The sequence below is a fragment of the Rhinatrema bivittatum genome, chromosome 9 (assembly GCF_901001135.1).
Source record: "Rhinatrema bivittatum chromosome 9, aRhiBiv1.1, whole genome shotgun sequence".
Lineage (NCBI taxonomy): Eukaryota > Metazoa > Chordata > Amphibia > Gymnophiona > Rhinatrematidae > Rhinatrema > Rhinatrema bivittatum.
In genome coordinates, this window is record NC_042623.1 from 99,044,410 (window position 1) to 99,115,808 (window position 71,399).

General features: G+C 42.4%; 1 long non-coding RNA gene across 1 annotated transcript; it reads right to left on the minus strand.

The window, feature by feature from the left end:
• Nucleotides 1–18,755: 18,755 nt before the first annotated feature.
• On the minus strand, nt 18,756–50,413 carry LOC115099229. Its single transcript, XR_003858722.1, has 5 exons — nt 50,240–50,413; nt 38,189–38,286; nt 34,886–35,068; nt 32,920–32,991; nt 18,756–18,785 (listed from the first exon to the last, which is right to left on the minus strand). It is a non-coding gene; the product is annotated as an uncharacterized LOC115099229 (long non-coding RNA).
• Nucleotides 50,414–71,399: the final 20,986 nt, after the last annotated feature.

Sequence of the window (71,399 nt, forward strand, 5' to 3'; positions counted from 1 at the left end):
TTTGCATAGTGGGATGAGGTATATGTTGAAGAGGGTTGATGATAGGGAAGAACCTTGTGGGACTCCATGAGTGAGGGGCACTTGTGAGGATTCGGATGAGTTCATCTTGACGATGTAAGATCTGTTTGAGAGGTAGGATTTGAACCACTTGATTGTGGTGTCTTGGAGACCAATTTCTTTAAGTCTGGTGAGGAGTGTTCTGTGATTGATGGTGTCGAAGGCGGCTGATATATCAAGAAGTATCAGGAGGAACGATTTGCCTTTGTCGCAGCCTTTGAGGATGGTATCGGTGAGGGAGAGGAGGAGGGTTTCAGTGCTGAAGAGTTTTCTGAAACCATGTTGTGCAGGCTGAAGAATATTAAAGGTTTCAAGGTGGTCTGTGAGTTGATTGTTGACTGTTTTTTCGATGATTTTTGCTAGGAATGGGAGGTTGGAGACTGGTCTGTAATTTGCTGGGTCGGATTTGTCGAGTTGAGGCTTTTTGATGATTGGTTTGATGATGGCGTTTTTGAGTTTTTCTGGGAAGATTCCTTTTTCTAGGGATAGGTTGATGATGTAGGTTATTGGTTTGACAATAATCTCTCTGATGAGTTTTAGGGTTTTGATGGGGATGGGGTCTAAGGGGTGGGATGCAGGGTTGGTTTTTCTGATGATAGGTTCAATTTCTGTGGTAGCAACGGGAGTGAATTGTGACCATGAGTGGATAGGAGGGGGGGTGTCAATTAAGTCATTGTGGGTTTGGGGAATCTTGGCAATGATGTTGTTGACTTTATCCTTGAAGAATTGTGCTAGTTTTTCACTGGAGATGTTGCTGGAGTTTGGCGTATTGTCATTTTGGATGGGGTTGGTGAGGTCCTTGACATAGGCGAAGAGGGTCCTTGGGATAAATTGGTAATCGTGAATTCTTGATGTGTGGAAATTACGCTTTGCTGTGTTAAGGTCAGTTGTATAGTTGTGTAGTAGTGTTCTGTATTTGTCTTTCAGGTTTGAGGTGGGGGTTCGTCTCCACTGTTTCTCAGTTTGTCTCAGTGTTCGCTTTGAGGTTTTCAGTTCTGGGGTGTACCATGGTGCTCTTTGCTTTGTGGATTGTTTATCTGCAAAAAGACAAACTTTTCCTTCTAACTGTTTCTCAATGCCGCTCACAAAGATATTGAACAGAACTAGTCTTAAAATTGATCCTTGAGGCACTCCACTTAATAATACTGTTCTCTCGTCGGAGCAGATTCCACTTACCATTTGTTAGGGTTGAGGACCCAGCTTGGCTGGGGAACCACCACGGGAACAGACCAGGACTCAAGGGGCAGACTAAACTAGAGGATCTTCGGCCTATACCAGCCGCCTTCCCCACAGGTTGAGCCCTTGGGTTCTGGTGACTGGCAGGGCTTGAACAAGGGAGGAGACCTAAGGTGCTGGACTAGAATCCGGAGTGGAGAGGAATGAACTCAGGTGAAGCTGAACAGGCCTGGGGATGAAGCAGATTGGTGAGACAATACTTCCCTTGGATAAATCCATGTTGGTTCTGTCCCCGTAAGACATGTCTAGCTATATGTTCAGTAATTTTGTGCTTTAAAATAGTTTTTACCATTTTTCCCAGTACCAACATCAGGCTCACTGGTCTATAGCTTTCTGGACTATCCCTGAAGTCCTTTTTAAAGATTGGTGTTACATTGTCCACCCTCCAATCTTCAGGTACAATAGATGATCTTAATGATAGGTTGTAAATTACAAGTAGTAGGTCTGCATTTAATTTTTGAGTTCTTTCAAAACTCTGAAGTATAAACCATCTAGTTCAGGTGACTTGCTACTTTTTAGTTTGTAAATTTGCATTATTAAATTTTCCAGGTTCATCTTGATTTGTTTCAGTTCCTCTGAGTCATCACCATTAAATATTGTTTCCAGTATAGGTATCTGTACCACATCCTCCTCAGAATATACTGGAGAAAAGAATTCATTTAGTCTTTCCACTATGGCCTTTATCTTCCCTGAATGCCCCTTTTATACTTCGATCATTTAATGGTTCAAACAACTCCCTCAAAGGCTTCCTGTGTGGGATATATTTGAAAATATTTTTAGTTTTTATTATGAGTTTCAGTCTCAATGGCAAGCTGCTTTTTTTTTTCTTCAAATTCACTTTTTGCTGTCATCAATGTTATGCCTCTAACTTGCCAGTGCTTATGCTATTTCTATTTTCTTCATTTGGATCCTTTTCCCATGTTTTGAAATAAGTTATTTTGTCTCTAGTAGCTTCTTTCACCTCACCTTTTAATCATGCTTGCAATCATTTGACATTCCTTCTGCTTTTTTGAATGCATAGAATACATCTATTTTGGGCTTCCAAGATGGTATTTTTAAACAATATCCATGCCAGGTGTAAACTCTTAAGCTTTGCAATAGCACCTTTTAGTTTTGGTCTATTTTCATCATAGTTTCCCTTTTGAAAGTTAAATACTAGAGCAGTAGTTTTCCTTAATGTCCTCCCTTCAGTTATTAAGTCAAATTTATGATCACTTTATGATTACTATTGCCAAGTGGCCTCACTACCATTACCTCTTGCACCAAATTATGTCCCTCACTAAGGATTAAGTCTAAAATAGATCCCTCTCTCATTGGTTCCTGGATCAGCAGCTCCATAAAGAAGTCATTTATTTCATCTAAAAACTATACCTCCCTAGCATGTCCTCATGTGACATTTACTCAGTCAGCATTGGAGTAATTGACATTTCCCATCATTAGTGTGTTGCCAAATTTTTAGCTTCCAAAATTTCCCTTAGCATTTCATCTGTCTATTCTGGCCAGGCAGCCATAAGACCAGTCAGCCCCCACGGCTATACTCTTCCTCATCACACATTGAAAAACTCCACAGTGCATGCAGTCTCCTGAAGGAGCTATTCTGTTTGACTCTATGCCTTCTTTAAAATATCATTCCACCCACTCTCAATATAGCGATCCACCCTATCATTGTGATGTAATTTGTATCCTGGTATAGCACTGACCTATTGGTAATCTTCCTTCCACCAAGTCACTAAGATGCCAATTATGTCTACCTCTTCATTCAGTGCTATACATTCTAACTCTTCCATCTTATTTTTTTAGACTGCTGGCATTTGCATACAAAAATTTCAAGGTATGTTTATTGTTTATATTTACAACATTCCTTGCATTTGACAGGGATAATCTGGAATCTTTACACTTAGTTGCTCTTTATTTAAAGGAACCTGGGCTATTTTTATGTTTATTGTTATTTTTATATTGGATGCTCTTAGTTCCCTGTTTTATTATCGTTCATACATGCTAAAATTTAGTATATAGCACGTTATGTGGTCATTTAGCATACATTAGCAATGCATATGCTAATGTCAGTTTTAGTGTATAGGTACCATATTGTATGCAACAAAAATAAAAGAAAATAACTATATATTTTCTATATGTATAAGGTTTTGGCCATCCTGTATATATTGCAATTTTGGAACTATAAATGCAATGGAAATGGAATATTCTAAATTAATTATTTTCCAGATGGCATGCAATCTGTATGCAACTTCCACTGTACGATTTTGAAATGGAAGATTGAAGTGGGCTGTTTCAGCAACCATTCAAGTAATGGGAATAGTTTCATCAGAATTACCATGGAAACAGCATCTAGGAAAGACATTTGGAACTGTACAAGCTCAAGCTGTACTATGTGTCAAATGCTAGCTTTTCATATCTTTAGTTTATGTGATGGATCTATAATTTCAGGTGTCAGATAAGCATTAGCCAAAAGTAATTTTCATCTTAGAGTACGCTTAAAATATAAATTGATCTTACAGGAATAAAATGCGTAACTGTAAGTTATTCATTTTAGTTGCTAATCTTTTTACTTTGACTTAAAGATGTGAATATAGAACTGTGACTTAATACCTTTATGTGTAATAAATTGCCTCAGAATGTGGTTTTATGTTTGAGCCATAATAAAATGCAAAGTAATTTTGCAAAGTACACAAGCCATATTCTAAAAACGACTTTATAGAAATGAGTTGCACATGGTTAGGGACCTTCTTTTTCAGTTTTAATTTTATTTCTCCTGGGAATTTCACTGTTTATCATAAGAACAGAAAAGATATTTGCCTGTTAAAATGACCAGCCATTTTTGCCTCTGATTTTTCCTATTATTATTGTAATACACACTGATAAATTCCCATGTATGTGTCAAAAAGGTGGGGCATTATAAACATTAAGTAGGACAATTTTCAAAGTTATTTATGTGCGTAAATTGGCTGTCTGAAAATTGCCTTTCCTTGATGGCTGCTAAAAGTACAGAGATCAGGCCACAATGCACGTACTTATACCTGCATTTAGAGGAGGTGTTTCTGGGACATGTTTTAGTCTGGAAGGAAAATAAATGCGCATAGATTATGTTAGTGTCCATGAATAAATTACCTACAAATGTCCACAGATAATTTGTACCTGTAGCAAGTTTCAAAGAAAAATATGCACATATTTTTTCTTTGAAATTTGTGCCACAGACTTTGTCCCAATGTGGACAATTTGAAAATCGCCCCCATGAACTATTTAGTTTAAAAATGTCAATAGAAGAATCAAAGAGAGAGGTAAAAGTATGCATTTTAAGGTAGGATAAAAAAAACCCAATTAAATACTTGTTCCATCTTACAGGAGATACAGAGGTGGCAGTTCTGTGGGATGAAGCTGAAAGCAAGCATAGGTTATATAGTCACAGTACCGCCCACCACCCACCCACTCTATACCCCACCCCCCCCCCCCCCACCTTACACTTTACCGCACCCCCATCTACCTTTCAACCTGTACAATCTGCATGTTAAAATTAATTGTCTTTCTTCTCCTGCCATAACTGCTGTAAATAAGCATATATATATGTTCCTCATAACTTGCCATAACTACCGTAAATAAGCCTCCATATATATACTCCATACAATCCATATTTCCTTCATTATCCGCTGTAACGTTGTGACAATGTTTATCCCTCATTTATTGCCTCTCATGTAAATAATGTTACGTTCCTTTTAATTTCTCAGCTGCTATCTTCTTCCTCCTTTACTTTCCCCCCCCCCCCCCCCCCCCCCTTTTTCTCAAACCTGCTTCATCTCCCACTCCCTGTTTTTTGTAATTTCCTCCTTTCGCAAGTTTATTGTAAACCGGCGTGATGTGCTCGCACGAACACCGGTATATTAAAAGCTGTTAAATAAATAAATAAATAAAATATAATGTAGATGCAAATAATAGCATTCTTCTAAATGTCTCTGCTTCGTGCTCGACAGAGGAACAGAATTAGCTCTTTTGTCTCAATTGATCATTTCATATGTAACCCCCTGATGGTAAATGGCATCTCTGCAGCCATGGAATAATCCCACACATTCAGGGTTCATACAAATAGGGGCCAGATAACTTCTAGGAGGCCCAAGGGGACACTTCTACAAAATCACAGGTCCACACTTCAACTGTAGTTCCATAAAAAATTATATTCAATGTATTGCAAAGTCCAAAATAAAATTCCAGAGCCCAATGGCACAGTGAACTTATCAGGATACAGCCTAGAAGAAGAAAAAATACACCAGTCTTGAAGGAGTAGGTAGAAACAGAAGAGAGAAGAAAATACCCATTTACTGCTGCTAGTTCAGTCTATATGTACAATAAAAGTTTCTCCTCAGTTGTTACTTCAAGCTCTCAGACTTCAACACCAAGGTCTTCAGGGTAAATGTCATCCAACCATTTCTATAGATTGGGAGGAAGTGGTTAAGGTGGAACTACAATAGGCAAGGATAAAAGGCTTAATAAAAAATGCAACAAATCTTTACGTTAAACAAGTAAGCAAAAGTAAAAGAAAGAAAAAACCGATCTGGTACATAAAGGAAGTGGCTGATAATATAAAAACAAAAAGAAAAATGGCATTCGAGAAATACAAGAGATCCCAAATTGAAGAATACAGGGCAGAATATCTGAAAACACTAAAAGAAACAAAAATAAATTAAGAAGGTAAAAATTCAGGCAGAGGAAAAGATTGTCAAAGAGATTAAACAAGGAAACAAAATATTTTTCAGATTCATTAGTGAAAAAGAGAAAAAGTCTAAAGAGGCATACTTAGATTAAGAGATGAAAAGGATCAGTATGTGGAGGATGACATGGAAATGGCACAGATATTAAACGAATACTTCAGTTCAGTGTTCCCCATAGAAAACCCAGGAAATGGACCATCGCTGGTTAGCAAGACAGTGGATGATAGTGCACTAGACATCAAGCCCATTACTAAAGAAGATGTATTGGAGGAGCTAGGAAAAATAAAAGTGGATAAAGCCATGGGGCCAAACGAAATTCACCCCAGGGTACTAAAAGAATTCAGAAATTTGCTGGCGAGCCTGCTAAGTATGCTGTTCAATACATCATTAGATTCAGTCATGGTGCCAAAAGATTGGAGAAGGGCGGTGATGGTACTGCTACACAAGAGTGGTAAGAGAGAGATAGCTGGGAACTACAGATTGGTTAGCCTCACCTCAGAGGTGGGTAAATTGATGGAGAAACTATTGAAAGAAAGGATAGTAAACTATCTGGAATCCAGAGGATTGCTCAATCCAAGACAACATGGATTCACTAGGAGGAGGTCTTGTCTGAAACATTTGATTTCTTCGACTGAGAAACTAGGGAACTGAACCATGGAAGAGCACTGGATATAATCTACTTGGACTTTAGTAAAGCCTTTGATATTGTCCTGCACAGAAGACTTGTAAACAAAATGAGAGGTTTGGGGCTGAATGACAAGATGGTGTCATGGATTGCAAACTGGCTGACTGATAGAAGACACAGTGTGATGAGGAATGGAACCTACTCTGAAAAGAGGAAGGTGTTAAGTGATGTAGCACAAGAACCGGTGTTGGGACAGGTACTGTTCAATATCTTTGTGGGTGACATAACGGAAAGAATTGAAGGCAAAGTCTATCTATTCGTGGATGATACTAAAATCTGCAACAGGGTGGACACACTGGAAGGAATGGAGAGAATGAGAAGTGATCTAAGAAAGCTAGAGAAGTGGTCTGAAACATGGCAGCTGAGCTTCAGTGCAAAGAAGTGCAGAGTCGTGCATCTGGGGAGCAGCAACCCAAAGGAACTGTATGTATTGGGGGGTGAAGAGCTGATAAGTACGGAGCAAGAGAGGGACTTGGGGGTCATAATGTCTAGCGATCTGAAGATGGCAAAGCAGTGTGACATGGCGATTGCTAAAGCCAGATGAACTAAAAAATTCTAACTTATCCCTATCAATTAAAAAGCAGAATGAAAATACAAACAAAAAACAAACTTTGAACTGTTTGTATGCTAATGCCAGAAGTCTAAGAAGTAAGATGGGAGAATTAGAATGTATAGCAGTGAATGATGACATAGACTTAATTGCCATCTCAGAGACATGGTGGAAGGAGGACAACCAATGGGACAGAGCTATACCGGGGTACAAATTATATCGCAAAGACAGAGAGGAGCACCCGGGAGGATTAAATGGACAATTTTCTCAGTGGAAGGGAGTGGGTAGTGGAGTGCCTCAGGGATCTGTATTGCCACCCTTACTTTTCAATGTACTAGATAAGGAAGCCCTGACCGACGTGCCGCAAATGCGCAGTAGAGAGCAACTCTACCGCGCATGCGCGGACAGCACGTCGGCCAGAGCAGAGCATGCCCGAAAAAAAAATGGTGCCTGCTCCTTAGGAGCAGGAGCGGCGGCGACGTGAGGGAGGGAGGAGCAGGAGCGGCGGCGGCACGCGCGTGCAAGGAAGGGACACCCCCCTGTCTGCCGGGTGTGGATGACTGAAAGGGGAGGGGATTGAGAGAGGGTGAGTGAGGGGAGGAAGGAGAGAGTGAGCTGAGAGGAGGGAGGAGAGTGGGGGAGGGGGAGGGAGGAGAGAGTGAGGGAGGAGAGTGAGGTGAGGAGAGGGAGGGAGGTGAGAGTGAGGGGGGAGGGAGGAGAGAGTGGGGGAGGGCGGTGAGAGGGAGGGAGGTGAGAGTGAGGTGGGGGGAGGGAGGAGAGAGTGGGGGGAGGAGAGAGTGAGGGGTGGGGTGGGGGGAGGGAGACTAGAGGGGGGAGGAAGTGGGAAGGAAATGGACCGAAAAATTTTTTTTAAATGTAGCCCGTTGTTACGGGCTTAACGGCTAGTATATTTATAAATGATCTGGAAAGAAATAAGACAAGTGAGATAATCAAATTTGCAGATGATACAAAATTGTTCAGAGTAGTTAAATCACAAGCAGATTGTGGAATTGCAGGAAAACCTTGTGAGACTGGAAAATTGGGCATCGAAATGGCAGATGAAATTTAATGTGGATAAGTGCAAGGTGATGCATATAGGGAAAAATAACCCATGCTATAATTACACAATGTTAGAGATGTGAATCGTGTCCTCGATCATCTTAACGATCGATTTCGGCTGGGAGGGGGAGGGAATCGTATTGTTGCCGTTTGGGGGGGTAAAATATCGTGAAAAATCGTGAAAAATCGAAAAAAACGTAAAATCGCAAAACCGGCACATTAAAACCCCCTAAAACCCACCCCCGACCCTTTAAATTAAATCCCCCACCCAAATGACTTAAATAACCTGCGGGTCCAGTGGCGGTCCGGAACGGCAGCGGTCCGGAACGGGCTCCTGCTACTGAATTTTGTTGTCTTCAGCCGGCGCCATTTTCTAAAATGGCACCGAAAAATGGCGGCGGCCATAGACGAACACCATTGGACGGCAGGAGGTCCTTCCGGACCCCCGCTGGACTTTTGGCAAGTCTTGTGGGGGTCAGGAGGCCCCCCCCAAGCTGGCCAAAAGTTCCTGGAGGTCCAGCGGGGGTCAGGGAGCGATTTCCCGCCGCAAATCGTTTTCGTACGGAAAATGGCGCCGGCAGGAGATCGACTGCAGGAGGTCGTTCAGCGAGGGTTCCGGCGCCTCGCTGAACGACCTCCTGCAGTCGATCTCCTGCCGGCGCCATTTTCCGTACAGAAAATGGCGCCGGCCATACGCGTATGGCCGGCGCCATTTTCCGTACGAAAACGATTCGCGGCGGGAAATCGCTCCCTGACCCCCGCTGGACCTCCAGGAACTTTTGGCCAGCTTGGGGGGGGCCTCCTGACCCCCACAAGACTTGCCAAAAGTCCAGCGGGGGTCCGGAAGGACCTCCTGCCGTCCAATCGTGTTCGTCTATGGCCGCCGCCATTTTTCGGTGCCATTTTGGAAAATGGCGCCGGCTGAAGACAACAAGATTCAGTAGCAGGAGCCCGTTCCGGACCGCTGCCGTTCCGGACCGCCGCTGGACCCGCAGGTTATTTAAGTCATTTGGGGGGGGGGTTCGGGAGGGTGGGGGATTTAATTTAAAGGGTCGGGGGTGGGTTTTAGCGGGTTTTAGTGTGCCGGCTCACGATTCTAACGATTTATAACGATAAATCGTTAGAATCTCTATTGTATTGTGTTCCATAACGGTTTAAGACGATATTAAAATTATCGGACGATAATTTTAATCGTCCTAAAACGATTCACATCCCTACACAATGTTAGGTTCCATATTAGGTGCTACAACCCAAGAAAGAGATCTAGGTGTCATAGTGGATAACACATTGAAATCGTCTGTTCAGTGTGCTGCAGCAATCAAAAAAGCAAACAGAATGTTGGGAATTATTAGAAAGGAATGGTGAATAAAACGGAAAATGTCATAATGCCTCTGTATCGCTCCATGGTGAGACCGCACCTTGAGTACAATTCTGGTCGCCGAATCTCAAAAAAGATATAATTGCGATGGTGAAGGTACAGAGAAGGGCGACCAAAATGATAAGGGGAATGGAACAGCTCCCCTATGAGGAAAGACTAAAGAGGTTAGGACTTTTCAGCTTGGAGAAGAGACGGCTGAGGGGGGATATGATAGAGGTGTTTAAAATCATGAGAGGTCTAGAACGGGTAGATGTGAATCAGTTATTTACTCTTTCGGATAATAGACTAAGGGGCACTCCATGGAGATAGCATATGGCATATTTAAAACTAATTGGAGAAAGTTCTTTTTCACTCAACGCACAATTAAACTCTGGAATTTGTTGCCAGAGGATGTGGTTAGTGCAGTTAGTATAGCTGTGTTTAAAAAAGGATTGGATAAGTTCTTGGAGGAGAAGTCCATTACCTGCTATTAATTGAGTTGACTTAGAAAATAGCCACTGCTATTTCTAGCAATGGTAACATGGAATAGACTTGGTTTTTGGGTACTTGCCAGGTTCTTATGGCTTGGATTGGCCACTGTTGGAAACAGGATGCTGGGCTTGATGGACCCTTGGTCTGACCCAGTATGGCATGTTCTTATGTTCTAATGTTGGGCTGCATAGAAAGAGGAATAACTAGTAAGAAAAAAGAAGTGATAATTCCCTTATCACCTGATCCCTAGTGAGGCCCAACCTGGAGTACTGTTTTCAGTTCTGGAGTCCGTATCTCAAGGGGAAGAGAGATAGAGTGGAGGCAGTTCAAAGAAAGGCGACCAAAATGGTGGGAGGACTGCATCATATGATCCATGAGGATAGGTTAAAGGTCCTAAATATGTACACCCTGGAAGAAAGGAGGCGCAGAGGTGACATGATACAGACCTTCAGATACATGAAAGATATAATGACTCACAACTAAAAACAAACCTCTTCTACTTGAAAGATCCAATGAGAACAAGGGATCACAATATGAAACTCCAGGGAGGTAAACTCAAATTGAATACCAGGAAATGGTTCTTCATAGAGAGGATGGTGGACACTTGGAATGCCCTGCTGGAGGAGATGGTGAAGAAGAAGACTATAAAGGACTTTAAAAAGGCATGGGATAGACTATGTGGGTCCTTAAGGAAATAATTCCAGGAGTATGAGTGATGAGCAGAAACAATAGGGAGGAAGTAAAGGAAAAATTGTGAAGAAATAATAGGACAGGACACCACTAGGGAATGAGTTAGACTATATCGACCCCCTAAGGAGCTATAGCAAAGGGGCATAGGGTTAATCAGTTGCAATTAAATCCTAGTGACAATGAAAGGACCTAGACTAAAGATATGTGATTCAAATTCAAAACAAGATTGCAGGATAGACTCAATGGACCGCCTGCCTTTTCTGCCATATATTTCTATGTATCTAGGTATAAGCCTTCCACAGTCCAGCTCACTGTTTCTTCTTTCAGGAATTGGAATCCTTTGGAAAAGACTCCAGATTAACATTCTCCTAGCACCCATTTTCAATTTCCACGTCTCTATACCAGGGAGGTTGTAGACAGCATCCACAATGACACTGTCAAAAACTCACTTTCCAACTATGCACCTCTATGGACTCCTGGAAGAGGAATCCCCTACTCCTACCTTCACCCTTTTTTCCAAACCAGCTTAGCTCACCTCTCCTTAACTCTAGATGTGCCTCAGGCATGAAACACTATTTATACTCCACCCCCATCCATCCTTCAAATGGAAGGAAAGAAAAGATATATCTTGCAGAGCACAGATGACACTAGCTCTTTGCACTCTTACTGAACTCTAATGGGAGAGAGAATCAGAACTCAAACTTCTCTGTAGAAACCCTAGGCAGGGTCACAGTGTGATGACCCTTTGAGATCCTCATTATAAGTCCCTAGTCTTGAATCCTTTTGAGCTAGAAGTTAGTTATGTAGTGAAGGGAGGGGGTTGCATCAGCCCTAACAACTCTTCCAATGTGGTTGCTGGAATGGCCAGCCCTTGCTAGTATAAAGGCAGCTCACATCATAGCTAGACAGCTTTTTCAGCTGGAAGTCAGAGGTGTAGGAATGATTCTTAAGTTGCTGCTGGTCTAATTTCATCACAGGATCCCAAAGCCTGGAATTCTGCACTAAAAGGAAGGAGGTAAGTGCTAGGCTCGGGTTGTTTCAGGGATTTTTGGACTCATATTTTGGAGATTTCTTTTTGTGACAACCCTGGTACCCCTGGCTCAAAGGACTTTGGGGAGTCCCTGGATAGGTTACATCAGGAGGGAGGGAAGAGTCTGCTGCTATCCATCTTACACAGTGTGAAAGGAGCACGGGTGATGTGCTACAAATTTTTGCCATTTTTGTGAAGATTTGCCCTTCTGTTTTGGGAGGAAATTTGCTGCCACCCTTCCTATCCTGAAGTGGAAGATACCAAAGAGCTGCTTAGCCTTTTCATTTTACTATATCCTGAAAATCATTTGAAGAGAGAAAACTCTGAGTAAGAACTTTTATTACACTTACAGGACCCCCAAATGGGTTCAGATTTTCAGGACAGGTTGATACAGTCCTGGTTTTCCTCTCCTGCATGCAGAGTCTCGTAGTCTTCTTTTTTCTTGGGGAATGCACTAGGGCAGTGGTTCCCAAACCTATCCTGGACCACCACCAGCCAGTCTGGTTTTCAGGATTTCTACAATGAATCTGCATGAGCTAAATTTGCATGCACTGCCTCCAATTTAGTTGATAAAGGAAGGGATGGGATGGGCCGATAATTACAGAGCACATAAAGATCAAAGGAAAGTTTCTTTAATACTGGTCAAATAGAGGCCAGTATATGACTGAATGCGACTCTTTGCCAAAAGTAAGGTTGATATGGGTGACAAAACAAATTTTATCCTGGAGAAATTTGAGAAGTGGAATCGCACATAAATACAAGAAGATCCCTTCATCTTCTGAATAATGATGCAGATCTCCTAGTTAGAAACCAAGTCAAATCATAAGTACATTGTAACATTTGGCCGGCCACAGGAAGGCCCTGCAACCAGCTGCACTTAAATGAGTGTCTCCAATGCAGTGGGGACGCCACATGCTACTCCTGTCCTGGGCCTTTTTACATGTGAACGTGTGCAATGCCACATTTTAAAGGCCCCATGGTGGGAAACTCTTCTGTTGGTGCCCAATGATGATATCATGCAGCTGGGTTCTTACGCCCCAGCTCCGCTACGCTACAGCAGTCGACTCAGCAATAGGTCCTCCTGCTCCTGCAAGTGCATGTTGCTAACTTCTGTTTGCCTTGCCCTGTCTACCTCCTTGCCTAGCCTTCCTGCCTCTGTGTTCCTTGCCCTGTCTTGCCTTATTATTTGCTGTGTCTTGGTCCCCTGTCTTTATCTGACTATCTGTCTCTGCCTGACTCCTGGTTTTGACCCTGCTTTGACCTTCACTATGTCTTGGACTGCTGCCAGCTTTGACCTTAGCCTGGACCTCAACACTGCCTGATCTCTGCCTGCCCCGACCTTGGCCTGCATGCAAAAATTCTGGGGGGGATTAGGATAGGGCTGGGGGGTATAGGTTAGGGGAAGGGGTGGGAAGGTTAGTTTAGGGAGGAGGGAACTGGACAAGCCCATGGGCGTCGGCGCACGCAGGTGCACAATTGTGCACCCCCTTGTGTGCGCCAACCCCAATATTATAACATACGTGCACGCATGTTATAAAATCAGGCATACAGGTGTGCGCTCCGAGTGGCGCGCACACATACGACTGTGCGTATTTTTGAAAATTCACCCCTAACTGCCTTAATCATATCTTTTGGCAATGAATTAGAGAGCTTAATTGTGTGTTGAATGTAAAAGAATTTTCTCTGATTTGTTTTAAATATGCTACTTGCTAATTTCATGGAATGCCCCCTAGTCTTTCAATTCTCTGAAAGAGTAAATAACCAATTCACATTTACCCATTCAAGTCTTTTCATGATTTTGTAGACCTCTATCATATCCCCTTTTAGCCATCTCTTCTCCAAGCTGAAAAGCCTCAACCTCTTTAGCTTTTCCTCATAGGGGAGCCATTCCATGCCCATTATCATTTTGGTTGACCTTCTTTATACCTTCTCTAGTGCAACTATATACTTTTTAAAATACAGCGACCAGAACTGCACACAGTATTCAAGGTGCAGTCTCACCATGGAGTGATATGAGACATAATGCCATTATCCATTTTATTTACCATTCCCTTCCTAATAATTCCTAACATTGGCAGTCAAAAAACGCAAACACAGCACATCGAGCTGATGACTTCAATGTATTATCCATTAAGACGTCTAGATCTTTTTCCTGGGTGGTAGCTCCTAATATGGAACCTAACATCGAGTAACTACAGCAGGGGTTATTTTTCCCTATATGCATCACTTTGCATTTGTCCACTTTAAATTTCATCTGCCCTTTATATGCCCAATCTTCCAGTCTTGCAAGATCCTCCTGCAATTTATCACAATCTGCTTCTGATTTAACTATGAATAATTTTGTGTCACTGCAAATTTGATCACCTCATTCATCTAATCTCATTTGTGTTTGTTTTTATGTGATCCTCCTCCAGGCCTTAACCAGAATGGAACCAGGCTGCTGGCACTAACTTTCAAAAAGGAAATAGTGCAGTGGACAGTGGAGTGCCTCAGGGATCTGTATTGGGACCCTTACTGTTCAATATATTTATAAATGATCTGGAAAGAAATACGACGAGTGAGATAATCAAATTTGCAGATGACACAAAATTGTGCAGAGTAGTTAAATCACAAGCAGATTGTGATAAATTGCAGGAAGACCTTGTGAGACTGGAAAATTGGGCATCCAAATGGCAGATGAAATTTAATGTGGAAAAGTGCAAGGTGATGCATATAGGGAAAAATAACCCATGCTATAATTACACGATGTTGGGTTCCATATTAGGTGCTACAACCCAAGAAAGAGATCTAGGTGTCATAGTGGATAACACATTGAAATCGTCGGTTCAGTGTGCTGCGGCAGTCAAAAAAGCAAACAGAATGTTGGGAATTATTAGAAAAGGAATGATGAATAAAACAGAAAATGTCATAATGCCTCTGTATCGCTCCATGGTGAGACCGCACCTTGAATACTGTGTACAATTCTGGTCGCCGCATCTCAAAAAAGATATAATTGCGATGGAGAAGGTACAGAGAAGGGCTACCAAAATGATAAGGGGAATGGAACAACTCCCCTATGAGGAAAGACTAAAGAGATTAGGACTTTTCAGCTTGGAGAAGAGACGACTGAGGGGGGATATGATAGAGGTGTTTAAAATCATGAGAGGTCTAGAACGGGTAGATGTGAATCGGTTATTTACTCTTTCAGATAGTAGAAGGACTAGGGGACACTCCATGAAGTTAGCATGGGGCACATTTAAAACTAATCGGAGAAAGTTCTTTTTTACTCAACGCACAATTAAACTCTGGAATTTGTTGCCAGAGAATGTGGTTCGTGCAGGTAGTATAGCTGTGTTTAAAAAGGGATTGGATAAGTTCTTGGAGGAGAAGTCCATTACCTGCTATTAGGTTCACTTAGAGAATAGCCACTGCCATTAGCAATGGTTACATGGAATAGACTTAGTTTTTGGGTACTTGCCAGGTTCTTATGGCCTGGATTGGCCACTGTTGGAAACAGGATGCTGGGCTTGATGGACCCTTGGTCTGACCCAGTATGGCATTTTCTTATGTTCTTATGTTCTTAACAAGGGGGGAAAGCCAAAAGTCATTGAGCACTGCATGGTTCGGAGAAATGTATCTTTGAAGGATACTAACGAAACAGGAGAGTTAGGGCATCCCAACAGAGAGGTTACAATAAAAGCAAAAGTAGCCCATGTGCTTATAAGTAAAGAATCACCTGAACTTAAGAATTCCAAATTATCCATATCAACTGAAAATAAGGTTGTTAATACCAACAAAAAACACACTTTGAAATGTCTGTATGCCAGAAGTCTAAGAAGGGAGAGTTAGAATGTATAACAATGATGAGATAGACATAATTGGCATCTCAGAGACCTGGTAGAAGGAAGATAACCAATGGGTCAGTGCTATATCAGGGTACAAATTATACCATAATGATAGGGAGGATCAACTTGGTAGGGGTGTAGCACTTTATACCCTCCCGGACATAGAGTCTAACAGGATAAAGATCATACAAGAGACTAAATGCTCAGTGGAATCTATATGGGTAGAAATCCCATGTGTGTTGGGTAAGAGTATAGTGATAGTATACTCTATTGTCCACCTGGCCAAAATGATCAGACAGATGATGAAATGTTAAGAGAGATCAGGGAAGATAACCAATTTGGCAGTGCAGTAATAATGGGAGATTTCAATTACCCCACTATTGACTGGGTAAATGTAACATCAGGACTTGCTAGAGACATAAAATTCCTGGATGGAATAAATGACTGCTTCATGGAGCAATTGGTTCAGGAACCAACGAGAGAGGGAGCTATTTTAGAACTAATTCTTAGTGGGATGCAGGGTTTGACGAGAGGTAACAGTGGTGGGGCCACTTGGCAATAGTGACCATAACATGATCAAATTTGAACTAATGACTGGAAGGGGGACAATATGTAAATCTACAGCTCTAAAACTAAATTTTCAAAAGGGAAACTGATAAAATGAAGAAAATAGTTAGAAAGAAACTGAAAGGTTCAGCTGCAAAGGTTAAAAGTGTACAGCAGGCATGGACATTGTTTAAAAATACAGTCTTAGAAGCACAGTCCAGATGTATTCCATACATTAAGAAGGGTGGGAGGAAGGCAAAACAATTACTGGCATGGTTAAAAGGTGAGGTGAAAGAGGCTGTTTTAGCCAAAAAAAAAAAAAAAAAATCCTTCAAAAATTGGAAGAAGGATCCATCTGAAGAAAATAGGAAAAATCATAAGAATTTTCAACTTAAGTGTAAAACATTGGTAAGGCAGGCTAAGGGAGAATTTGAAATGAAGTTGGACGTAAGGCAAAAAGTCATTTTAAAAACTTTAAAAAATATTAGAGATGTGAATCGTGTGATCGATCGTCTTAACGATCGATTTCGGCTGGGAGGGGGAGGGAATCGGATCGTCGCAGTTTGGGTTTTTTAAATATCGTGTAAATCGTGTAAATCGAAAACCGGCACACTAAAACATCCCTAAAACCCACCCCGACCCTTTAAAATAAATCCCCCACCCTCCCGAACCCCCCCAAAATGCCTTAAATTACCTGGGGTCCAGTGGGAGGGGAGGGGAAGGGGGAAGGCGGGAAAACCGGCACACTAAAACATCCCTAAAACCCACCCCGACCCTTTAAAATAAATCCCCCACCCTCCCGAACCCCCCCAAAATGCCTTAAATTACCTGGGGTCCAGTGGGAGGGGAGGGGAAGGGGGAAGGCGGGAAAACCGGCACACTAAAACAACCCTAAAACCCACCCCGACCCTTTAAAATAAATCCCCCACCCTCCCGAACTCCCCAAAAATGCCTTAAATTACCTGGGGTCCAGAGGAAGGGTCCCAGTGTGATCTTTTACTCTCGGACCTCCGTGCATTTGTTTTTTTGTCCCCCGACGTCAGGAGCGTAGGAGATCGCTCCCGGACCCCCGCTGGGCCCCCAGGGACTTTTGGCCAGCTTGGGGGGGCCTCCTGACCCCCACAAGACTTGCCAAAAGTCCAGCGGGGGTCCGGAACGACCTCCTGCAGTCGAATCGTGTTGCCGTACAGCCGGCACCATTTTGCGCAAAATGGCGCCGGCTCACCAGATCATTTGTCTCACGTTGACACTGTTTTCGTTTATAATGCCACTGCGATATCAGGATCAAGATCATATATCCTAATTTCTTTGAAGATCTGGGGGCATAGTGTAACTTTGCGCGCGTCGGCCGGCAGCCCCGCTCCATCCTCCGGTCCCGGGGGCTGGTCCGGAGGCCTCGACCTCGCCCCCGGGCCGGCGCCACGCCCCCGTGCCCGCCCCCGAAACGCCGCGTCGTTTCAGGAACGCCCCCGGACATGCCCCCTCCCACCCCTTTTCGAAAGCCCCGGGACTTACACGCGCTGGCGGCCTATGCAAAATAGGCCGCCAGCGCGCCCAGGGCTTTTAAAATCCGCCCCTATGTGTACAGAGGTGCTGTTATGACTCTCTGTATTGGAGGCCTAGTGAGAAGTAAAACAAAACATTTAATGAAAGGACAATTACATTTTTAAAGAGAGTGAATGAGAGAATGTTTGATAATGTGTATGAGGTTCCTGTAAAGGTAAGGTAGTTTAAAAAAAACAATTATTTGCTGTATTGCGTACAAGCACAGCATTGAATACAATGAATAGAATATATTACTGTTTGCGTGACATATGTGCTGAAGAGGAATAAGACATTACATTATCAAGTGCATACTTGAGTAGTGTTGAACATTTAATGGCAGACTGTGATGCATAAGACTTAACAGTCAAAACTGCCAGCATGACTACAAGACAAATGAGGTAAAGAATTACCGAAGAAATCCTTTATAGTAATTCATATCGATGTTTAAAAAAGGAACCTATAAGTATAATTGAGGGAGAGAGTGATATGTAAGAGTTTAAGGTGAAATTGTTCTTTCATGAATAAAGAAGAAAGAAGAAGATACAGAGAAATTCAATTATTTTTTTATTTTAATCTTGGTAGTAAACAGTAACAATTAGCTGTCAATGACAGACCTCACAGACTGACACATGTAATAGTTTGCGGAAGATTCTGGAGCGGTTGTAGGGGGAGATATTTTTTTTATTGAGTTGTTTAAAGAATAAGTTAGTAGGTGAAAGGTGAAAGAAAAAAGAAACAAGACAAAGTAAAAAAAAGTAACAAGAAGAAGAAGGCGAGAGAGAAAGAAAGAGAATCATCTGGCCAGCAAGGAAAATAAGAAGAAAAACAGATAAGTTATATAACTGAACTTATATTTCTTATAGCCAGGCCTGAGCTAATACATATACACAAATTGAAAAACAGAGAAACTAAAGATAACAGAGAGAGAAATAAAAGGAAGGAAAAGACTATGTAAAACATTACTTACCTGAATATAACAAGAAGAAGGGATTGAAACTAAGCAAAAGAAAGGAAAGAAAATACAAAATATCAATTCTTTTAAAGTTTAAAAAGAAAATGTGATATGTTAATGGACAACATAATAAAAGTATAACATTTATATATTGAAAGAAATATAGTTATCAGATTGTCATAGGAGTTGGAAGTAGTTGTAATTTATTATTTGTTTATTATAGACAAAGAATACTAAAGAGAAAAGATGATTTATTATTGTATTATTATTAACAAAACAAGAGAGAGTTTAGTCATAAATATAGATTTATATTCATTTATTATGTTTGTTTAAAGGTAATATTTATACAATAAAAAAAAGTAAAGTATATATCCTTATCTTCATTATTAATATTGAATTTGTTGTTTTGAATTGGTGAAATGTTATTCATATGTTAAACTACATCCCTGTGACAATATATTAGAATTTGCTGACCTGGTCAACATGACTACACATTTAACATCTACCTCGGCCACGACAGGAATTCTTAGCTCTCACGTCACGGGGGTGGTTTACACAGAGTTATAAGTATAATCATGCCCATGAATCCACCACAGCCCTGAGTGTACATCTAGGCTGCTGAAAAACTGGTTTCTCTCTATAGACCACATTGGAAGCTTCCTAACTGTTACCTGAGTGGTTAGGAAGCTAGGTGATTATTTTGTGGTGTATGTATACAACATTCATGTCTATCAGTATTTTCCCTGATTAAAAGAGGTAGCTGTGAAGACAAAATAGATAGACTGCGAGGGGGCTGAGGATGGAGATGTGGGCCACTGCAGGTGCAGCATCCTGGAGAGCATTCATGGCATCTCAGTGCTTCAGATAAGAGCTCTTTGGAAGATGTGGAGTGTGTAGGTGGTGTTATGAAACAGATGAGATTTTTAGACGTTATGTGCGTTTGTAATGTTGGCCTCTTTTTCAGGAGGTTGAAGATGCACCATGACATGCCATACAGGGCCAGATAGGGCATCTTTTCACATGCCCTTTCTTTATTGGTCCTATTTTGCCCTGGTTTAAGCATATCTGAGCTGTCAGGCTACCCTACCATTTGAAATATAGAGTGGTGCTTGTTCAAACACACAGAGATATGTCTAATCATCTGAGTATGATCAGAATAGCTTTTCATCAAAAACAGTGATGAAAGAGGTAGGATTTTCTTAATGTTTTCTTGTAAAGACTGCAGCACATAAGGCTTATATTCTTCCAAATCACTGTTCATAAGAAAATAACATTATAATCAGGGCTGGCACGTCCATTAGGCGAACTTAAGTGGCTGCCTATGGCGCCGACTCTTGGGGGGGCGCCGAAGAACTAGGTGGTGCTGCGAGTGGAACTGCTCACGGAAAAGAGTAGGGATTCATCAGGCTGCCAGCAGTACGTGCTGCTCGCGGCTCTGAGAAGCATACAGTGAGCAGGGCAAATGAGGTAGAAAGAAATTGGGCCCAAGACTGGCAGGGGTGGCACAAACAGGGGGGGGGGGGGGCTGCACGGCCCAAACGGGGAGGGGGTAAACGCAAGGCAGAAGTTACCTAGGGAACCCACTACCCTTGCACCGGCTCTATAATAAGCTTATTTTTTTTACATGCGTGTGAGTGCTTGGATTTTCCCCATTAAAGCCTTTGGAGCCGAGGTGAATTCATATTCCAGAAAGTATGCAAATGAGGTAGTATGGAGAAAGAAATATAGGCAGGGATTTTTGGCTTCTTGCTCTTTTGACTTCATCGCAGTGACTGAAACCTGGTTTAAAACCACTGACCACGTAATCACAAACCAACTGAACAACAATGAATATGACTTATTCTCAATCCCCCAAAAATCCCGCAGAGGAGGCAGACTTCTATTAATAATAAAAAAGCAATTCACAATGAAACCAGTCCCTCAAACCCTACCGCACCAATATGAAGTATCCATCTTCGACTCAAAAAACCTGCAAATTTGTATAGTATACTGCCCCCCCCCCCCCAACTTCTAGACAATGGCATATCCCCCCTCATAGAATACTTCATAACTTACATCAGCCTTAAGAAACCAACAATTATACTTGGAGACTTCAACCTCCACATGGACATCAAACCCCGATCTCAATCTTGCCAGACCCTGATTGACGTTCTCTCCACCCTAACATTCACCCAACAAGCATCCAACCCAACACACAAAGCTGGCCATACCCTGGATCTGATATTCACAAACAACTTCTTCTCAAACACGACATGGTCAGACCACTTCCTCCTGCGCTGCAAAGCCCAAGCAAACATTAGCAACAACCCCGAAACGAATGAAAAATACTCCTTTAAATACCGGCCACCCTTTCAACCTGACCTCCTCCAACAAGAACTAGGAAAACATCTGACTAAGCTAGATCTCTCCAACATAAATAAGGCCACGTAATCATGGCACCTACTAACAACCAAAATTGCCAACAACATAAGTCCGGAAAGAACTAAACTGGTCAAGAACAAAAGAGAAAAAACAAACCCATGGTTTAACACCCAACTAAGAGACACCAAATTTATCCTAAGGAAAAAAGAAAAAGAATGGTGAAAAAATAAATGTCCCCTGACCCTTGAAAGATATCGCACACAGCTGGTGACATATAAACAGCTGATTAACAAATCTAAATGGGACCAGTACAGTAAAAAAATACAAAATGCCGCTAACAACTCAAAATTGCTCTTTAACATTGTAAACAACCTAATATCAGGCAATAACAATAATCCAACGTCCCAAAACAAAAACCTAAGTCAAGAACTCACTCTCTTCTTCAAAAACAAACAGGCCGATACAGTACAGTGCGCTCCGGAGCGCACTGTTAGCCTGCTCTTGGACGCGCGTTTCCCTTACCCCTTATTCAGTAAGGGGAGGAAAACGCGCGTCCAACCCGCGGCCCCTAATAGCGCCCTCAACATGCAAATGCATGTTGATGGCCCTATTAGGTATGCGCATGGGATACAGAAAGTAAAATGTGCAGCCAAGCCGCACATTTTACTTTCAGAAATTAGCGCCGACCCAAAGGTCGTCGCTAATTTCTTCCAGCGCCAGGAAAGTGCACAGAAAAGCAGTAAAAACTGCTTTTCTGTGCACCCTCCGACTTAATATCATAGCGATATTAAGTCGGAGGACCCGAAAAGTAAAAAAAGTAAAAAAAAAAAATTTGAATTCGGCCCGCGGCTGTCGGGCCAAAAACCGGACACTCAATTTTGCCAGCATCTGGTTTCCGAGCCCATGGCTGTCAGCGGGCTTGAGAACCGACGCCGGCAAAATTGAGCATCGGCAGTCAAACCCGCTGACAGCCGCCACTCCTGTCAAAAAGGAGGCACTAGGGACGCGCTAGTGTCCCTAGTGCCTCCTTTTCCCCATTTTTACGCGTCACCTAATTTAAATACAGAATCGCACGTGCCGGGAGAGCGGGCGTTCGTCTGCTCTCCCGCGGACTTTACTGTATTGGCCCGAAAATAAGCAAAATAAAAGGAAACATCAACAATTCAACAAACCAAAATAAGCAACAAACCAACAAAAACATAACATCATGGTCCACCTTCGATCCCATATCAACCACCAAAACAGAAAAACTATTAAGAAAGCTAAACCCAGAACGTCATGAACTCGACTCAATCCCAATTCGAGCACTAAAGGAAATAGCCCAAACCATTGCTCCAACCATCACGGCAATCATAAACAAATCTCTTGAAGAAGGCGAACTTCCTGATAAATTAAAAATTGCAACAATTAAACCCATAATCAAAAAAAAAAAAGAACCTCAACCCAGAGGATCTGAACAACTACCACCCAATCTCAAACTTACCCCTCCTCACCAAATTTATTTATTTATTTATTTAGCAGTTTTTTATACCGACCTTCATAGTAGATAACCATATCGGATCGGTTTACATTTTAACAAAGGGTAAAACTGAGGTAACAATTCTGGTAAATAATAGATAACAAAGGAAAAGGAATAAGTCAAAGTTACAATCAACAAGGTATGGAAAACTTGGAGGCTTAAAGACAAGCTGGAAGGAAGATAGAGGCAGGTAGAATAAATATAACATGATACGAATAAATTTAACGGGTTAGAGCATATGCTTTAACCAGGAAATGCCAGTGGCCATTGTTCAGGAGGAAGTGTGTCAAAGTCCTTGTAAGAAGTGAGGCTCAAACTAGTGATTATCCGGTGGATCTGGGAAGGCTTGGTGAAAGAGCCACGTCTTTAGTCTTTTTCTGAAGGTTAAGAGGCAGGGTTCCAATCTGAGATTTGCTGGGATATTGTTCCAGATAGCTGGGCCTGCAATTGAAAAAGCTCTGTCTTTGGTCGTAGAGAGGCGAGTGGCTTTAGTAGGGGGAAATTTCAGAGTGCCTTTGTGGATATCTCTCGTTGGTCTGTTAGAGGAGTGGAGTTTGAAAGGGATATCCAGGTCGAGTTGGAGTTGCTGATGGATGGTTTTGTGTATTAGGGTAATAGATTTGTACAGGATTCTGAAATTTACTGGTAACCAATGTAGGTTTCTGAGGACGGGGGAGATGTGTTCACCGTGGCTGGTGTTGGTCAGCAGTCTCGCTGCCGCATTTTGTAACATCTGCAGTGGTTTGGTGGTAGATTTAGGGAGGCCTAGAAAGAGGGCACTGCAGTAATCTATTTTGGCGAACAGAAGAGCCTGGAGGACTGTCCTGAAGTCTTGGAAAAATAAGAGTGGTCTCAGTCGTTTCAAAACCTGTAGTCTGAAGAAACTGTCTTTGGTAGTTGTGTTGACCATTTTTTTAAGGTTTAGACGATTGTCTATTATTACCCCAAGGTCTCTAACGTGCGTACAGGTGATGTGAGCATTGTGCGGTGAAGGTGGAGGAAGATTGTTTTCATTTGAAGAGATGAAGAGAAGTTCCGTCTTTGAGGCATTGAGGACCAAGTTTAAGCTGTTGAGTAGATTAGTAATGGATAGAAGACAGTTATTCCAGTAGGTGAGAGCTTTTGAGATGGATTCTGTTATTGGGATTAGAATCTGTACATCATCTGCGTACAGATAGTGAATTAGGTTGAGGTCTGTCAGTAGTTGGCAGAGGGGGAGGAGGTATATATTAAAGAGGGTTGGAGATAAGGAGGATCCTTGTGGTACGCCAAGGGAAGATTTTGTTAGAGGTGACTCCTTGTTATTGATTTTGAATTTAAAAGTCCTATTGCTGAGAAAGGACCTGAACCAGTTGTGGGCTGATCCGGAGATGCCGATATCCTCAAGGCGATCCAGGAGGATGGTGTGGTTGACTGTGTCAAATGCCGCCGAAATGTCTAACAGAACTAATAAGAAGGAATGTCCTTTGTCTAATCCCATTATAATATGGTCTGTAAGCGAAATGAGGAGGGTCTCCGTGTTGCGTGATTTCCGGAAGCCATATTGCGAGGGGTATAGGATCTTATGGTCCTCTAGATATTCTGAAAGCTGGGTGTTTACCAGTTTCTCTGTAAGTTTGGCAACGAATGGTAGATTGGAGATGGGTCTAAAGTTGGCTAGTACATTAGGGTCTAGATTGTGTTTCTTGAGGAGGGGCTTAAGAGAAGCAGTTTTTGACAGAGAAAGTTGCACTTAAACAACTCAATGAGCACCTCGAAACAAATAACATCTTACACCCTACACAGCACGGTTTCCAAGAAAGTCACAGCACAGAAACCCTGTTACTCAACCTATTAAATACAATAATAAGAGGCTTTGACAATGGGCGAAGATACATTCTCATCCTACTCGACCTCTCCGCAGCATTCGACACGGTCGAACATACAAGCTTAATCTCCAGACTAGCCGACATCAGCCTCTCTGGCAAAACCCTTGACTTGTTTACATCGTTCCTAAAAAACAGATTCTTCAAAGTAAACATCAACAACCACTCATCAGATGCCATACCTCTTGTTACAGGAGTACCCCAAGGATCCGCACTCTCAGCTACTCTGTTTAACATATACCTCCAGCCTCGGCGTAACATACTACATGTACGCCGACAATATACAATTAATCATTCCCGTTACAAACTCCCTTGAAAACGCTTTGAAACTCACAGCCACCTACCTCGACACCATAAGAAACATGCTAAACCACATGAAACTATGTTTTAACATGGACAAAACTGAGTGCATTCTACTTGAAAGGCAAAACTCGGGAATCAATATGAACCAAAACATACAAATCGACAACACAAACATCAAATTAAAAGATTACGTGAAAGATTTAGGAATATGTTTAGACCCCGAGCTTAACTACAAAAAAACACATCTCAATGAAAATCAAAGTAGGCTTCCACAAACTACTAATGTTCAAACACTTAAAACCACTACTATATCTCCCTGAATTCAGAACCATTCTACAATCTCTCATATTCACCAGCTTCGACTACTGTAACTCTCTCCTGATAGGACCACCTTACGGCCTCTTCAATTACTACAGAAAGCAACTGCCAGAATCTTCACTGGTCACAAAAGAACCGACCACAACACGCCGGTGCTAAAATGTTTACCCTGGTTACCTGTCGAAAAAAGAATTGAATATAAAACTCTAACCATCATACACAGGACGTTACACAACAGTAAAGGCACAGGCCTAAACGAGATTATCCAGAAACACTTCTCTCAACGCAATACGAGAGCATCAAACAAATCACAACTAAACATACCTTCAGTCTGAACGCCAAACTTACCACTGTAAGAAACAGAGCCTTTTCTATAGCAGGGCCCACCATCTGGAACTCATTACCCGAACACCTAAAACTACAGAACAACACCAAAATATTCAAAAAAGACCTCAAAACCTGGCTTTTTAGACAAGCCTTCAAAAACAGGATCAGCTAATCACCCACTCCACAAAGGACACCACACACTATAACCGATAGTTAAACACTTCTATGTATAGTTAATATCCTCTCAACCGACATTGCTCTAAAACCGATGATAACCCCAATATGATGTTACTTAAGTTATTAGCTCTAACCATTCTGTATTCATAGATATAACCTCTCCTCATCTGTTATTATTCCAGTTATACCAGTTGTTTCAATTGCATGTCGTTGTTTTACCTGGAAACCGTAGTGAAGGCATCTAGCTAAACTTCGGTATATAAAAGAGTATAAATAAATACTGAGATTACAGGCAGAACATGTTCAGTGTGTTTTTCTTGCAAAGGAAGTGTGAGGACCAATGATTAAACAAAGTTAAATATTGAGAATAAAATAATTTTTTGAGATTTAACATTGTTTAATCATTGGACCTCACACTTCCTTTGCATCTCCTTTGTGCTGTGTGGATGAAATTTTGGAGTGCAGTTCCTTTCTCCTACTCTTGTGTTGGATTAAATCAGTGTGGTTTTCTTGCCACATAGGACCAATGTCATCAGAGTGATTTTGCATGTCTGAAGAGGAATAATGAAGCTCATTCATGGGTAAATGAGGCAGTGAATGCTTTCTGTAGCACAGAACAGGGTAGGCCTGAAATGATTTATTAAATGCCCATTTTTGCCCAATTTATCTCATTCAGCTTCCTGAGCAGTCACTGCTCCAGCTTTGATTAGTAAATATGTATATTTGCTGGACAGCATAGCTAATTGTTTCAGCATCTTTTGTAGTTTCAGAATGGATGAATCAACCCCAGTATATGTATGTACGAGTGTACAGTATATATAACATTTTTAATATCCAGAACCATACTCTGTTTTTCCAAGATGTAAATTTATTGAAATGTATTGGAGTTGCAGCTTCAGCTCTGAAGCGGCTTTTCCACAGTAATGATTACTTTTTACTCTCTGATTATTTGCTTTGGATGTGAATTACAGAATCTATTTCATTTGTGGTTCTTATTTCTTAAAAATTATTCAGAGTTCTTGTAACAGGATTGTAAAAAATATGTCTTGAAATCTGACACAATCCAGTACTCCCTATAAATAAACACAGTAGTAATGGCTTTGGCTTACTGTATCTTGCATTTAAAGCAAAGACTTGTAAGGATAGCGGTAAAGTGAAACAATGGTTTAAAATATGGTTCTGATATTTGCTTTATTGTTTTATATTTTATTAAAGAATGCTGTATCTAACATAGAAACAAGCCTGCCCATTTTTCCTTTCTGTTCAATAGTGCAGCCTTATCTGATCTTTGTTTTTATCTTGTTTCTTGCAAGCAAGGATCCTCTGTGCTTATGTTTGTTTGTTTAAATTTAGATATTGTTTTCACTTTAACCTTCTTTTCTGTGAAGAAATATTCCCTTAGGTTACTTCTCAGCCTACCCCTTTTGATCCTCATACCATATCCCTTGTTCTAAAACTTCCTTTCCACTAAAAATATTCTTACTTCTTGGACATTTCTTAGACAGTTAGACTTTGAAGAATTTGAACTGAACTCCAGGATCTAATGATCAAAAATGGAAAGGTGTGTAAACATTGGCAAGTTAGATATAAAAACACTGATAAAGCAGGTCAAGAGAGAATTTGAGAGTAGACTTGCCAAGGAGGCAAAAACTAATAATAAAAGCTTTTGCAAGTACATTAAAAACAGGAAACTTGCGAGAGAATCAGTTAGGCTGTTAAATGACCAGGGATTAAGAGGCAGGGAGGATAAGGCAATAGCAGAAAATCTAGATGGATTCTTTGCTTCAGTCTTTACTGTGGAGGATATTGGAGACATACCCATACCAGAACCATTCTTTGTAAAGGAACTGAAACAAATCAAAGTGAATCTTGAATAGGTGCTACAGAAACGGACAGTCTAAATAGCAGCAAATCTCCAGGATATGAAAGTATTCCCCCTAGGGTTCTAAAGGTTGTTTGCTATGTAATCCGCTTAGAATTGTGGATAAAACTGAGTATGTTTCTAAAATAAAAAAATTAACAAATATGAAATTAGGGGTGTATATCATGTGCTGCTCCCCATCTGGGTAGAGAGATCAGATAATGTCCTCCTTTCAGACAAGCAGACTATTTACAGCACAGTTAGCTTGCACCAATTCATCCCACAGGATCCAAGAGGGAAAAAACCAACACTGCCACAGTTCACACTTAACCTGCCTTTACCTTGTCATGCTTTTGTCTAATATAGTTAAATCACAAGGGGGTCATCCTGGCAATTCAGTCAACTGAAAATCCCTTGCTAAAGTTCCTTGCACAATTACACCCATCAAAAGAAAATTCAGTACTTTTCCCATTAAAACCTTCTATATACATATTTATGTATTATTCACTCTGCACCTAGGAATGTTTATTTATTTTAAAAAGTCTTCTATACTGTTACTCCATAAATTATAGTGGTTTACAAATATGACATACGTAATAAAATAAACTTATGTATTAACAAAGATCAATAAAATAAAATCACATAAATAATAAGACAAAAAAATCTATAGGATTAGCTCTGCGCCATAATTCTGCGATGTCAACTACAAATGCCTGTGTGTACACCCAGGTTTTCAAGCTGCTCGTGAATGCCTTTATATCTGTTAGCATTCTCAGTTGCTCTGGCAGGGTGTTCCACAACGTAGGGCCAACTACAGAAAAGGACCAATCTCTGACTTTCTCAATGTGAGCATGCTGGCTTGCCAGAATCTCTGAAAAAGTTCATTGTTCAATACTTGCAACTGCAGAATGAAATGACAAGTTTCCTCAACTGGCATACGAACATGGTCTGGCTCTCAACAGTGTTTTAACTAAGGAACTCTGCTGAGAAACATCACTTCCCAAAGTAACTGCTACAGACATATTTGCTACCAACTTCCCACAGGTGCTCAAACAGATTTACCCCTTGAAATGCTGAAGTACAATAAACAGTTCTCCTCTCAGTGGTGTGTGGTGACATTTATAGCAGGGGACACAGTCGCACTCCCTCAGACCCCCTTCCCCCCAGTATACAGCAGTCTCGCTCCCTCAACCCCCTCTCCCCTAGAAACAGACCCATGGAACCTCTATGGCATTAGACCTATTGTAAAATATAATGGGTGTGGGCTTGGCCTTCAGAAAGCCATGAATAAACAATTACAATATAGTAAACCTCCCATACCAAAAACAATGCTAACTGCCAGCACTCAAATTACAATCCTACCTACAAAAAGGCAACACTGCAAATATTACATCTAAAACACCAACATATCTCCTATTTAGAAAACAAAACAAGCCAGGCTGCCTAAAATACCTGTATAATTTAAAAAATACACATACCTAAATATATTGTACAAAAGCTTTAAAAACTACATAAGTCCCTTCTTCAGATGTCAGATCAGAGACATTCACATCTGTAGATGGGTCCTCTATTACCTCAATAACTTATATACCGTATTTTTGGATAATACATAACTCCAATAAAAGCTATCGCAGCCTGCTAAAAATAAAGTTTACCCCAAAAAACAAATCTGCCATATCAAAACAACACTAACTCCCAAGTCTCAAACAGCAACAACCCTACCCAGAAAAGAGCAGCACTGCAAATATTACATCAGGCCCTAGAAGGCCAATACACCTATTAAAAACAGAACAAGACAGACTGCTCTAGATCCCTACACAAACTATACACTGGCAGAATCCCTCATCTGGATCAGATAAACAGAACACAGATAGACCCTTACCAAAGGCAAAATAAGAGACCAAAAAACAACAAAATAAAGAAATATAAAACATTAATCATAAACGTAAAACCATAGTAATAAAAAGAATACATATTTAATAACAACTGATAAATAGAACATCCAATAATTATAACCTCATAAAAATGTTTATAAAATGTTTCCAGGGTATATATGTGTACCACAGGAATGCTTGCTATAGTTTGTGGTGTAGCAGGAGGTGCTATATTAGAGATCATGGAGCTGTTCTGTTAGGCAGAAAGGAAGGTAAAGAGTGAAGAGGAATACCCATATACAGTAGCACGTAATTTTAAAGTCTGTACAAATTTCTGTTTTGCAGGGGAGCAGCCCAGCGATGTTTCAGATGGCCCAAGACCAAGTGGCCTCCAAAGGGCAAGGAAGCACTCACATGACTTGCTCCTCTGACAGATCCAAAAACTGAGTGCCCTATCCCTGTAGACTCTCTGAAAGGGGTCCCTCCTCCTCTTCCTCTGTTTTCTATCCCTCCTCAGCCATTGTGGCAAGAGAATCAATAAAGCCATTAGAGTCATACTGAAAAGGGAATCTTCACCACTGACTGCCATCCCACCCCCAGTAGGTCCCAGTAATACACACTCCCATCTGCCTATATAGGCTTGTATGTCCCAGTTACCCCCAGTCTGTTCAAGTAAGTCCCAGTATAAACCCGTATGCCCCAGTTACCACTCAGTATGGTCCAATCCATCCCATCACTTAGTCTGCTCCTATGCCTACTCACCCAGAGAAGCCAGTCCCTCTAAGGCCAAGGAAAAAATCGAAAGGAAAGTTTGCACTTGTGTGTATTAATGAGAAGTAAATGTATTCACATAAGCATGGTGACATTCGCACGTCACTTTTAAAATAGGTCATTACGTATGTCTGTGCAAATCACGCCCCGATACACCCCTAACACATCCATTTTTTAGGTGTACTTTTACTCACAAATGTACATATTGTTGTGCTGGAGGTGGACCCTTGGCCTGGTGCAGGATTGGTACGGCCCTCTGGTCAGACCCAGAGAGCGCCTGCCACCAGGAGGAGGAGCACACAAGGAGACAGAGGCTAACTGGAGCTTCACCAATAACAGTCCGGGGGTTTCCGCAGGTTGAGCCCTTCGGTACCCGGACCGCCTGGACGTAGGTGGGCCTCTGGTGATCTCCCGGAGAGGTAGCAGAGGGTGTGCCCACCACGAGCAAGGGTGCGAGGCTGATGCAGAGTGGATGGATTAGACCCAAACTGGAAACTGAGACCTCAAGGAGGCAACAGTTCAGGAAGGTTCTCCGGGCAAGATAGGCAGCGCCTGCGGGTCTAGTGAAGTGGAAGCTGTGGTTAGGTTCCAAGCAGGTTGGTCTGATGGTCACAGTAGGACAGAAGAGAGTGTCTGAGTGAAGCGCAAGGATCAGAGACAGTATCAGTCCAGGAGAAGTCAGCCAAAGCAGAGGTCAATACCAGAGTCAGTCCGAGCATAGTCAAGGCAAGCGAGGGTCGATTCCAGGCGGCAGACAAGAGAATGGTCAGGCAGGGAGTGGTCAGTTCCAGGCAGCAGGCAGAAAATGGTCAGGCAGGCAGTGGTCAGTTCCAGGTGGCAGGCAAGAGAATGGTCAGGCAGGCAGAGGTCAGTACCAGAGGTCAGTCCGAAGAGGTACTACCTGAGAAGAATATAGGAACACACATAGCCACTGGGAACGGAAAGACACTGGAACATGGAGACGCTGGAACAGAACCACTGGAACAGGAGAACACTGGAACAGGATGAGGCAAACTAACACACCAATGGTGTCGACCCGATTGCCAAGGCAGGGATCAGGAGACTGAGCCCTGCCTTATATACAGGGCTCTGGTGATGTCATCCGGATACGCCTCCCTCGGGTTTCCTGCGCTTGTCCCTTTAAAAGAATGGACGTCAGCCACGCGCATGCCTAAGAGCGGGGCCGAGACAGCTGAAGATGCGGATCCCCATCAGGAGCTCTGCTGAGAGGCCTGCAGGGATGAGGTGTTGTGTTTGTGGCATTGTGTGGACCCTTAGTCGCACTGGAGATGACTCCTCCCATGGGGAGGGGGCCCTGTGGGGAACCACAAAGATAGGCTAACCTCAGAGAGCAGACACTTGTAGGTGGAAAGCTTTATTGTACTGCTGTAGATAGATGGTGTGAGGCAGGAAGGAAGGGCACTGAAGTCCGCAAGGTGCCAATACGTTCAGACAGTCTCAGATGTAGAAGTCTCACCCAGATGTTCAAGATAGCTAGGAACCCGCAGTGCGGTCAAGGCAGAGCCTGATGGGTGGAGTAGGAGCACCGGATTGTAGAAGTGCTCACAGGAGTAAAGTGCGGCAACTTCCTGAAAATGATGATGGTGGGACCGAAGGTCTGTGGTGCAGGATACACAGACTGGTAGGTCCTCGAGGAGCGAGTACCCAATAGTCTAGAAGATCCTGAAATAAATAGAGAGAGAGAGAGACCCCCGAGGAGCGGTTGCCTATTTAGTAGAAACCCCAAAGGGTGGTTGGAAGCGAGAGGCCCCCGAGGAGCGGGTGCCTAGAGCTTCGTAAGGAGCGAGATCCCCGGAGGGTAGCGAGGCATCTAAGCGAGCAGCTTAGAGCGGTCAGAGTAGCTTAAACTGAAGTCCTTGCTAACTCAATGATGGTAGCGTAGTGGAGACTTTAAATACCTGGAGGTATCGACGTCATGCAGTGGGGACGCCCCAGAGGTTCCCGCCATGACGTGTATTTGAGCGTAGGTGACGTGCACGCGTGCACCCTAGGAGCATGGCGGACTGTGATGCCTATGCTGAGTTGGAGATACCGAGGGTTTCGGCACTCGGCACCGGAGGCAGCCATCTTGCCCAAGGAGGAGGAAAAGGGAAGAAAATATGTAAGGCAGAGCGGTCGCAGCCATCTGCAACCAACGGACGCAACATGAGGACGCTGAGGAAGACCGTGGTGAGCGACGGGGATGCCAGGGGTTAGCAGCAGCAGCCAGGGCAGTGCTTATGGAGGGCAGCACAAGGTGAGCAGACCTGGTCACGGCACCCACTCGGCCGGGACGCACAACATATATACACACGTGGCCCCTTTTTAAAATGCAATTTATATACAAATGGGCCACACATATGCATATATGCCCTTTTTTCTGCATCTAAGCCTTTCAAAACATATTATCCCTAATATGTTCGTCCTGTTGTGGTTCTGTTAAAAGTAATAGTGGTTTTTAGATGATCTCATGCTATATCTTTTGGATGTTCAATGATACAGTTAAACTGACAAGCTATTTTAATTCAGTTTGCATGAGCACTTTATGGAAAATGGAAAGATACTATATGCAAATGGAGGCTTGTGAATGGGATTGATTTCATAAAGAAAGTAGATGTAATGCACCGCCTCTTCATTATTTTATTCACCTACTTGTTTCTTAGCAGATTACTCATATATTTGTATTTAATTTAGGCATTAAGTTAGTGAATAAAAATTAACAGTCTGTCAGGTGTTACATGCAATAGAAATTAGGCAGTGCCTAGACTTTAGTTATCCTTTTAAAAACCCTTGCCTTCATACCTCTCAGCAGCTCTTCAGTCATGCTGATTTCTGCAGTGAAATAGGTGTTCATTTGTTCGGCAGGTGCAAGCTCTGTGGATATAAACAAGGATAAATGCTCATCTGTTATTCAAACTAATGCTCCATAAATAAATATGGAACACCCTACCAGGAAACTTAAGATTGCAAAACAATACAAAAATATTCAAAAAACTACTCAAAACATGGCTTTTCCAACAAGCCTATAAAGATGGCATCAGATAAACAACACTCAATGCACTAATGATACCCCAGGGCTCATTTAAATCATAAACCACAGTCACACTACACACTCGTGACCATAAATCTTACCAAACAGTTCCCCCACCTGCTCTCCCCAATTAACCCCTCTACACCATGTCACAGTAACATACTATCCAACTATTGAGAAAATCCATACTTATCCCAATCAGATGGCATAACAACTACATTTACTTGTACCCATGAAAATGTAAAGGTACCATCAACACTTAACATAAGCACTGTTTATAGTTATACTAAAGTTACCTCTGTAAATGTACAAACCTATAATGTTTTTGTTATGAGCTGTCAATGTTATATATCTAAATTGTTATTTAACACTGTAAAATGTTGTTTTAACTGTAAACCAGAGTGAAGGCCAGTACCAAACTTCGGTATATAAAAGCTTACAAATAAATAAATAATAAATAAATGTCAACATCTGGAATATGCCCATGGTGTATGCTCATGGGGTAAACTAAGGAAAGAAAAAATGCCTACCTGTTGTGCTGGTGGTGGACCCTTGGCCCGAGGTAGGGTTGACGCTACCCGTAGGGCAAGCTCCACAGGTCCCCACCATCGGGAGGTGCAGCAGACTAGGAGACGGAGGCCAACTGGAGCTTCGCCATTATCAGCCCACATTCCCTGCAGGTTGAGCCTCTGTCCTTTGTCCATATCATGTCACAGGGGCTACCGGTGCCATTGATCAGCCCCTGTCACATGGTAGGAGCACAAGATGGCGCCAATGGCCATGTGACAGGGGCTGACCAATGGCACCGGTAGCCCCTGTGACATTGTAGGTCAAAGGCTATCGGCACCATTTTGATGCAAGGCAGGCCACACAGCCTGATGGCATGGAGAGACAAATCACTTGCGGGACCCCGCTGGACCACCAGGGATGTTAGTAAGTCTTGGGGAGGGATCGGGATGGTGGGGGGGGGGGTTGTATTTATTGTATTATTGTAAATTTTAATGCTTGGGGTGGTTTTTTATTTAAAAAAATAAAATGTTCCCCTCCCCCCGTACAAACCCGAAAAACACATTTTTCTCGTAGTTTGGGGAAAATCTGTTTTGGGGGGCGGGGCCCCCGAACCACGATGAATGCACATCTCTACCTCCGGGCCCACCTCTACCCCATGTCATCATAAGTGCACTTAAACAAAACATTAACCAAATCTTTCTTGGGAAATTGGAGATAATAGCATAACCAAAGTACTTATCAGAATATATGTCCGTATGAATCCTGTGACCTTGCTACTAGCTCTATTAGTGACTCCAAGCTTGCTGGAGACTCCCTAAAACTTCAGCCATGCTGTTGTAGAGCCTTTTTTAAAATCACGTTATGCATGTTTGCATTCAATATATACAGCCCTTTGTTGGATGAATGAAAGCCATTAGAACTGTATAAGACAGAATAATTAAGTGTTGTATGGTACATCCCAAAACCCCTGCTTGACTGCTCAAAGTTGGACAGACACTTGTTCAGTTTCCTATATGTCCCTTCAATGGCACCTGTGTTGTGTGCTCCACACCACACCAGCCTCAGGAAGATATAGGATCAGCCAAATTTTATGGGAGGGAAAACTTTGGCTATCCATATAAGGTCTTTTTGGACCTTTTTGTACAAATCTATGTTGCAGGTAGATACAAGATCATTGCCTCCAGGTATATTATCAAATTGGCATGGGAGGGAGACGGGCCAAAATACCTATTCCTGTGCAACATAGAAGACAACTGGTCCCACAGCATCCATCACCTTCCTATCTAGCAAAGGCACAATCCACTTTTTGCCAAGATGAGGTATTCACTTAGCGAATTTGAAGTATTTTAGATGTTCAAATCAAAAACGAATGTCTGAAGATCCACACCATCAGATTTGGTCCAGCAGCACCTGGAGTAACAACAAGAAACACAAACAAAGGGGTTATAATAAATACTGAACATACCAGAATGAACTATTGGGAATATGCAAATTATTGGGATCCAATCAACAGCTGCAAAGGGTAGGTTCACTTCCCCTTTCTTATCAGATAGAGAGATTAGGGAATGGAGAAAACTCGTGGAGAGCAAATGCTACCATACATCAAGCCCACCATATTTTCTTTAAACTTTTGTGGAACATTGGTACAGTCCTTTCCCTACAAACAAGTACCAGTTGCGGACCTACTCAGTCTCCTCTCCAGCCTGTTAGATTAGCTCTGCCATTAGATCCTACATGCTCTACCAGCTCCTGCCACTTTTTTTTTCATGAGTGACATTGTATCCAGCCCATTTTAAAGGCCATAGGTATGATGTTGGGTGGTGCTTATGCTGAGAGGAAATCATCCTGTCAGACTTGAATGGGGGGAAAGGGCAGGGATATTTCCCTGTAGCTTGGCCTATTTTCTTGGAGATTTTTCAGAAAACTCAATGGGCTTAAGGCCTACATTGACAATAATACTACTCTGTTTTGTGGCCAGATCTATTTATTTATTTATTTTTGGAAGAGGGTTGCTGGAGGCTGAGCAGAGAAAATGCTAGGGCCTAGGTGAAACTGCTTTCTGTGGGCCACCTTATTAAATCTACACCTATGACCCCACACCCCCTTTTTGCTTTCTAATTTGCTTGCTGGCCAAATTGCAGCACCAGGGCATGAAGATAGCTGCAATTCCTAGCCCCTTAAATTATATATATCTGGTGATAGCCCCTTTAAGAAGACTAGTCTGTGGGAGAAGGGCAAAAACGTTGGTTCCTATCTTCCCCCTTTAAAAAAAAACCCAAAACTCCATGGTGGGGAAGACTGCTTTTATGGGTCATAGTTTCCTTTTAATGCTTTTTAAGAACTAGAATGTTGAAAAGAATTATATATCTGCCTGTCTGTAGACATAATAACTCTCAAAAAAAAAAAAAAAAAAAGAAAGAAAAAATGGAAATTCATGAAGTTTGGCATACTGGAAGAAAATGTGAAAAGCTCGGATGAATTTGAAAACCAGAAATATCAGGTCAGTATTTTGACAGAACCAAGCCTCTAAAATAATTTCTCACTGTTTCTATGGGAAAATGTTAGAAGTACGCTATTAGAACTGTTAGAATGCTGAACTCGGCTCCACTCCAAAAGCCCCCCTCACCCTTCCAGTGCACAGCAAAATAGGCAGAGACAGGATAACATAAATGAAGCAGCTGGTGATAGCACCAAAAGGAATTTTCAAAACCACCTCCCCCATACTTCCAAAGTCACATGCACACCCACATTCTAACACCTACCACCTCCACACAAACTCCCATTACACTCCCCCTCCCCCCACTGTTTTACCTACAGAAGTGGGCTATGTGATTATTGCCCCTGTTTTATGCACATAAATGTATGAATGTATGCCAACAACCAGCATGCTTTTACCCTCATGATTCGTAGATAATCTCTGGAGTTCGGTTATGTCAGGGGAGGCAACTACACACATAATACATGCATAAAAAGCAGGGGCAAATTTGGGTGGGTATTTTGGAGATGGGAACTAATCAAAGCAAAATTACCCAGACAGTTTTGATTAGATTATTGCAGGAAACTCCATGGACAAAAACTTCCCACAGGGTTTGCCAGACTGTGGATAGTTTGATTATCTACCCATATGTGTATTAGATAATATATTTGATAGAAATACATAATTTTTACTTTGTGCCTGATTAAAATAAATCAGCATTAGCAGTCTTTTCACATAAGCAAATACATTTCCTTACTATTAGGCAGGTGTGCAGATAATAGTCTACATAGCATTTTATATTTAACAGTAATCAGTGCTTCATTAAAGTTCTTCTGATTTTTGTTTCTGATTTTGCAGGTATTAAAATTTAAGGCAAAACAGGATGCTGTAGAAAGGAGGAAAATCAAGTTGCTACAGTATAATTCGGAAAAAGTCATAGTAAATGGGGTCAAGATTCCCCTCTGCCAATAATCTTACATAATTCATTTTCTCTCTTTGTGTCTCTGGGAACCAGATGACAATTGTGCATTTGTCTTAATCTGTCTTTCTCAATGAATACAGGTTAGAAATATTGTAAAATAAATAAAAAGTGTTAAAATTAAACACATCTTTGTTCCAAGAAACATAAATACAAGTTAAAATAAAAATGAAATATGCTATTATTTTGGATTATGTTATTTCTTACAATATGAAAAATAAAAAGTTACTATCTTCAAATTGAATGGTATCTCTAATAGTGGATGCCATTAATTACATGATGCAATTAGGCAGATATGGTAAGGAAAGCCAGTAGTTAGTAAGGAAGCACATTTTGGGCTTGATTCACTCAAACTAGCAAGCTAAAAGGCACTGAAAGTATTATTGGCCTGGTTATGATACACATGAACCTCATTATCCCTCCTGTACAGAAAATGATAGAGTAAATGCACAAAGCATTGTCATGCAAGACGTCAAAAATTCATACTTTGATCACAAGCCTGATTCGTTTGTGTATTATCTCGCATACTTTTTCGGCTCATTTCCATATAAATCAATGGGAAAAAGGCTGCAAACAGACAGGTATTGAAAGTGGTGGGAAAATACATCAATACCCTGTCAAGTTACAAAGCATAAATAACTGCTGACATGACAGAAAAGTGTGGTGACTGCAGGGCATGGTCTCCCACAGGAGGTGGTGGAGAAAAATGTAATCCCCCTTTTTCCTGGTAGTCATCTTCAGATGCTACAGAGATGGTAAGTGATGCTGCTGCAGCCCCGAGAATAGTCTGTCTACCAAGGATCACCAGTGGGGACCAGAATCTACTGGGAGGCCCAAGGGTAGACTTTACAAAAAAAAAAAACCCCGCTGAGTCCATACAGGTTGTTTAAGTTATTATACAGAAGAAGACCAAGAGGAATTCTGAATATAGCTCTTGAGACCTGGGAAGATGAAGTGAACCCTGGACAGAACCTAGTGGACTACATGCTCAAGAGTATAAGATTGACTAAAAAAGGCTGGCAAAACAGCCCACCAGTTTCTGGAAAAAGCTCAAAATTCTCAAGCTCGAACTTACAATCGTCCTGTGGTCCAGTGAGTATTTCAGCGGGGGGACCAGGTCCTTGTCCTCCTTCCATCATCAGAAAACAAACTACTAGCCCGTTGACAAGGATCCTATGAAGTGGTGGAGAAAACAGGGCCCATGGATTACAAGATAGCTCAGCCAGATAAATGAAAGAAGACTCAGATCTACCACATCAACCTCCTGAAGAAATGGGTGCTGCAGGAGTGTGGCATAGTTTGAAGCAATTGGTGGAGAAAAACAAGGAGATCTTCTCGAACCTGACTGGTCATATCTACCTGGTGCAATATGACATCATTACATCTCCGGGAGTTGGTACACAAGCGACCTTATCAGATTCCCGAAGCCAGATGCCATGTCATTGAGACCGAACTGAAGGAGATGCTCCAGCTTGAGCTAATAGAAGAGTCGTCCTGTGACTGGTCCTCACCCATAGTATTTGTGCTGAAGCCAGATGGGAGCATCAGATTCTGTATAGACTCTAAAAAGGTCAATGAGGTCTCAAAACTCGATGCTTATTCAATGTCATGAGTGGATGAACTGATTGAGCATCTGGGATCGGCCCAGTTCATCTCTTCCCTCGATCTTACCAAGCGGTATTGGCAGGTGCCACTCAAACCCTCAGAGAAAGAGAAGATGGCATTCTCAACGCCCACTGGATTGTTTCAATTTACTGAACTCTTGTTTGGCCTTCATGGTACACCTGCAACATTTCAGTGATTGGTCAACCGCCCACATCAAGGGTACGCAGCCACCTATTTGGATGACATCGTGATCCTCAGCTATGACTAGAACACACATCTTAGCCAACTTCAGGCTGTGTTAACCAGTCTGAAGAAAGCAGGGCTGACAGTTAATCATAAAAAGTACTTGCTGGGTGGATAAGAGGTCCAGTATCTTGGCTGCAGCCTGGGGAAAGGCAAGGTCCATCCACAGACCAGGAAGATCGAGACGATCACTCGGGTGCCAGTCCTGCAAACAAAGAAGAAAGTGAGAGGATTCTTGGGCCTTTCAGGATATTACAGAAGATTCATTCGCAACTGAGAGCTTCTCAAAAGGCTATTGGTAAAGAAAGCACCAGAGAAGGTTCAGTGGTCAGAGGAAGCAGAGAAGGCCTTCAGAGTCTTGAAGGAAGTGATATGCTCTGAACCTGTCTTGATAAGTCCGGACTACACTCAACACTTCACGGAGCAAACCAATGTCTCCCAGGGCAGCTTGTCAGCCGTTTTAATCCAAAAGAAAGATGGGCAAGAACATCCTGTGCCGTACATCAGCTATAAGCTGATGCCTCCAGAGAGATTTTACTCAACTGTTGAGAAAGAGGCCTTGGCAGTCAAGTGGGCCTTAGAGGCCTTATGCTACTACTTGCTGGGGTGGCAGTTCATGCCTATAAGGGACCATCTACCACTCCTATGTATCAATAAGAACAAGGAGTCCAATGCAAGAGTGATGAGATGGTTCCTGGCTTTAGAGCCTTTCAACTATAAGATTCACACAGGGCTGGAAAGAAGAATACGAAGCAGATTTCTTATCAAGAAAGGTGCCCCTTGTACAGGCAGATGCTCATCCCAGGAGGGCTGAGATGAGTGGAAGGGTATGTGAGGAAGTGTATATAAAACTCCCTCAGACTACCTTAAAGGACCGGGCACAGCAGTCTCGCCCTGTCCTCAAGCTTGATACCCATAGGGAATCCTGGGAGAAGAGAGGAGCCTTTCACCAGAGTATAATTCCTGAGGGCATAGAAGGGTTAGATGGGCCCTAGGGAGCTGACAAAGTCCCTGCATATGCAAAGACCTGCTATGTCTAACATTGGTTAAGACTGCTTAAAGAACTTTTTGTTTAAAGACTTTACTGTTTAAAGGCTGTGCATTGCCTAAGATATGGGTGAACTGCCTGAAGTGTTTGTTTTCCATTGGCACTGCCTGAAATACCTGAAGCGAAGGTCTGGTGCCATTTTGTTTTTCCATTGTAAATAAAAGTACACTTAAGCCACAGCCAGAGTCTACTGGTGGTTTCCTCTGGTTGTTACCAAACCATGCACTGCTCAAGCTACCACACCCTCCCTTTCAGCTCACCCTTATTCGGATGAGCACCTGACTGTATCAGGGACACCTCTCTGAACAGGAAATCAGAAGTAGGATTTTCCTTTCATGTCCGATGTCATATTTTATAGTTGAAAGGCTGTAAAGCCAGGAACCATCTCATCATGCTTGCATTGGACTCCTTATTTCTATTTATCCATAGCAGCGGTTGGTTGCCCATTACAAATGTGAACGTCATTCCAGAAGGTAGTAGCACAAGGTCTCTAAGGCCCACTTTACTGCCAAGTCCTCTGTTAGGATCGTGGACCCTTGGGACGGCTGAGACTGCAGGTGTCGTGCTGTGGATATCCACAGTGGGTGTCACAGTCGGGAGGCGGCGCTGAGGAGAGACTTCGAAGATGGCTTTACCACTGGAAGCCAGAGGTCCCCCCAGGAGGAGCCTATAGGGACCCAGGCCTCTTGGTCTTAGGTGGATCCTATGCGACCAAGGATCAGAAGAGCAGCCTGCCGAGGAAATTCAACAATGAGATGGCGCCCAGGAGTTCAGGAGAGACTTCACGCTTGGAAGCCCGTGGTCCCCCCGGGAGGAGCCTGTGAGGACCCGAGCCACTGGGGCTTAGGAGAAACCTCCGGGCGGGTGATGAACAAGTACCTGCGGCAGTGGGAAGAGACGAAACTGAAGTCTAGGAACAAGCCAAGGTCGGGAGCCAAAAGTCAGATATCGGATGTCAAAACCAGGGACGGAAGCAGAAGCCGGAGTTGAAGAATGAAGCAAGGTCAGGAGCCAGGAATCAGACGTCAGGAACAAGCAGGAACCGGGAAGCAGGAAGCACAACTAGCTACTCGAAAGAGTCAACCTCGTTGCAAGGCACTGGCTAGCTGTGGCTGCCGGGTTTAAATAACCTGGTAGTGTCTGATGTCAGCAGGGAGGCGTCCTCTGTTCTCCCGCGCTGGTCCCTTTAAATGGAGAGCCCCTGTGCGCGCGCCTAGGGGGCGGGGCCAGCAGTGGATCGCCGGTGGCGTCTCCCTCGCAGGGGGGATGCCGCAGTAGGCCGCATCTTAGGCCTGGGCGACCATGTCTCGGGTTCGACGGGCCGGAGGGGGCTCCCGCGGACAGAGCAGACTGGGTGGTGAGTGGAGATCCCGGGGCATGACCCAGGATCGCAACATCCTCTTTCTTGACTGTTCAATAACACCTCTCCTGAAGCATCAGCTTCCATCTAATGTATGCCACAGAATGTTCTTGACCATGCTTCTCTTGTACTAAGACTGCTCCCAAGCTTACTTCTAAGGCATCGGCCTGCACTGTGAAGAGTTAGGTAAAGTCTGGACTTATCAGGACTGATTCGGAGCATAATGCCTCTTATAGAGCCCAGAAGGCCTTCTCTGATTCAGCTGACCATTGTACCTTCTCTGGTACTTTCTTCAACAAGAGCTTTGTGAGAAGCTCCACCTTCTCCGGGAAATTGGGAATAAAACTTCTGTAGAACCCCGTAAGAAATGCTCTCATTTTCGCTTTTGTTTGCGGGACTGGCACCTGTGTGATTACCTCAGTCTTCCGGGTCTGTGGATGGACTTTGCTCTTCCCCAGGGTGTAGCCAAGATACTGAGCTTCTTGCCTCCCAGCAAGCATTTCTTAGGGTTGGCAGTCAGTCCTACTTTCTTCGGAATGGTTAACATGGCCTGGATTTGGCTTAGATGTGTCTTCCAATCTGAGCTTTACACCATAATATTATCCAAGTAGGTGGCTGTGCATACCCTTTTTGTGAACGAGCAGGCAGTCAATTAAGTGTTGAAAGATTGTGGGGGCATCATGGAGTCAAAATGGGAGGGCAGTAAACTGGAAAAGTCCCCCTGGCATCAAGAACACAGTCTTCTCCTTCACCATTGGCATGAGAGGTACCTGCCAATAGCCTTTTGTAAGGTCCAAGGTAGAGATGAACTGGGCTGATCCCAGATGCTCAATCAGTTCATCCACTCATGGCATCAGGTACACGTTGAGTTTTGAGACCTCACTGACCTTTATTTTTTTTTAACTTTTTATTTTTATTTTAACAACCACTCCAGCAAACAATATAAACAGATAAGAGAGATTACATGTGTCTACAGACTAACAGACACCACACATGTGAAGATATTTATACAACACTTTCTATGTCTTGTCATCTTTATATTCCATATGTTCCAGCATTATCAGCCTATAGGCACTCCAAACTAACAAAGTGATTTAAATGCATCATCATGCACTATTGTACCTGTCCCGTGTGACCTATGGTCATTGCAATAGTTACCTTCTCTGATCCTCCTAGTGAGAACAAAATGGTGCCCATATATTATAGGGATATGAATCGTGTGCCCGATCGTCTTAACGATCGGGTTCGGCTAGAGGGAGAAAAAAATCTGATCGGTGGTGATGTGAATCGGACTCGGTTCCGATTCACATCGTTAATTTTATTTTAGTGAGGCCTGACCCTTTAAAATTGACCCCTTACCTTCCCCCACCCTCCCGAAACCCCCCAAAACTTTTTACGAGTACCTGGTGGTCCAGGGGGGCGCGGGGTCCGATCTCCCGCTCTCGGGCCATCGGCGCCATTTTGGCTGCCACTCAAAAATGGTGCCGATGGCCCGATTAAAAAAAACAAACCCACCCGACCCTTTAAAAATGACCCCCACCCTCCCAAGCCCCCCAAAACATTTTAAAATTACCTGGTGGTCTAGTGGTGGTCCCTGGAGCGATCTCCCGTTCTCGGGCCGTCGGCTGCCACTCATAAAGATTTATTTATTTATTTAACTATTTTCTATACCAACCTTCATGACAAATGTCATATCACATCTGTTTACACAGAACAAGGGGTAAAACAACTTTAACTTTAAAAACAAACCATTTTACGAGAAGCAAAGTTACATTAAACAAGGGGGTAGAACTTGGGAGGCTGAGGTAGCCAGAAAACAAAGGATAGACAAGCTAACTAGCATCTAGACTGGCAGCGGGTGCCGGACTGTTTGAGTATGACTGGGTATAGCTAGGTGGCATTTTAAAAGACCCATGTGCATAAAAATGGGGGGTTACGTGTGTGGCCGGGTTTTGTGCATGCTGCATGCATTTTCGGAAGGTCCTGGCTATGCATGTAAAACCGTTGTGCGCCAAAGGGCCGGGGGGAGTGGTCTAGGAGGGGAGGGGTGGGTTGGGACAACACTATTCGATGCTCTCCTGGGGAAGTATGTGTTGGCAGCTGGCCGGCGCATGGAGATTACTTCTGCTCACAAGGAACAGTAAGTAATCGATAAAAAAAGAGTAAGTAACTAGGAAGAGGTTAGCCGTGTCCATATGTGCTCACCGGGAACTGCGCGCACATGACATGTGCAGGTCTTAAAATTGACCCCAAATTGAAGAGTAGCAAATCTCCTGTACCGGATGGTGTACACTCAAGGGTTCTGAAAGAACTCAAAAATGACATTTCAGACCTATTACAAGTAATTTGTAATCTATCATTAAAATCACCTGTTGTATCTGGAAGGTATCCAATGTAATCCTGATATATTAAAAGAGCTCCAAGAGCCAAGATGGCATCCTGAGAGGAGCCACAATTGAGCACTGCTCCTACTCTCTGTTTGGTTCTGATTTCCTTTTATCATTAAGCTGCCTAAATGCAAGGGCAAAGTGAGGGTTTTTCCCTCAATTCCTACTTAGTTTGTGAAGCAGCCGCTGATTTCATCCTTCATGGCCCCGGGAGCTGCAAAGGTCAGGGAGGTGAATCCCACTGTGGAGCCAGATGGAGGAGTGCTGATTTCTCCTGGGGGTGAGGTTTACCTCAGCCCCTCCCCCCCAAACACTAGACTGCTGCCGGCTTGAAAGGAATTGGCTTCAGGTGCGCTGCAGACATCGCTGACTGATGATGGCAGCATTTTGATGCCGCAGGATGGAGCACTCAGAGCACTTCCAGAGGCAGCGTTTGAGCCATCTTCACAGTTGGGGAAGGAAGGAAATGCCCCATCGATTGTTTATTTGGATCGTGGGGGCTCTTCAATGTCCTTTCTTCCGATGGATGAGTTCAATATCTCTCCGATTAAGCCCGCGGTGGTAACACTGGACACACTTTTGGAGCTTACTGCTGGGTTATCAATCACTATTAAATCTTGTAAATCTTATGCACATTTATTTTCAACATGGATAATTAACCTCCATGTCGTTCAACAATGTTGTATCCCTGCTCGTTGACTCTCTCTCCTGTACTTTATATGTTATCCAATTTGTATATTATCCAATTATTTCCCAGTTAGCCCTCCATCCTTGTTCATTGTAATTTCCTTTCTCAGTTACTTGTGAACCGACATGATGTGGCCCACGAATGCCGGTATATAAAAAGCGTTAAATAAATAAATAAATAAATAAAATAAATAATAGAAAGAGGGATTTGCTCACTAATTCCTTAGACTCCAAAATTAAAGTTCGTGAAGAATCCTTGCAGTCTTTAAAATCCAATGTTGAAAAGCAGAAAGGAGACATTCAGGAAATTCAGGATTTAAAGAGGCAACTATCAAGGATAGAAATGCTTTATCTAGAAGGGCTAAGCTCCTGGAAAACTTGAACCACTGTCTGAATCTCAGACTAATTAATTTTCCCAGAATTATGGGAGAACACCCTTTATTCACCTTTAAAAGATATCTTCGGGAGATTCTTCTTATTCCTGAGACTGAATTTCCTTCTATGAATTAAGTTTATTTTTGCCTACTTCCCAGCTGAATGGCATTTACCTGTGGACTCTGGTGGATTACCTTTAGATATGAAGAATCTTACTACTTTTCTTGAAACCTCGGGTTTTGAAATTATAGATTGTCCTAATTTACTTGTTTCCTTAATAGTTAAACAAGATATTAGTAAGCTAATGTCTCATTATTTTCTGCATTTAAATTCTCCTTTTCATGGATCTAATGTTTCCTGATATTTCTAAGATAATGCAGGAAAGGAGAAAAGGGTTTCTTTCAATGAGACAGGAAACTATTTCCTTATGTGCAACCTTTCTTTTAAGATATCCTTGCAAATGTATTGTAAAAAAAGATAGTAACTGTTATATTTTCTTAATTCCAGAACAACTGAGAGATTTTCTTGATTCTATAACCCAGCTGTAGTGACAATAGGGGTCTAATGCTCTAGTAGTTATATGTTTGCAGCCCCGTTGACTGGTTTATGGCTTTTCATCTAATTTGTTTCTTTTTTAAATTCTCTCCTCAGATATTAATTGTTGTGCTTGGAGGTGGACCCTTGTCCTGGAGCAGTGGAGAACGGCTCCCTGGTAGGGACCAGGAAGCACCTGTCCCCAGGGGGCGGAGCACAGGAGGAGACAGAGCCTAGGATGAGCTTCACCACTGGAAGCCCGAGGTCCCCCCGGGTGGAGCCTGTAGGGACTTAGGTGGGCCTCGCAGGGTCTCCCGGAGAGGTAGTAGAGAGGCGGGCCCACGATCAGCAAGGGAGCATGGTCGGACTTCACACTGTTGGCCTGGAGAGGCAAGGAAAGCCCAAACAGTGTAGGCGTTGACAAGGCAAGGGACAGAACCAGAATCAGAAGATGTGGTCAATGGCAGCCGAGGTCAGAATCCGAGGATCATTCCGAGGAGTAGTCAACGAGGCAAAGGTCAGGTTCCGGAGTTCAGACAAGGTCACAAGGCAGGCAGAGATCAGGATGCAGGCAGCGGACAGGAAGGTCAAGGAACATGCCGAGGTCAGTACCAGAGAGACAGTCCAAGGGTACTACCTGGGAGGACGGACGGACAGACAGACGCAGGAAGAGGACGCTGGAACAAGACTGGAACAAGGCTGGAAGAAGAGTGTGAACGCGGACGCAAACTAGTACACTTACAGTGCCGACCCAATTGCCAAGGCAAGGAAGTGCAGGCAGGGACTTCCTTATATCATTCCATCAATCAGGGCACGCCGTGGAGCTAGGACCCACCCCTGGCCCTACAAGAGGCCGGGCAGTCCGCGTGCACGCGTGTAGGGGCGAGGTCAATGCCACTGGAGACACCGAACTCCAGCGTGAGGCCTGGAGTGCAGTGGAAGGCCCGGCTACCGCTGCCGCGGGACGCCGAGGCCTAGAGCTCGCGGCTGCTGCTGGGGAGGCCGATCCATGACCTGTAGAGGAGCTAGCGAGGTGAGCAGCCCCGTGCGCGGATCGGACGTGAACGGGGCGCGCAACATTAATGCCTTCCTTTTTGGCTGTATTATTAACCATGTAACATGCCAACTTATTATTTCCTTGACTTTATTTTTTCTGTTTTTCTTCTTTTGAGTTGGCTTATAAAATATTTAATTTCTTATTTGATGTCATACTTATTTGCATTAAAAAAATTAAAAAAATTGAATAAATAAAAAAATAAAATAAAATAAAAAGAGCTCCACAGGAGATCCGGGAAACTATAGACTGGTGAGCCTGACTTCAGTGCTGGAAAAAATTGTGGAAACTATTATAAAGAATAAAATCACAGAACATATAGATAGACATGATTTAATGGAACATAGCCAGCATGGATTTACCCAAGAGAAGTCTTGCCTCATAAATCTACATTTTTTTTGAAGGGGGTGAATAAATATGTGGATATAGGCAAACCGGTAGATTTGGTGTATTTGGATTTTCAGAAGGCATTTGACAAAGTCCCTCATGACAGGCTTCTAAGAAAATTAAAAAGTCATGTGATAGGAGGAGATGTCCTTTTGTGGATTTCAAACTGGTTTAAAAAATAGGAAACAGTATAATTACATGCTCTGTTTTCACAGTAGAAAAAGGTAAACAGTGGAGTGCCTCAGGGATCTGTACTTGAACTCGTGCTTTTTAATATATTTATAAATTATCCTGAAAGGGGTACAAAGAGTGAGGCGATCAAATTTGCAGATGACCCAAATTATTCAGAGTAGTTAAATCACAAGCGGATTGTGATCAATTGCAGAAGGAACTTGCGAGACAGGAAGATTGGGCATCCATATGGCAGATGAAATATAATGTGGACAAGTGCAATGTGATGCATATAGGGAAAAGTAGTAGTTACACAATGTTAGGTTTCATATTAGGAGTTACCACCCAGTAAAAAGATTTGGGATCATAGTTGATATTACATTGAAATCGTCAACTCAGTGTGCTGTGGCGGTCAAAAAAGCAATCAGAATGTTAGGAATTATTAGGAAGGGAATGGCAAATAAAACAGAGAATGTCATAATGCCTCTGTATCACTCCATGGTTAGACTACACCTTGAATATGTAATTCTTGTCGCCACCTCCCAAAAATGATATAGTTGCAATAGAGAAAATACAGAGAAGGGCAACTAAATAATAAAGGGCATGGAACGGCTCCCCTATGAGGAAAGGCTAAAGAGGTTAGGGCTGTTCAGCTTGGAAAAGAGACTACTGAGGGGGGATATGATAGCGTCTACAAAACCATGAAAGGACTTGAATGGTCCATCCAGTCTGCTCAGCAAGCTTAAAGAAACATAGAAATGATGGCAGAAAAGGACCAAATGATCCACCCAGTCTGCACAGCAAGCTTATGTCTGTTTCTTACCCTCATTCTTATCATTTTCCCAGACCGTAAAAATCAGGGCCCTCGGATGTTGTCTGAATCCAATTTTACCTAACCCTGTAGGTTTTTGTTTTTTTTTGCTGCTGCTGTGGGCTCCTGCTGCCCACTTAGGAAGAGATACCACTATTGCCACATGTGGTAATATGGGTGATTGTGGCTTGGAAAACAGCCTGGAGGAATAAGGAGGCTCACTCTAGCTGTTTCCTTTTGTGCAATTTATTTACAGTGTAAGCAAAAATGTAAAGCAAAGACAGAGGCAAAATGATGCAGCTCACCTTAAAGCTCAGGTAGCACAGAGACACTAAACATAGCTGGTTTTCTCATAGTGTGGGTTCCTGGCTGCTCCCTGGTAGCCTCCCTTCACCCAGAATCCCTTATAGGGCTGATCCTTAAGGATGATTGGGCTAGATAGTTCTGGCTGGTCCCTTAAGCTGGGTTGAGGGAGTTATCAGTATGCTTCCTCACACTCTGCAGTAGCAGAACTCTCTGTCCTTTAGATGAATTCTGAGAGCAGGAACCCTCCAGAAAACTGCTTGGTGACCCTAGCCAGAGTTACAGAAAAATAATACCAGATTTGAAGAAAACTTGGGATAAGCATGGAAGATCATTTGTGGGGTTTGGGGTTTTATTTTTGCTTATATAGAAATGCTTATGTATTAAGATTTCTAGATGTGCTGTGGATTGTTGTATTTATTGATTGCTGTCTATTTACTATTTTTTTTATTTATTTAATTTTATTTTTATTAATTTCAACTCAAATAAGCAAGAAAATCTCTCACTTCTATAAACAGAATGATTAAAAGAAATATATTACATAATATGATAATTACACAGAAATAAATGAATAAACATCTTCATATCTAGCTAGCTAATACATCATTCTTTAAAAGGAAAACAATGTTGAAAGGCCAGTAATCCTGGGGCGAATTAAAGTAAATATAGTGGGGAAGATTTTCAAAGGCTATGCGCATAACCCGAGAAAATCTGCCCCTGCGCGCAGAGCCTATTTTGCATAGGCTCGGCGGTGCGCACAAGCCCCGGGACGCGTGTATGTCCCGGGGCTTGCAAAAAGGGGCAGCCCGGGGACTTGACGGCGGTTCGGGGGTGTGGAGACGGTCCGGGGGTGGTGTTGAGTGCTCCGGCACAGCGCGCCGGCAGCCTGCCGGCGTGCGCAAGTTACATCTGCCTCGGGCAGGCGTAACCTTTGAGGCAAAGGTGGGGGGATTTAGTTAGGGATGGGGGTGGCTTAGATAGGGAAAGGGAGGGGAAGGTGGGGGGGGGCCAGAAAAAAGTTCCCTCCAAGGCCGCTCTGATTTTGGAGCGGCCTTGGAGGGAATGGGGAAAGCCATTGGGGCTCCCCTCGGGCTCTGTGCGTGCAAGGTGCACCCCCTTGCACGCATTGAGCCCAGACTTTATAACATGCGCGCGGCAGCATGCGCATGTTATAAAATCAGGCGTAGATTTTTTCACGCCGGGTTGCGCGAACAAATCTACGCCTGCACGTATTTTTTAAGATCTGGCCCAGTATATCTAAACTTAGCCTAACATGGATGGTAGATACATTCCTTTTATTAGATCAAATCAGGGATCACTATTGCCCAGGAGGAAGTGTTACTACACTTCTGGAATTTAGGAAGGATTTTAATTGCTCAGGGAACAAAAAATAACAATCATTTTGACCCCGTATAACACATTTGCAGGGATTACTAAGTATTAAAGAGAATCCCAAAGTAATCACTTGGGCCTTCATAGATAGAAAATCTCGCCTTCTATCTTGTGTCACCCTGGCAAAGTCAGGAAATACTCGAACAGTTTGCCCATAAAAATTTGATGAGATATTTTTAAAATATCTCATCATTGTTTCATTTAACTCTTGCTCCATTATAAAGGAAACAAGCAGGGTAGACCTCTTTATCACTACATCAGTCGAATCCTCAATAAACTGTGTTAAATTAGAAATACCATCCAATTGGCCTCCTTGGGAAGGACTATCTTTGCTAGGGTTAGACAGAAAAAAGGCTTTGTTTATTGATGGTGTCTTATCCAAATTGAATCCAAGGTTTTCATGAAAAAACTTTTTCAAGGGGGTATATATATTCCTTCTCCCTGAACTCTAGGAAAGTTACAAAACGCAGATTCAAGTGTCTAGTATAATTTTCCAAGTACTCCAGTCTCCGCGAACAGATTCTAAAATCTTTAACAAGCTTGAAGTTACATGCCTGAGTTTGTGCCAGTGTCTGTTGTGTGGAGACCATTTGATTCTTTAAATCTTTAATCTGGATGTCCAAGACAACATTCTGAGAGTTTACTTTGATGTTTAAATTCTCAATTTCACTCTGGCAAACCTTCAATGAGCTTCCGAAGCTCACAATAAGATCCCAAATCGCTTCTAAAGTTATTATAGCCAGTTTAGAAGGGGGCTTAAAACACTCACCCCCTGCTACAGCTGGTGCCTCCGTCGACAGTCCCAGCATCGCTGCTTCGACTCTTTCTCCCAACTCCTCTGACACTTCTGCTGGAGATGAAGAAAAAGGTAAAGAAACTCCAACTTGTGAAAAAGTTTCCAATAAGCCAGGAGAGGAATGGAAACTCGGCAGCAATCCTCCCCTCTGACCCCCTGTTGCAGTTGCTCTGATGATGTCATCATCTAGGGCTGCAAACTCGAGCGGAGGGACGCTGGGAACCGGAGCCAGTGGGAAGCGTTGATCTGGGGGACTCAGCGTAGTTTCTCCAGGCGACTGCAGTGCTTCCTCACCGCTAGCCGCAGCGGGGAGAGATACCCCATACTCTACCATTCCGGCAGCAAATGAAGTTATTAGTCGCTGGCCCGAAGGCAAAGGTTCATCTGGGGGAAGACACGAATCTTGCCTTTTTGCTTCAAGGGCATTTTCAAGGCAAAATTTAAGGCAATAGGGAGAGAGCGTTTCACTGCTGCCGTTCACGCCGCCATCTTGACCCCGGTCTCCAGGCTACAATTTTATTTATGTGCTAATTTGTATTTGTTTAATGAGCAGTCTATTTGATTGGAAAGGTGAAATATAAAACAAAAAATAAAAGTAGAAATGGTCAAAAAGTTATAAGGTTGATATTCAATACTACTTAGCTACCAAAGTATGAACTTATCTGGCTAAGTGGTGGCAGTGAATATCTGGCCAAGCTTAGTGGCTGCCATTTATCCAGATAAGTTCTAAATGGCGGGTGGCATATAGATGTAACAGGGAGGAGCTACTTATCCAACTAACATAACCAGATAAGCAGCGATATTCAAACTTATCCAGCTCTGTTCGCTGGATAAATGAGATCTGTGCAATAGCAGGTCTAAAGTCAGCTGCATAAGACTAGTCTGACTAACTCACTTAGCCAGATTATTTTTAAATATTAACCTATGTTTTACCATCTATACAATCTGTTCCTTCTTTCACTGAATGACAGCTGTGTTGCCATGGGGAAGGCAAAATTCAGAAGTGATTTATATGAGTAAAAGCAGTCTGAAAACAGCCCATCTTTTACACTGCTTAAAGTAGGTGTATTGTTCTATAGCATGAATACTTTTAAACTCATCAGGAGGTATTCCTGGGGACAAGTTTAAGTTGGGGGAAGAAAAAGCACAGAGGTTGCATTTTCAATTGACATGCAATATTTTCTATTAGAAAAGTATCTGCAAAAAATCCCCAAACCAAATGTAATTATCTTGGATACTTTGTCCCTGGAACAATTTTCAAAGTGAAAGTATACACATACTTTCATTTTGAAAACTGGTGCAAAGTCCATGGGTAAAAAGTACTAGTGGATTTTACAGCAATACAGGCAGTTAGAAAATTGCCCCTATGTATATGGTACTTGCAGTATCCTGGTCAACTATTCTTTCTCCTTTTACATACCAATCATTATTTAAAACCCTGCATTGCTATCATGGTTTCTTTGTTTTTTTGTTTTAAAATTTAGCTCATGCTTTTTCATCAGTAGCTCAAGGTACATTACATTCAGGTACAGTAGGTATTTTCCCTGCCCCAGAGGGCTATAAATCTAACTTTGTACCTGTAGCAATGAAGGGTGAAGTGAAATGGTGCTTCATCTGATACCCACAAAGGCTCCATCTCTTGTAGGGATTTGCATAGACATTTTTTTTCTATTTTGTTTATTTCTTTTTAACATACAAATTAAAAAAAAAAACCCAAAACAAAATTTAAAAAATGAAAAGAAAATCACAATGGGGGTCATTACAGTGAAAGTTGGTCCTGGTTGAAGTGTTGAATAGACCCAGGCTGGCATCATTTTGTACAGCAAAAGTTTAAAATAGTGCCATCCTCAGTCTATCAGTGCCATCTGTAATAGCAGCAACTGAGGGGCAGGAGTGTCCTCAATCCTGCCCCATAAAGAAATCTAACAAGCCAGAGAGATGCTTTTGTGAATTCAGAAAAAATAAATAAATATATATATAAATATATAATAAAGTGATAATGCCTCTGTACAGGTCACTGGTAAGATCTCAAATGGATAATTGCATCAGTGGGAATTTTGACAGTGGATTGATCACTATGCTTTTTTGTTTTCTTACATAGAATCTCAGGTTATGCTTTTTTGTTTTTTTACATAGAATATCTGGTGGGTCAATTTTTCAACACATTAAGTATTTATTTATTTATATGCCACTTATACCTAGGCCCTAAGAGGCATACATAAAAACATACAGAATTAAAGATAACAAACCAAAGCAGAGTAAAGCAAAGTCCAAGATGCTTCCCTCTTACTGATAAAAAGTTTTAAGATAGGCCCATCTCCCCAATTCCAGGCCCCACTTTATCAGTTCCAAATTGAAGAGGAAACAATAATGGAATTATGTAAGGTTTATTATACAAGTTCACCACATTCTTTGCGTATTCTGTGAAGCTGGCCAGAGAAATATCTGATCCCCATCTAAGACTTGTATTCCCTAAAATGTAGTTGTATCCAAAGTCTTTTGGCCAATTGGAAAATCCTTTAGCAGGACATGGATCTTTACTGCTGGGAACCCTGCAATATTTTCAGCTTTAAGCGCTCCCTGTTGCCGGTTGCAATCTTCATGGTTTTCTTCCTCTATTTCCTGGTTTGGGCTGCTATGCTGGTGGTTTGTACATGGTTATCATGGGCAGAGCTTAGCTTGTCATCGTTGGTATCTAGTTCATGAATGGGCCACCTTTGTGTTACTAGGTAGCTCTGGCCAGTTTATGCTATCTTATGCCACACCTTCTAGATATATGATTGGCTCATCTGACTTCAGAAAACACTTGGATATATCAGGATGCATTGTCAAGCTCTGAATGGCCCAGACATTGCTAGACTTTATATGGTTGTCATTACCTTTTCAGCAAGTGTACTTTCCAGACATTATGCTGAATTCTATTTCAGTTCTTTCCGGATGTCACTGCTATGGTTTTGTGCACTGCATATCCTGCTTAATTTGGCATGACTTCTGACCCAGCTAAACTTAAATCTGCCCAATGCAGGGCTTCCCAAACCTGTCTTGGGAACCTACAGCCAGATGGGTTTTAAGGATATCCACAGTGAATATGTTGAGATAAATGTGTATTTACTGAGTCTCCATGGTATGCACATTTATCTCATGTATATTCATTGTGGATATCCTGAAAACTCAACTGGTTGTGGGGTCCCCAGAAAAGGTTTGGGAAACCCTGCCTAAGGTATTCATGATGATCCCCCACCCCCTTTGTTTTGCTGTTGTGCAAACGTACCTATTTGTTCTCTGTTACCAGAAACAAGAAACCTTTGTGGTTGCATAGACTACAGAAAAAACACAGACTAACTTGATTTTTAAATTTTCCTTCTATATCTATATAAAATAATTAAAAGTGACCCTTACTGACCATTTACAAGGTCACCCAAGATTCATGAAAGCATGCCGGAAAAAAACTGTCTTTGGCTTACTCTTAAAGATCTAAGAGGAGTCTATCAGCCATAATTCCTGTGGCAGAGTTCCAAAGGATAGGAGCAGCTACAGAAAAAACATGCTCTCTAGAGTCAGCTAGCCGAGTCCATATTTTTGAAGACTGCCCTCATAAAGAGGGCATAAAAAGCTACCAAAAGGCTTTGCTTTACAGGTATGAAATGGTGTCTATGGATGAAAAGACCATGGTCTTTATGCAGATTATATATTATTTTGAAAAATGATTTCTTGTTTTTGAACATCAGCAGTAGCATAAATATTGCAGACATTTTGTATTTCATTACTTATTCTTCTGGCTAACCTTGAAAGAACATCTGAGTATGAAACATGGGAAGAATTAGAGGCTGACAGAGATGTAACCCTGCCCACTGACATAAGACAGGCATGACCTGATCAAGCAGCTTCTAGCTGCTTAAATGATGTAATGAAAGGCTAATGATTCCATGAAGTGCAAGTTAATGCTTTCACTACACTTTCAATACATATAATTAAGTCATGAAAACAAAAGAAAAACATTGATAATTAATTTGTATGACATCTACAATTTCAAACATGAATTGTTAGACCTTTTTATTGAAGACATTTTTCAAAAGGAAAAACTGTGTGCGCCTCAGTGTATGGAAAGGCAGAAAGCATACTTGATAAAATACATATTAAATCCTAGGAATTATCAACAAATTAAGCCAAATTAATTTTGTAGGAGTCACAAGCCAAAGAAGGAAAATTGGCAAGAAAACCATCAGGAAAATGAGTAGCTCCCACTTGCATGCAATTGCTTGAAGGGACAGCTTGAGGACTGGTGTGATGGGAAAGAAGAATTTTTGCTTTTGTTCATATATCCTTTATATTATGCCTATTTTAGCAGGTATCATAGTTTTCCATATAAATCCAAAGGAGTGTGGATTTTATTATTTTTGCTACAGTATCTCAAGATTATGTATATGCTGCCTGTGATCTTGAAAATCCTATCTGAATGGTAATTCCTGGAGGATGGGCAATATTTTGGACTGTCATCTACAAGTGATTAAAAAAATTATGTTGACATATCCCACAAGCATATGAATTATAAAACTTGTATAACCTTTTGCCAGATATGAAATCAAATAAGGCAATGCTTCTATTTTGTGCAGACAGCAATAACTGTGGGGTGTAAAGAACCATCAGCACCCCTCTGAGGTTCAGTAATTAAAATTAGCTATTGAAACATCAGTAAATAATTCCAACATAGTTTCTAATCTAGGAAAAGGCTAACACTGATGAGAGTTATGCACAACCACGGGGTATTGTGCTATCTGTAACCTGATTCCCCAAGCTCCTCAGAGAAAATTGTTCCAAGGACATTGCATGCATTATATCTGGTGAACATGCTTTGTTTTATTATGCATAGTAATGTGAAGGAAATTTTGAGGGTGAAAATAGGATATTCTTTGACTAAAAATGTATCTCAAGTAAATCCACGGATGCTAAAATATAGCTTGCAGTTTTCTGTGGGATTCTGTGGGCAATTCACATGTAGCTCTGGGCAATGTGTACTAAGTACCATGTACCCTAATGAAGTTCACTCCATACTGTCCACAGCAGCAAAACAAACTGCATGCCTAATCTAGCACCCACAATGCATAGATTAGATATGCAAATTTAACAAGCTGTGACCAGTGCTTCAATCCAAAATGGGGTTTAGTGAGATTAGAATCACCTCCTTCCAAAATCATGTATAGCCAGAGGGATTTGAGGTTGCCAGGAAAATTATGGTGCAGGCAGAAGCTGGGTAGTCACTACAGTACAAGTCATTCTGATTGACCATGTGACTAACAGTCAAGGAAAAAAGGCTTTAAAGATCAGGAAAAAAAACAAAATTTTACATTTACACTTTCTATGACAAAAATGCCTGTAGTGACAAAGAGGGAATCCCTTTTTCCTAGAGTCCAGAACTAGAGTTAGGCGTAGACTGGAACAAACACTGGTCAAAGAAATGGCCAATAGGATTTTTCCTTAATTTATGTATTGTAATGTAGTTTGTATCACTGAAACTAGGAGCACCATCCAGTGATTAAAACGAGTAATACATGGCAAAGAAGCAGCACTGTAGAAAGTCAAGTAATTATTTTATGGTCATGGTTATTTTATGGATGTGCTTGACTAGTTACAGTTGCTTATGGCTTCCTGGATGCCCATGAACAATTATGAAATTGCTGTGCATTTCTCTCAGGTTATAGAGACACTAAACACAGTCGTATCTCCCAAAACCCCCTCCCACAACCCCCTCCACCAATATCTCTCCTTCACAACCTGCCACTGACTCAAACACATGCACAAATAAATCTATCTCACCACACTGCCCTATACTGCTGTATGTACACACACACACATCCCTCCACTTTTCTGTGCATCCAGTCTGTCATGACTAGTGTGTAATCTCCAAGTAGTAAGGACTGTCTATGATGGGACTGTTTACAGTGCTGTATACATCTGGAATGCTCTATACTGGGGTAGGCAACTCCAGTATTCAAGTGCTGCAAATAGTTCTGGTTTTCAGGATGTCCACAATGACTTGTTTGTGGCACTCAAAGACTAGAGGGTACCTACCCCTTCACTATAGAAATAATAATAATAGTAATAATATCCCCAAACACAATCCTAGCCACCTCATTCACACTTCCATACACCCCCCTCTACCATAACCATAGCTCACCCCTACACCCACATACCCACAACTGCTCAAATCTATGTTGGAAAGTATTTCCAAAGCCATTCCTCTATGTGCTTTTCCTACTTGTCTTCTTTTTCATATAATTTTTCTAATTTTCTCCATATTCCTGTCTTCCACTTTTTTTGTTTACCCACTTCTTAAAACTAAGTTCTTACTTCTATTGCACCATTTTCTTATCTTTGCCTTTATTTCTCTTGTGCCTTTTGTTTTATATTTTGCCATACCTCTCTTGTGGTTATCATTCCTTGAACTTCATTGCATTTTCTCTCCTTTAGTAATCCCTGAATCATTCATTCTTTTCACCCTTTCATCCTTCTCTTTCCCTCCTTTTCTTCCCCATGCACCATTCCACTTCTGCCTACTACCGGTAGGTGCACTAAGGCCCTACCATCTTGGTGCCCAACTTCTGCTATATCACTTATGGGCTGTGTGGTCTATAAAATAAGAACATAAGAATTGTCATACTGGGTCAGACCAAGGGTCCATCAAGCCCAGTATCCTGTTTCCAACAGTGGCCAATCCAAGTCAAAAGTATCTGGCAAGTACCCAAATATTAAATAAATCTCTAGCTGCTATTGCTTAATAATTAATAGCAGTTTATAGATTTTTCCTCTAGGAACTTATCCAAACCTTTTTTAAACCCAGCTACACTAACTGCTGTAACCACATCCTCTGGCAATGAATTCCAGAGCTTAACTATGCATTGAGTGAAAAAGAATTTTCTTCAATTTGTTTTAAATGAGCTACTTGCTAACTTCATGGAGTGCCCCCTAGTCCTTCTATTATCTGAGAGAATAAACAACCGATTTACATTAACATGGTTTTGTAGACCTCTATCATATCCCCCCTCAGTTGTCTCTTCTCCAAATTGAACAGCCCTAACTTCCTTAGTTTTACCTCACAGGGCAGCCGTTCCATGCCACTTATCATTTAGGTTGCCCTTCTCTGCACTTTCTCCAGTGGAACTATATCTTTTATGAGATGTGGCAAACAAAACTGTACACAGTATTCAAGATGTGGTCTCACCATGGAGTGATACATAGGCATTATGACATCCATCTTTTATTTGTCATTCCCTTCTTAATAATTCCTAACATTCTGTTTGCTTTTCTGATTGCCACAGCACACTGAGCTGACAATTTCCACTATGATGCCTAGATCTCTTTTCTGGGTGGTAACTTCTAAGACAGAACCTAACATTCTGTAACTACAGCAAGGATTATTTTTCCCCATATGCATCATTTTCCCCATATGCATCATTTTGCATTTTGTTCACGTTAAATTTCATCTGCCATTTGGAAGCCCAATCTTCCAATCTCACAAGGTCCTTCTGCGATTTACCACAATCTGCTTGAGATTTAACTACTCTGCATAATTTTGTCACCTGCAAATTTGATCACCTCACTCATCATATCCCTTTCCAGATCATTTATAAATATATTAAAAAGCAATGGTCCAAGTACAGATCCCTGAGGCACTCCACTGTTTACCCTTTTCCACTGTGAAAACTGACCATTTAATCCTACTCTCTGTTTCCTGTCTTTTAAACAGCTTGCAATCTAAACAAGGACATCGCCTCCTATCCCATGACTTTTTAGTTTTCTTAGAAGCCTCTCAAGCGGGACTTTGTTGAACGCCTTCTGAAAGTCCAAAAACACCACATCTACCGGTTCACCTTTGTCCACATGTATATTCATCCCTTCAAAAAAATATAGATTTGTAAGGCAACAGTTCCCTTGGGTAACTCCATGCTAGATGTGTCCCATTAAACCATGACTATCTAAATGTTTTGTGATTTTATTCTTTATAATAGTTTCCATGATTTTTCCAGGCACTGAAGTCAGGCTCACCAGTCTATAGCTTCCCGGATCACCCCGGAGCCCTTTTTAAATATTGGGGTTACACTGGTCATTTTTCAATCTTCAGGAACAATGGATGATTTTAATGATAGGTTACAAATTAACTGAAATAGTCTCAAATTTCATTTTTTAGTGCTTTCAGAACTCTTGGGTGTATGCCATCCGGTCCAGATGATTTACTACTCTTCAGTTTGTCAATCTGGCCTACCACATCTTCCAGGTTCACTGTGATTTGGTTCACTTCACCTGAATCATCATCCTTGAAAACAGTCTCCGGAACAGGTATCTCTCCAACATCCTCTTCAGAAAACACCGAAGCAAAGAAATCGTTTTAATCTTTCTGCGATGGCCTTATCTTCCCTAAGTGCCCCTTTAACCTCTTGATCATCTAACGGTCCAACCGACTCCCTAGCAGGCTTTCTGCTTAGGATATATTTTAATAAGTTTTTGTTTCACTTACCCAGTCAATATTGGGGTAATTGAAATCTATAAAAAATGTATCTCTTTATCCTCTGAACAACGATTTGAGTAACCTCAAAAAAAAATGTTGTATCACAATTTTTGTTGTTTTATAGGTGCTATCAATCTCTTTATCTTTTGAAACTTAATATTCACACACACCTCTCATTCATGAATTAGGGACCTTCATAACACCCACGATGCTGCAAGTATGCACTTGTGTTTTTGCACCTGTGTGGGTCCTTTTAAATCATAGGTCCAATAGTCCACTATTTGTATCTTCTGCAAATTTGATTACCTCACCTGTCGTATTTCTTTCCAGATCGTTTATAAATATATTGAAAAGTAAGGGTCCCAATACAGATCCCTGAGGCACTCCACTGCCCATACCCTTCCACCGAGAAAATTGTCCATTTAATCCTACTCTCTGTTTCCTGTCTTTTAGCCAGTTTGTAATCCACAAAAGGACATCGCCACCTATCCCATGACTTTTTATTTTTCCTAGAAGCCTCTCATGAGGAACTTTGTCAAATGTCTTCTGGAAATCCAAGTACACTACCATCTACAGGCTAACCGGTCTGTAGTTTCCCGGATCGCCCCTGGAGCCCTTTTTAAATATGGGGGTTACATTAGCTATCCTCCAGTCTTCAGGTACAATGGATGATTTTAATGACAGGTTACAAATTTTTACTAATAGGTCTCAAGAAAGCTATTTTGGCGAGAGAGGGAGCCTTGTGCCCAATCTGGTAAAGTATTTTACGGTAACAGAGGATTACCAGGGTGTCGATTGGATCAGCTCCCCTGGGGATTGTGGGGTCATTCCAATCTCTTTCCAGGAAATAACATTAATTTGATTGGGTCTATTTTGTGAGGGTGTTTGGAAAAGTTAATTAGACCTCTTTGGGGTGTTTGAAGAACTTTACAATGGGACTATTTTATATGACATTACAGAGTGTAATAATACAATGAGCTGCTAGATTTTACTGTTGCTATAGTCAGGGAGAGAGTTAGGGATTCAAGAGAGAAGGATCTGTGAAATATTTGCTCTTAACAGAGGGTCAAGATTTCACCTTCCAGAGGAAAAATTATCTGCTGGATGCAGATCTTATAATGATAGTGAAACAATATACCAATCCTATTTTGGTTAGAAATTGTAATTAGGATTGGAATGTTTGATTGTGAAGTCTGAATGATTTTTATCTAATGTGAGAAATAATTTCCTATAAATTTTAAGAAGAAGGAACAATTAAACTATTATCAAAGAAGAAATGTGCGGAAAGTAAAACCCCTGCTTCTCATTAGGAGAGACTGAAAAATGAGTGAAAAATAAATAAAATGCCATAAAACACAATGATCTGAACAGAGAAAAAATATTAAAACATAATCACAGAGAATTAGATTGGAAGTCTCCTTGCAAGAAAGTTTGTTCCTATCCAAAGCAATGTTGAATGCAACAAATCACCAGAAGGGTGATTAAACAGTAGAAACTGGATTAATATTGAGTAAAAAAAAACAAAAACTGGCTGGCTTACAAAAAGGAACACGACAGTAAAAGTTCCATTCTTGAAAAGAAAATGAAACAAAATAATAAAAAGCAACCAGTGTAAAAATGCTCCTCGCTAAATGAGTGGAAATTTCATAGGCAGCAGTCAGTGCAATTAGTGAAAAACGACAGCAGCAGCACTAGAGAGAGAAAAGAGGAAAAAGAATAGCTGTGACATCCTGATTTTAAGACAGAGTGACTAAAGGGTGACACATGATGTATTGTAAAATTCCCCAAGCAAAAGAAACCTTCCAAATAAAGCTTGGGGAAGTCATAACCAAATACAACTGAACTATAAATTGGAGATTAGTTAGAGAATCACTTCCTTCTGTTTTATTTCACATGTAGCCAAGTCCCAACTCCAGTCTGGCAGCCCTGGCACTGCCTTGGAGGAGGAAGGTTTCTTGGTTGGAAAGCATCAACCTGGTGCAACAGGAAGTGATCTTGTAGCAAGGACCTGCTCTCCAGGTGATGCATTGTCCTCTCAAACCGAGGATGTGTCCCCCAGGGCTATTGCCCAGGAGGGAAGGGTTAAGTTGGTAATCATAGTTGGTACGAAGGTGGCAGACCTCACGCATGCCCTAGATAATATTTTAGACAGTGCTGGGGAAGAGCAAATGGGTACCAACGACATAGGAAAATGTGGGAGGGAGGTTCTAGAAGCCAAATTTAGGCTCTTAGGTGGAAAGTTGAAATCCAGAAACTCTAGGATAGCATTCTCTGAAATGCTCCCTGTTCCACGTGCAGGTCTCCAAAGGCAGGCAGGGCTCCAAAGACTCAATGTGTGGAAGAAACAATGGTGCAAGGAAGAGGGAATCAGTTTTGTAATAAACTGGGGAAAATTTTGGGGAAGGGGGGAGTCTTTTCCGAAGGGACAGCTCCACCTTAACCAGGGTGAAACCAGGCTTCTGGCGCTAATGTTTAAAAGGGAGGTAGAGGAACTTTAAAACTAGAACAAAGGGATAGCCGACAGTCGCTCAGCAGCACATGGGTTGGGAGGAGGTATTTTCGAAGGATACTAATGAAGCAGGAGAGTTAGGGCACGCCAACATAGAGGTAATTTTTGGGACTAGAGATTGATACTTAATAGGGTGTCCAGGCTTCCCTCCAACAAGGTGCACAAGCTTAGATACCTATAATACTTGAATGTAACCCTCTTTGAAATGCCTGAAAGTGGAATATAAAAAATAAAATAAATAGAAAAACATTAAAACAGATCCTGTACCAGAGGAAGGTCATCCTTCAACAGATGCAATCCCTGTAGGGCCACCTAAATTTTGTTTTCAGAATAATATTGGGGTGGATTTTCTCAGATGCTTGGCGATGGCCATGGTGGGCATACGCAAGAAACATTTTTGTTTATCTTATTGGTGGCAACCTCCTTGTGTTCTGCAATGGACCTTACATTATTAGCTGACATGGAAACTCTGGGGCGGCCATGTATGGGATAAGAAAACCTTGGTGAAACCAGCATAAATAATCTCAGCATCTGACCTGCCATCGAAAAGCTGCAACCATAGAAACATTGGCTGCAACCTTGATTGATGTGGGAGCCAGGGCCATCACTGCATCTAGGCTGGGATGAGGTAGGTGCCTTATTTCATCTGTCAGCAGCCAGCTTTGTGAATGTGACATGCACGTTCAGGCTGCACTTTGTCCCCACCTCATTACATGGCCAGCATTATACAACTTGCAAACGTGCCTCCCTGATGCAAGCATGAGATATCTGTGATTTCCTGTACCTGAAGGTGTGTAGGTGGATGAGTAGGGCAAAGGCAGTGGTATACCGAGGGGGAGGGCAGGGGCCAAAGCTTCCAGGTATTGGGCTGGAGGGGGGCAACTGGGGATTGTTTTTGCTTTGTTTTTTTTCAGCTGCACCTAGTACAGATTTGGCCCGAGGACTCAAGAATTCTAAAAAATATGACAGCTCTCCAAGCCAATATTGGAAAACTCTGCACCCTCTTGCCGAAGCAGGCCCAGAAAATAATGTCTTCTGGGCCTGTGCTCTGGAGAAAGGACATGTAGGGCCGTGAGTGTAAGGAAGCAGAACAGGGGCATCGTTAGCCCTGTGCATGGGCCCATACCCGTATTCTACTCTGGCGGCTGTTGGGTTCTAAAGGAGAAGCCAGTTGAGGCTGCCATGGACTCCATGTCGCAGCAGCCAAAGAAGAGGTCCGTTGGGCCACAGGCACACCCCAACCCACTGGCGGCCTGAGTGAGGGGGCAGTCACAAGATCCCCCTCCTTCCCCTGTAGACTCCATAAAAGATAGGGAGAGGCCTGGATGAGAGTGTGAGTGTGTGGTAGCATGTATGAGAGAGGAAGCTTGTGCGTGTGTGAGAATGAGTGTGTGTGCAGGAGAGAGCCTGTATGAGAGATAGAGAATGTGTGTGAGAGCTTGTGTGTGAGAGAAAGGGATATGCATTTGTCTGTGAGAGCGTGGGTTTGTATGTATGTGTGACTGCCTTGTGTGTTTGAGAGGGAGCTTGTGTGTATTTGAGATGTGTGTAAGAGAAGGAGCATATGTGTGTGTGAAAGCAAGGATATGTGTTATAGCTTGTGTGTATGAGAGGGAGTTTGTGTGTGTGTGAAAGCCTGCATGTATAAGAGGAGCTTGCAGGTGTGTTAGAGTCTGGACATATGAGAGAGAGGGAGCATGAGTGTGAGAGCCTTGTGTATTAAAGAGAGGGAGCTTGAGCATGCATGTGTGTGTGTGAGAACCTGTGTGTATGAGAGAACGGGAGCTACGAATGCTTGCCCATGGGCTTCCCACACACGGCCAGCAGGAAGATGAGGACCACTGGGAGGGGTGAATCATATGGAGAGCTGTGACTGAGAGGGAAGGGGTATGTGTGAAAGAAGAAAGAGGGAGCAAAGGGAAGGGTGTGAGGGTGGTGCTTTCCCCATTGGAAGCAGGGGACTGTACCTCCTCTAACCCATCTGCTCTGGTGCCCTTATCTGTTTTGTCACCTGTCTGCTTGGTCTTGTTTAGTTTTTAGAAATTTAAATGCTTCCTTCATGAATTTTTGGATGAATCCTCGCCAACAAAGAAAGTATGGGCCCAGACTGAGTGACCCGCAGCTGGGCAGCTGTACTCATCAGCTGTACTCATCAGGGTCTTACGATGATGGAACTGAAGAGGAACAGGCTGAATATTCATTTTTGCTGGTACTGTGGGAAACAAAAATCAGACAACTCCCTTCTCTGGGAATAGTTATTTATTAGTGAGCATAATTCAGGGAAATCATTATAAAAGATCTTTACATGACCACTTGCAAATGGGGTGACATACATATAGAAGGCAGACCCCCACAGAATCTCAACAAGGAATTTATACTCTTTTTGCTAGCTGAAGCCCTGGTTTTACTTCCCCCTTTTTGACCACACTGATAAGCACCTTCTTGCTTGTTCCACCCCTTTTAGTTATCTCTCCCTTTGCAACTGGGAGGGGCCCCTTACCTCCATCCCCTGATGCTTATCAGTGTCTGGCAGGTCTTTGTACATGCAGTTTCTAAATGGCATGGCTACAATATCTTATCTTGCAAGAAGCTAATTTGCACAGAAGCAGAACTTTAAAGGGAGAAGGGGGGTTAGTTCTAACCTCCTGCCTTCACTTTATGCTTTGTCAGGAAGAGGCTCCTAACTGCTCTCCAGGCATATTCTGGGCAAAGGCATCTAGAAAGGGAAGTTTTCTTTAGCAATGTTTAAAGGTTTAATATCTGGCTTAATTACTGAGATGGCAACATTTAAAGTCATTTCTCACAATCCTCCCCTTTTTTTTTTAATTACTTTTGTTGCCTTCTCATTCATCCTCTGTAGGATCCTTATCTAGGCTGTTCATTTCTCTCTTTTTCTCTCTCTTTATTTCTTTTTCTTTTTTAAATGACAGAGTGAAGGGAATTGGAAAATAGTACTATAGCCCAGTCAGCAGGTATAGTCTGCCTTATTAAATCTTCCTTCATAGTACCACCACAGGTCAGCTCTGGCTATTTATTTATTTATTTATAATTTTTATATACCAAAATTCCTGTATAAGATACAAATCAATCCGGTTTACATAGAAAGGCAAATTGCCCTGGTCTTACAAGCCCGACCAGGGCTTTTTACATGGAACAGTAACAGTGAGTCTCCGTAAACTATACAAATAACGAAAGTATTTGCAACTTCAAATACTTTCCTGCCTCCTTCCCTCCTGTCACATTTAAGGTGGCATTACAGGACCCCAATTCTCCTAAGTGCTGAGTGTACATTGCCCCCTGTGGTGAGAGACAGAGCTTGGGGAGAATGTTGGGGGTGCCTGCTGCCCCTGTTTCAGCTTCAAGGCAGGGTATCGGAGGGCCAGAGTCTTACAGACATTGTTATTCCAGGCTGTTTCTTCTTGGTACAAGGTCGGAATGCACTCCATTTCTTCCAGGCTTTTACCTTTGCTAAAAGGGAATAGTACTATTTTGTGCTGTGGGTCTTTACAGTATATTTTACCCATTTCAATCAGGCATTTTATTTCTTCATATCCTGTCTGTATCTCAAGAGTTTGGCTTAGTTCCGTTATGGTTACTACTCTCACTACCTTGGGGGTCATTAAGGGGTGGTTCAAATGGTTTAATGGTGGGCATGTCTCCCTGAGAGTGATTCCTTACTCCCTTTACAAAAATGATTCTGAATCTTGCTTTTGGATCCATCCCTGTTACATCCGCCCCCAACCCATAGGGCCTTTCTGTTAATTCATACACTAACCCACTCGGAGTTCCCACCAGAGGTGGCTCTTTCCAGGCGGCTGGCTTTACTGTTAGTATTATAGAGTTACACTTTTAAGTTCCCACAATCACCAGGGGTTTTCCCTTTAATCAAACTCAAGTACCTTTGCAGGGCTCTGGTGTATGATGGGGCCTCCCAATTACTTGCTGTGTTCCACCACACCACACTCCATCTTGGGCATGGATTTCTAGGCTCAAATATTTGTAATCTACTAGGGTTTTCTGGGCACATATATGTATATCAGCCTTACTTATTTTCTTCTATTCTTCAATGGTTCCACAATCCAGTAGCTGGCAGGCATCAAACATTATGATAAATGGATCATCCCCTCCTATGATTATATTAAACCACTGTTTTACTGGGTACCAACCGGTTATCTGGGCTGGCATCCAGCAAAACTGAAGAGCAAGAATCCATATCATCTTCTCCCCCTTTCCCTGGTTCACACCACCCCTTTTTGATCATATACCATAGACCGACTGGCACTAGTATAATCAATAGTGCTAGCACTCCTATTTCCAATCCCGCTGTCTACATAAGAGCTGAAAGTGTTAAGCAGATTTCTTAAGGAAAATGTCGCCTTTTGACCCCTAAGGTGGGAGCCAAAGATTCACCTACACAAATTAATTCAAAGGATTCAAGGGTTCTGCTCCCCCTTTTTCCTTAAGAAATACCACAGGTACCTTTTACCTCCTAGGTCTTTATGTGTGATGTACCAAAATGTTACCAATTCCCCAGTGTTAGGTCTGATTAGTGACACATCCCCTTGTTCAATTCTTATTCTTTAATCCGTAAAATCCCCCTCCCACACTATGAATGTTCCTGGTCCCATAGACATATATTCAACGATTCACACATTACATTAAACCTGGTTGCTGAGTCCCAAATAGGGATGTCATCAGGGCCGGGATCCCAGCTCAAAGCAACATTCAAAGTATAACTGTTCATGCAAAAATTCTGGTCTTTTCTTGTAAATTTTATCTTAAGTGGATGGTCTGTGCTTCTCACCACTGTGCACTGAGAAGGATCTGTAGGCAGCTCCACGGGTCCCTTGAGTCGGGAATGGTGAGCCCACCCTTTCTCTGCAGTCCGCACTGCCGTTTCTGTGGTCAGAAGGATTTGGAACGGTCCTTCCCACTTTGGCTGTAACTTGGACTCCTTCCACACTTATCTGCACCCAGACTCCAGGCCGGAACCGGTGTACCGCAGAGTCCAGTGGAGAAGTCTGGGCCAATAGCTCCTTTTCCCTTAAATGAGATAAAGAAGAAGAAAGTGCCAGTATATAATTCTTTTAAAGATATGTCCTTTGTTTCGAACACTGGTATTTCTCCAGCCCCTCCCAGATAGGGCAATCCAAACATCATCTCATAGGGGGATACTCCCCTATCCTTCCTGGGGTGTGTCCTTACCCGTAGCAATGCCAGGGGTAAGCACTTAGTCCAGGGTATTTCAGTTTCTAACAATTTTAGAAATTTGCTGTTTCAGAGTCTGATTCATTCTTCCTACTTTCTCAGAAAATTGAGGATACCAGAGAGTATGAATGTGCCAATTGAGCCTCAATCCCTCCATTACCCCTTGCAGGACTTTGGAGATAAAATGACTTCCCTGATCTGAGTCAATGTGTTCAACCAGCCCATTTCATGGGATGATTTGTTCAAAGAGCACTTTCATAACCCCCGGTGCTGTAGCTGAGGCCATAGAAAAAAAACTTCAGCCCATCCAGTGAAATGATAGTAAGAATTTGAGTCACTGGGATGGGAGCAGTTTAGTAAAATCTATTTGTATACTTTGAAAAGGCCTTAGACCTGGATCCCTTCCCCCCCGGGGCTGTTTTTCTCAAAATTCTCCTATTGATTTTCTGACATCTGGGACACCTTTCACATATCTGTTTAGCCACTGTGTAAGTCCCTACACAGCCATACTTCCTAAGGACTGCATCGCAAAGAGCTTAAGCCTCCCCAATAGCTTCCCTGATGCAAGACTGCCATAATGTCTTTCATTAGTGGCTTGTCTAGCATCTGGTGCCTGTCAGGGAGGAGCCAGGCTCCTGCTTCGTTCTGAACTGCCCCTGTTTCAGTGAACTCAGTTTTGTTTTTTGTTTTTTTTTTAACGTCTGTGACTCTGGTCTTCGAAAAATAAATACTCTGTGCTTGCAATTTAGATGATTGAACAGTATTCTTCAACACACTCCTAGGCTGACCTATCATTCTAATGTGTCTGCATAAAGCTACTCCCTTGTCTCTCTTGTAAATGCCTCTAGGAGGCACTGCCACAAGCTGTGACGTGACAACTGGCTCTCCTAATTAAACATGCACCATTTCACAAATCACTCCGTCTGAAATTCTTACTCTTCCCTTCCAATAATCAAGTATCCCAAGTGTTTTACTTCCCTTTCTACATATTGCAATTTAGCCTTGGAGACTCTCAATCCCTGTTTCCCTAGAAAATCTAGCAATTTATTTGTGGCTATTCGTACCCGCTCCTGCTTCTTTCCTGATATTAGCAAATCATCCACATACTGCAGTACCTGGGTTCCTTTGGGTAAGGAAAATTTCTGTAAAACCTGTTCTAGAACCCGTGCAAACAAATTTGGGGACTCCTTAAACCCCTGGGGAAGAACCTTCCACCGGTGTTGTTCTCTACCTGTGTAAGGATTTTCCCATTCAAATGCAAACATGTCTTTGCTCTCCTTAGCTAGGAGACAACTCCAAAATGCATCTTTCAGATCTACTACACTAAACCATTTAAATACCTGACTGAACTAGAAGATCTCTGCCTAGCAGATTACACCCTATCTAGGGTATGTATAGGAGACTTCCCCGGACCTCCCTGTCCTGATTCCCTATATTAGTGTCTTCTATTATTGGGACTGAAAACTGTTCCCCTTTTACCCCGGACACTGTGAGTTTCTGGGACATTATACTGACCCCTGCTGGCAAAATGGTAACTGAAGATCTGGCAGCTCCTGTGTCTACTAAGAAAACTATCTCCTCCTTTCTTGGTCCGACCTTTAAATTTATCAAGGGCTTTTGGTAGTAGGCCCTGACACCCCCCCCCCCCAATTCGCTTTCCTCCTCTACCACTGAGAAGACCTGGTCTTCTTTCACAAGCTGGGGACACTCCCTCTTGAAGTGCCCTACCTGCCCGCAATGAAAACACCCTGCCCGATTTCCTCCTCGGGCTTCCCGGGGCGAGGAGGTCCAATGCCTCCCAAGTCCCCTATGCCAGGGGTAGCGAGCCCCTGGACTTTTATTGAAGTTCCTTGCCGGGGGGGGGGGGGGGGGTGGGTAGCGAACCCCTGGGCTGAAACCTCTTCCCCACCCTCTTCCCAAGGGAGCTTGCAGCACTGCAACATCTTTTTCCCTGTTTATCTTGCGGGTAGGTAGGGCGCTTCCTCATTATCTCATTTACTGTATTTACCATACTTCTAGTCTTCTGTTTCTGCTTTTCTTCCTCAAGCCTCACAAAGACTTTCTGTGCTTCTTTCAACAGTTCCTCAATTGACTTCTCATTGCAGCTGTCTGTATCATTACCCTCTCCTCTGCTGTAAATATTATACCCATAATTGATGTCAATTCTGCCCTAGTAAAAATATTAGGTCCTATGAATTGATCTATTTGTTCTGCTAAACCTGTAGGATCATCTAGTAAAGGTTTCTTTCTTTATTTTTTTAAATGATCTTGTCTGCACTAGTAAGGGGACTGTTTACGTATCCAATATGACCACCCCCTATCGGTACTTCCCTTAGGGGATACAGGGGGTCTGATCTCTCCGGCTTTTCTGATCTTTTATCTTTTTCTCCTAACTCTGGGTCCCAGAGGATCTGGGAGCAGATACTGCTCTGTATCCTTTAGTAACTGCTTCAATGCCGTGCCTTTATTCTTCTCTCCTTAGTCACTCCCCTCTTCTGTATTCTCTGTGCTCTGGCTGCAGCTTTTTCTATTGTGTCTCAATCTACTCTGGGATCTTCATTCCCATGAACCCCATTAACTATTTCCTTGCCTTTTTCCTGAGAAAACAGTATTTTCCTATTTACCTATATATTTAAAATCTGACATAACTAAATTATCATCTAACTCCATGCTCTGGCCAAAATACTGCTGGTGGCTTTATACTCTGTTTTGGCCATTCAAAACAACATTATTTTATCATTTTCTTTTTATCTTTACCTTAGTAATATCCTGTCAACTCATGACTTTAACATCTGAAGGAATTTTACAGGGGCTCTTCCCTTCCCCTCTTTCAACATTAGGCACTTTATTTGCCATTGTGAAGTTTCTCAAAGCCTCACACTTCAAATATTCCTTTTAAGGTCACAATCCCCAGCAAACAAGGTAAATCTTAAAAACCTGATCTTACCTTGCTTCCGTGCACGGAATTCTCTTGGCTCTTGTGCCTACTTTCAGCGCTGTTACAATAATGGTTTCACTGAGCTCACTCACTCTAGTTTTGGTCAGTCGGGACACTGGTTTCTAATGAGGGCTCAAGGGCTGTTGAAATCAATGGGCGCGCCTTCCTCTCCCCGATCACCAGGCTCCGGTGTCCGCGATGACTTCTCAAGTCTCTGTTTGGGCGCCAAGCTGTGGGAAACAAAAATCAGACAACTCCCTTCTCTGGGAATAGTTATTTATTAGTGAGCATAATTCAGGGAAATCATTATAAAAGATCTTTACATGACCACTTGCAAATGGGGTGACATACATATAGTAGGCACACCCCCACAGAATCTCAACAAGGAATTTATACTCTTTTTGCTAGCTGAAGCCCTGGTTTTACTTCTCCCTTTTTGACCACACTGATAAGCACCTTCTTGCTTGTTCCACCCCTTTTACAGGCCGATACCTGCATTTGGACGTGCTAGCTTTACCCCTTATTCAGTTAGGTGTAATAGCGCGTCGAAACATGCGTCCAACCCCCCCCCCCCCGAGACTAATAGCGCCCGCAACATGCAAATGCATGTTGACGGCCCTATTAGTCATTCCCGTGCGATACAGAAAGTAAAATGTGCAGCCAAGCCGCACATTTTACTTTCAGAAATTAGCGCCTACCCAAAGGTAGGCGCTAATTTCTGCCGGCACCGGCAGAAATTAATATCATGGCGATATTAAGTCGGAGGTCCTGAAAGTTAAAAAAAGTAAAAAAAAAAAAATTTGAAATTGGCACGCGGCTTGAAAACCGGACGCTCAATTTTGCCGGCGTCCGGTTTCCGAACCCCTGGCTGTCAACGGGCTCGAGAACCGACACCGGCAAAATTGAGTGTCGGCTGTCAAACCTGCTGACAGCTGCCGCTCCTGTCCACAAAGAGGCGCTAGGGACACGCTAGTGTCCCTAGCGCCTCTTTTTACCGCCGGCCATAATTTAAATATTTTAGTTTACTGAATCGCGCGCACAGGACACTAGCCTGTGCGCTCGCCCGCTCTCCCACGAACTTTACTGTATCAGCCTGTTAGTTATTTCTTCCTTTGCAACTGGGAGGGGCCCCTTACCTCCATCCCCTGATGCTTATCAGTGTCTGGCAGGTCTTTGTACATGCAGTTTCTAAATGGCATGGCTACAATATCTTATCTTGTAAGAAGCTAATTTGCACAGAAGCAGAACTTTAAAGGGAGAAGGGGGGTTAGTTCTAACCTCATGCCTTTACTTTATGCTTTGTCAGGAAGAGGCCCCTAACTGCTCTCCAGGCATATTCTGGGCAAAGGCATCTAGAAAGGGAAGTTTTCTTTAGCAATGTTTAAAGGTTTAATATCTGGCTTAATTACTGAGATGGCAACATTTAAAGTCATTTCTCACAGTACCATGTTGCTCTGCAGAGAGGCAACTCTGACATTTTGTACCTTTTTCCGATGCCTACCTGTGCATGTCAGCCAGACGCTCTTCAAGGTCATCATTTTTACTGGTTCTGCCAGCTTGCTGCCTGGGTCATTTTTTGGAATCTTTATCGGACACTATTTTTGGCTTCCTTCTGTGGGGCTTTCTTTGTACTCTTATTTCGATTAGTTGGGGAGACGCTCTGCTCAAAGGGTCTGGTTTGTGAGACTCTGGCCTGTAGAGGCCTTTGCGAGAGGTAAAGGATTTTTGGTATCCCTGCCTGTGGGCCCGGGGGCTCTCCTGAAGCCAGAGTGGTCGGTGCTCGGCAGTTTTACTTGGCGTGGGGCACTGTCATTGATCAAAACTTTTCTTCTCTTTTTTTTTTTTAAATTTAAACGATCTGAAGTACATATATATATATATATTATTAACACATATACATACGTACACATATATATATCTATCTATACACACACACATACCTAAACATAGTAAGGGGGTGGAGAAGCAAAGAAAA